This window comes from Rattus norvegicus, chromosome 2 (assembly GCF_021556685.1).
Source record: "Rattus norvegicus strain SHRSP/BbbUtx chromosome 2, alternate assembly SHRSP_T2T, whole genome shotgun sequence".
Taxonomy (NCBI): domain Eukaryota; kingdom Metazoa; phylum Chordata; class Mammalia; order Rodentia; family Muridae; genus Rattus; species Rattus norvegicus.
The window spans coordinates 193,846,176-193,918,264 of record NC_141535.1 but is presented as its reverse complement, the minus strand read 5'-3'; the positions used below and the strand labels follow the sequence as shown (position 1 = coordinate 193,918,264).

General features: G+C 44.4%; 2 long non-coding RNA genes across 5 annotated transcripts; one reads left to right on the top strand and one right to left on the bottom strand.

Moving 5' to 3' along the window:
* Positions 1–41,945: 41,945 nt before the first annotated feature.
* Positions 41,946–70,499, top strand: LOC134485759 (uncharacterized). Of its 2 annotated transcripts, XR_015672415.1 has the most exons (5): positions 41,983–42,104; positions 45,398–45,535; positions 65,083–65,146; positions 66,784–66,937; positions 70,256–70,499. It is a non-coding gene; the product is annotated as an uncharacterized LOC134485759 (long non-coding RNA). The 2 variants fall into 2 exon arrangements; XR_015672414.1 differs by lacking the exon at positions 65,083–65,146 and having other exon boundaries at positions 41,946–42,104.
* Positions 58,293–70,415, bottom strand: LOC108350079 (uncharacterized). Of its 3 annotated transcripts, none has more exons than XR_015672416.1 (3): positions 70,101–70,415; positions 69,512–69,701; positions 58,293–58,724 (listed from the first exon to the last, which is right to left on the bottom strand). It is a non-coding gene; the product is annotated as an uncharacterized LOC108350079 (long non-coding RNA). The 3 variants fall into 3 exon arrangements; XR_015672418.1 differs by lacking the exon at positions 70,101–70,415 and adding an exon at positions 69,933–70,044; XR_015672417.1 differs by lacking the exon at positions 70,101–70,415 and adding an exon at positions 69,772–70,004.
* Positions 70,500–72,089: the final 1,590 nt, after the last annotated feature.

The following is a 72,089-nucleotide window of genomic DNA, read 5'->3' as shown; positions in this document are numbered from 1 at the left end:
GGAGCCCTCAAAAATCTATCTACACAGTGACACACTTCCTCCAACAAGGCCACACCTCCTGGTAGTGCCACTTCCTGTAGGCCAAGCATATTTACACTACTACATAGATATACAAAAAATGGTGAATGTACCCTGTATCTCAGCCCCAGTCCCTTACTTGTAACTTATCATATGGGCGTTGGGATTGAACTCAGGACCTTACCTTTGTAGGGCAGGGACTTTAGCTACTGATCCTACCTGTACCTTCTAAGCCCTGGGGTTACCTCATGCATCATAGACAAGCACTCTGCCAGCTGTGCTACATCCGCACCCTAAACTCTTGGATAACATTTGTAGTGAGTCTGAGTTCTGTGTCTAGGGAGGGAAGACCACAGGACTAAAGTGCCACTTTCTTCAAGTTCTATTGAAGGAGCGTGTATTAATATGTTCATTAATATTAATATTAATAGGACTTACTGCTATTGATTTTTTAAAAATAAAATTTAAAGTTGGCCTACAAAATAACGTGTTTTGTTTCTGAAAAACATTGAGTTTTGTTATGGCATCTTCGTGTGTGTGTGTGTGTGTGTGTGTGTGTGTGTGTGTGTGTGTGTGTATACTTCTCCCTCCAGGGCCCCACTCCCCAGATGGTTCCCTTTCTTTCCACACATCGTCGGTCACCCCTTGAGCTATCACATGACATGTATTCAAATTCCCTGACGCCCTCTTTTCTCACCTTTGATGCTAACATGGACCCCTCACTGAGTCAGACTTCTCTGCCCACTTTCCCTCCACACTGCATTCATGGGAAGATGAGGTCACTATGTACAGCCCACAGCTAAGGGGTTCATCTCTTCAGGGCTCTAGACCCACATAGATGGTTTAGAATGGGAAACCCTTTCCTTCATGTTAATTTATTTATTAAAAATTGTACGTCTGTTTGGCAGGATGATTCAGTGGGTAAGGATGTTTTCTGCCAAACCTGGTTATCTGAGTTTCATTCCAGAAATCCATGAGGTGGAGAAAACCAACTCCTGCAAGTTTTTCTCTGATCTCCACATGCTCATGACACATGCATGCATACATGTGCACGCGCGTGCGCGCGCGCGCACACACACACACACACACACACACACACACACACACACACACACCAAATAAATGTAAAAACATTTTAATTGTTTTTTATTCAATATAGGGTCTAATGTATTAGTTGAAGCTTGTGGTTCTGATCCTGGTTTGACCTCTGGGCATTTTTCAATTCATCTCTGTGTCCTTTAGACATGTCTCCATAATGTCTTTTTAAAATAGCTCTTTCTAACTCTCTGTCACTGTCAGATGTGTTGGGACTGTCTTCTCCACTTCTTGTCCCACTAGAACAAGTCATTTCTCTGAGAAGCCCTGGTTCCCTTGATTGGAGAATGGTATTAGGCACTGTGATCTGAATGGTGTGTTGCTTGTTGCTATGGGGCCGACACAACAAGGAGAAAACGATCTGTGCAGCAACCTGTGTGGACAGACACAGTGGTGGATTTTTCTGTGCGTGCCCGTCCCTGTCTATATTAAGCTAAGCTTGAGTTCACAAGAGCAGCTTTAGCTCCAGGCTGTCTCTACATGAATCCTTCTGGCCTCCTCTAGCTCTAACAGAAAGGCGACTCCACGCTGCTTACAGAACCGTTCAGTTCTAGTACACATGCTTTGACATTTCTGTTTGTTTGTTTGTTTTTAATGTTTTCTTTCGTGTTTTAAAAGTACATTTATTTATTCTGTGTGTGTATGTGTGTGGGTATGTTCATGCCACAACACACATGTGGATGACAGAGGAAATGGGTGAGACTTGGTTCCCTTTGTCCAACACATGGGTCCTGAGAATTAAACTCGGATAGTCAAGGCTTAGTGGCAAGCGTCCTCACTGAACTGTATAAATTATAAAAGGATGTATTTGGGCAAACCTTCTACTTTCTCCGATCTCTCCCTTTCGTACATATTTTTATTATTCACAGTTTAATCTCCCATTGCTTCCTTTTGAAGACACAAGCAAATAGGTAACTACGTTCCCTCCGTTCTTGCACAAATGGTGTCTGCCGCGTGCCACTTCCCTCACTGTGCTTTGTCCACTCAGCAGCAGACCCTGAAGAGCATCCAGAGGAGCCAGGGGTGATCCTCCCTGCCCAGGCCCCTTTGATATGGCTGCTCTGTAGTGATCTAAGCGGACCTCTGTTGATTGACGCCGGGTTTCTTCAGACTTGCTTTCATAAATAGCACAGCGAGAATAGCTCTGAACATGCAGCACTTGGGATTCTTGCCAGTGCATCTTCAGGATGGATTCCCAAAAGTGAGATTACTGGGCCAAAAAGAATGTATGTGTAATACCGTTAGATGCTGCCAAATTTTTCTCTGTAAGGGCTGCATCATTTACATTATCATCAGTAGCATGAGAAAGGTTCCTTTCCCTACAGCTTCGTCCAAATGTGGCCTGGCGTTTGGATTTGTGCTTATCTGACAGGTAATGCATAGTAACACAGAGAGATTCTGTCTGTCTGCCTGTCTGCCTGTCTGCCTATCTATCTATCTATCTATCTATCTATCTATCTATCTATCTATTCATCATCCGTCTATCTATATCAGTCTGTTTCTACCTACTTATCACTTATCTTTTATCTATAATTTACCTGTTATCTATCTACTTGTATTTTCTACCTTCTATTTATCTATCATCAATTTAATAATAAAATTAACCTATCATTTGTAATTAATCTTTTCTCTAATACTCGTTATCTATCTTCTATTAATCTATCACTTATCTATCTGTCTATCTGTCTATCTATCTATCTATCTATCTATCTATCTATCTATCTATCTATCTAATTACCTATCTTTCTTTTACTGTACTAGAGATTGACCCAGGGCCTCATCCATACTAGTAAGTGTTCTACCACTGAGCTACACCATCAGACCTTCACATGACAGCGAGGTCCAGCACCTTTTCCACTATTCAAGTGCCATTTATGTGTTTCTTATTTTGTGAGCCCCCTGCTTCATGGTTTGAGAGCCGCTGCCATGACACATGGAAGAACGTATGGAAAGCAGGTCTCGCTCTGGCAGGAACACCTGGAGCTCTCACAAGACAATAGGAATGCACAGCACACATTCATGCTTTAAAGCTCTGGGGTAAACGAGATGCTTGGGCAGTTCAGAGGAAAAAGACAACTGTGAAGTAATTAGGGAGAGCTCCTTGGAGGAGGGGTTTGAGCTGGGATTTGGAAGATATCTGGGATAGCATAATCAAAGGGAGAAAGGGAAAGTGTGCTTGGAGTAGCAAAGCTTAGTAAGGTGAAGGAAAAGGACGCGCTTCCTTTTGGGCTGGGCTCCATCACAGCCTCCTTGGGCAACTGGTTTCACAGTTCTCAGCTGTGCAGCCAGGGAGGCAATACTGACATCTATCACAGGAGAATTTGTGAGAATTGATACGTCCTCCTCCTGAGTCTGCAGGGGATTGGCCCCAGGACTGCAGCCCCAGTGACTGCGGATGCTGAAGTCCCTGGGAGGGGATGGCAGTGTCCTTGTCAGCTGCGTATTTCATGCTACCCGCCCATCGACTTTGAGCCACCTCTAGATCACCTGTAATACCGAATGCGAGTAAATGCTGCACAGAGAGTTGCTGGACTCTCTTGTTTCGGGAATAAGGACAATGGAGAGAGGCCGTGAGTGTTCAGTGTAGATGAGATATTTTTTCATGTTTCCAGTTCTCAGTGGGTTGAAGCCACAGATGTGGAACTCATGAATACAGAGGGTTGACTGTATAATGTTGGCTGAATGGTTGTGGTTATTACAAAGCACAGGGGACTGGCTGATGGAAGTCAGATATTCTGTTGGAATTGAGAAAGACTCTAATGAAAACAGAGATGAGCGTGGGTAAGGACAGCATCAAACTCCATACTTAGGGTTTGGATAATCTCAGGGCATGGCAGAGCCTGGAGGGAAGTGATGAAAAAAGGAGGCAACCCGGGGAACAGGCTTTTTAAATCGGTTGCCACCAGAATGCTGAACAAGGAGACTCCTGAAATGGTACCAAGAAGAGACTTTATTTTAAACTTTTACCATCCTTTAGAAATGGGGGAACTTCTCCTCCTGCTCAGTGTTTTAATTCAGAAATAAATACTGTACAAGACCAGCGTAAGAATTAAAATTTCAGAGCCCAGGCTAGTCCTGTCTAGTGGGTTCCCACGGAGCAGGGAGAAGGTGCTCATGGCTTCTCTTTTACTGCTGCCTGGTCTTCCTCTTTTCCTCCCTCCACCAAACTGTGATTTTTGAGTTTCCTGAGACTAAGGGTGGCTCTAAAGGAAGTGTTTATTTGGCCTATGCTGTTCTAACAGAGTTTCACAATTTGGGGGCCTATTTTAAAACTCACTTAGTCCTGGGCTCTTTTGTGGGTTTTTATGAAACTCAATAGCATTTTGTTTTCTAGTTATCTATTTGTTTTTGAGATAGGGTCTCACTATGTAATGCTGGTTGGTCTGGAACTTGCTCTTTAGACCAGGCTGGCCTCAAACTCACAGAGATCTGCCTGCCTCTGCTTCCCGAGTCCTGGGACTAAAGGCATGGTATCCCATCCAGACAACAACATTGTATATATATGGTTGAGGTGCATATATGGTCTTCCTCTGCAAGACCCCCTCCCCAGCCTCAGTTATCCAAAAGGCTTCTCTACAAAGACTTCCTGGTAGTCTTTTTAGGCAGACCTCCAAATGGATCCAGGCTACCCTTGTCCCTACACAATCAGCTGTATGAGAAATAAAAGTCTTTGCCCTAAAATAGCAAGCACAGGCTCCCTAGTGCAACTGCTGCCCCTTTAGACTGGCCTTCAGAATGTCCTGCCAGCTCATCATTACATTTTAGACTCCTCAAGCAGTGAGACACCAGTCTGTGCTACCTCCCATGATGGTCCATTTTCAATTGCTATAACAAAGCACCTCAGGCTGGGTACTCTATAAAGAAAAGAGGTTAATTTAGCTCACAGTTTTGGAGGTTGGTGTCATCCATCACAAGTTCCTCCCCACCAGGTGCCAAACCAATGGGAATCAGTGATTGGGCTCATTCTTCCCAGGAAAACCTGATCTCACTGAACTAATGGGATTCTATGAGAACTGTGCCAATTCTCATAGACACCAGAGCTATGAAGGGCTGGACTCCCAATGGCCTATCTGCCTCACCCTAGACTCTACTTAAAGATCCCTCCAACTCCCAAGCTTTCAACACGTGAACCCTGGAGGAAAACATACTTAAGCCATACACAGGCCACAGCCACCCTGCCTTCTGGTGCCAAGCATCAAGCTTCTCAAGTGATGCCCTGGAAGGCTCTTGTGACTTGAGGTGAGAGGGGAGGTACAATGTTCACCTTCTCTGGGACAGAGTCCCTCATTAGCCTAAAGGTGGTTCAGTAGGCTAGGGTCACTGGGAGCCCCAAGGAATCTTCTGTGTCTGCCTCCCCAGCACCAGGTTTGCAAGCCCCCACATGTGGGACTTTTACCTGGGTTCTGGGTATCAAACTCTGATTCTTATCTTAGCAAGGCCAGTATTTTACCAACTGTATTATCTCCCCAGGACCCCCCATTCTTTAATATTATAAATGTGGGATCCTCTTGGAAGTTTAAGAATGTTTTGGCCACTTAAAATACTTGCAGAGTAGTGGGGTTTTGTTTGTTTGTTTGTTTGTTTGTTTTTAAGTATTCTCCTGTTATTCTTTTGCCTTAGAAAGCTGAGGCCAAAGAGTCTTCATTCTAATGTCCTACTGGATAGAGCACTGAGCCTCGCACTGCGTGATTAATGAGGAGAGCATTAGGAAGATGGATCTGGCTGTTTGTAATGGTAGGCTGGTATGAGACAGAAGGAAAACCAGTTTAAATCTGCCATGGTTCAGAAATAAGGAAAAAAGTGAGTAAATTAATCACCGGGGAGAACACCCAGAATAGTGTAAGTCTCCTTTGCAAGGGAGAGAGGAGGGCTTTGGAATAAATGGGCAAATTTTCAGAGAAACAGTTAAGGACCCATGATAAGACTTTTCTAATATCAGTAGACTGGTAGGTTGTCCTTGTCAGGAGAGCCCATCATTAAGAGTGTATAGTTGAATACTCTCTGCCCATTCGTCTCTCCTACCCCAAGCTCCCCCACTTCAGGAGAGGACATCCCTAGCTAATCCCTGCTTGAGCCAAAACCTAGGAGCCATTCTTGATTCCTCCTTTTTCCTTTATGCCCATATCCAATCCATTCCTAAACACTATCATGTCCACCTCATGATAATTGAACACGATTGTCCACTTGTCCCCACCTATACGGCCCTCATGCTCTCCAGGTCACCATTAGCTCTCAACTGGACTCCTAAGTACTCTTCTTGTGTCCTGTCAGGAGCCATCTGATCCATTCTCACACATTAGGCAGCGAGAGTGAGCTATGAAAGCAACAGCTTTCTTCCACCCACCCTATGGCTTCCACTTGGACCCAGAGGCTGAAGGTCCCACACTGCCTTGCTGGAGAAGCCCATGTGGTCTGGCCTAGGCAAGTCCTGTCTTAGCTGGCTGCATTCACACGGTGTCAGCCTTTGTTGTTGTTTATCAGATAAAGCCAGGTCTATTCCCTCAGGAGGTCCTTCACACTGATTGTCCTTGTGGCAGTGGTGGGGGTGGGGGGTGGGGGGTGAGGGGTGGGGTGGGGTGTGTGTGTGTGTGGGGTGTGTGTGGGGGTGTGTGTGGGGGTGTGTGTGGGGGGTGGGGGGTGGGGTGGAGGTGGGGGGATGGGTGGGGGGGTGGGGGGTGGGGGTGTGTGTGGGGTGTGTGTGGAGTGTGTGTGGGGGTGGGAGGCTGGGGGGAAGTGGGGGGTGGGGGGATGGGGGGTGGGGTGTGGGGTGTGTGTGGGGGGGTGGGAGTGTGTGGGTGTGTGTGTGTGGGGTGTGTGTGTGGGTGTGTGTCGGGGTGGGGGGGTGGGGGGTGGGGGGGGTTGGGTGAAGGGGGTGGAGAGTCACACAGTTGTTCCCTTCTGCTCATCCAAATCCAGACTCACTTTCTCAAAAAGCATTTCCTCGGCACTCATCTGATAGAGTGCTTCCCTGTGCCCCCTCCACTGTCACTTCCTATCTGTCACCACATGTCATGCCTGCCAGTTGTCACTGTTCAGTGTGATTTCATTTGTTTACTTACTGATGGTGTGAGAGCCAGGGCTTCGCCATCATTGTCTAATACCCTGTCCCCAGTATAGGCAATAAGTCCTCAGCTAATATTTGTTGGAGCAATGAGTGGTTGGAAGATCCTGGCTGAGGATATTAGAATTCCAGTTATAAGAGGAAAGTCACTCAAAGTCTGTGTCTGGGCTGGATGAATTACTAGGAATGAGGCACTGTATCTGACTTGTCCATGGAGGCCAAGAATGATAGGAGGATGTGTGGAGGATGGGGGCAGGAGGCATCAAAGTTCAGCTCTCCAGTTTGACATATGGTAGATTCAAAACGGCTGACGTTGATGGGAAAGGGATTTTTGCAAGAAAACATTTTGCTTCGTTTGGAGCATGGTGATAGGTTGCAAGTATGACAAGAGTCTAGAGGCAGGAGTTTCAGCTAAACATGTGATTTAGAAGTCATAAGCCAACAGCTAGTTGTTAAGCTGGGAGGCCATGTTCAGTTGACCGTCTGGTGGCCAGACTGGTAAGTTCACTGAAAACGGAGCCAAGTGGTGGTATGACTGACAGGTGACTGGGGGAAGGAGAAAGAGCTGTGCAGAGGAGACAAGGGTACAGTGATTAGAGAGAGAAGTGAGTTAGAGAGAGAAGGGAAGAGAGCTGTGGAAGCCCACATCTAGCAAATTCAGAACAAGGGTTTTAAGTGAGAGGCTAGAGCAAAGCAGGGAAGAAACTTTTATAAGTCCCCCCCCCCCCGTATGCATGTGGGGGCTCTCGAGCTCGAGCGTGCACACACACACACACACACACACACACACACACCACAGTGTCTATGACAACAAGAATAGGGCAGAAATCATGGGTGACCTTTAAGGGAAATTTCACTAACGTAATAAAAATCATATAGCAAGAGGCTAGGGAGGAAGTGAGTGAGGAGAGTACTGATGAGCCGATGAAGCAAGTGCCAATCATTCAGAGATGCACAGGAGAGGAGACATCTGCAAACGGCCGCATCACGGGGCATTTAGTGCTTAAAATCTGGAGATCTGGGCTGGGGGCTGGGTGGTGGGAGGGATGGAGGTTCATAAGTGGAGCAGGAAGGAGAGTGGGGAAATGGATGGGAAAATCCCCCAGGGGAAGGGTAAAGAGTGGGTTCTGCAGTCTAAGGGAGGGTCCCTCCCCACCCCCAGGCCAGCAGTGTACCCTCAGGCAATTCCTCCTTGATCCCTTAACCACACCTGTTCTTTGCTTCTCCACTGAGAAGGAAGACCTAACCTCACAGCTTCTGTGTCCCCATCTTCAGACATAGTGGACAAGGTCTCTCCCCATCTTTCATGCCTCTTCCCTTCTCAAAGGTTCGTGGGCTCAAGCCTGTCACTGTCTTCATCCAGGGTCTCACAAGATGGGAAACGAATCAGTTATTACACCAATAAGCTAGGGATGCAACTCGCTGTCTGAAACAGCCTTTCAAACATCAATCAGATGGGACCGTTTCCCTGCCTAGAGAGCCCTCCCACAGCTTCTGTGTAGCCTGGAAGCTAGCATCCTTCCAGCAAACAGCCACCTGAGCTGCCCCTGGAGGCTCCAGTTTCACTCCTGCCGCCCACCATTGGCTGGCAGCTCTCCAGGAGCCAGCCGCCCTGTTTTTCCTGAGGCCTGTCAAGCTTGTTCCAGCCTGCAGGCCTGAGCACTTGCCTCTCTTCTGTGGAGGATGCCATAATTGTTTTTCACCATGTTCAATATCTTTCAAATATTCCTATCTCTCTTTCCACTCAGGCTGACTGGCTTATCCCCTCCTCTGATGGCCGGAGACAGCTACAGCATCTGCAGTGCCAAGTGCAAGGCGGGTCTAATGTTCAGCAAGCAGGATGAAAGCCTTTCTCTTTTCTCTTGCCATCTTGGTCACAGTGTGTTTTATTTGCCGATTGACAACATGTTCATTTGGGTACAGGGGATCTCCCTGGTATAAGCCTCTAGAGTTGACCCTCCCTTTACCTTCCTGTGCCGGTGCCCATGGCTAGACTCAAGAGGCTAAAGGCAGCAGTATTGCTTCAGGGATGTGGGAGGCTGACAAGACGGCTTGGAAGATAAAGGTCCCTGCTAGCAAGCCTGATGATCCGAGTTCTAATTCAGGGAGCCACATAATCTAACCGATCTTTATCCTCTAACACCACACATTTACCATGGCACATACACGAACACACATGAACACACACACGACACAAAACAAACAAATGAAATAGGGGAAAAAGAGTTTGAAGGAGCTAGACTAATGTCACCTAGAGCTCTAGGCTTCATACTTGGTCCTTGTCACAGGGCTGGGCACGTGGCTCAGTTGGTAGAGCGCTTTCCTGGTGTGCAGGAGGCCCTGGGTGTGATGCTCTGTGGTTCGTAACCTGGGCATGGTGGTATGTAGCTGTAATTTAGCTCTCAAGACACATGGGGATGGTGACAGAAGATCGGGCCACCTTCTGGAAATGATGATGCATGTATCTGTCTCCTCACCGGGGACTCTCTTGGCCACTGTATTCTATTCGCGTCTCCTCATTCCTGCCTTTCTCTGCTTCCTGTGTCTACCTAATTTTCCTTGTAGCCCTTGACACTACCTAATGCTGTACTGGTTTCCCTTCTCTGCCTCCCACTGGACTGCAAACTCCCTGAGGACCAGGACACTTGCTGCCGTATGCCAAGCATGTACTATCAGTGCCCAGTAAACAGCTGCTGACTGACTGCACAAGAAGCATCCAGTCACCTGTTTGGCCTGGTTTCAGTTACACTTCATAAAACCATCCTTCTTTTTGGTTTTCTGTAACGTTCATCGTGGCATATTTTGCTATATTTGAGCTAAAAAGATTTAAAAAAAAAAAAAGAGAGAGATGTCTTTTGCACCTTTGCCAAGTTCTCATTTTCATTTTTCAAAAGAGAGATTAAAAACTAAAGTACTTATGCAAGAGACGGAATAATACCAAAGATGCCAAACTACGTTGTGTTCATTGGACATTGCTGGCCCTAGGCCAGGCAAGCCAAGGATACGTATTTCTCTGTGTTTGTGGCCTAGCCTTGCTTGCTTCTGCCATGCTGCAGACAGGGTTAGCTCAGAAGGACATCCTCCTGAAGTCCCCTTTCAATTCTACAGCTCACACTTCTCTGCTAGAGCATGTTGGCCACCCATCAGGGATCACAACAGCTCATACTCGATTCCAATTCCCAGTCCTCTTAGGAGCTTTGGGACAGTAGATGACAGCTACCCTTCACCTCCCTGTGTACCTCTTCCTCACTTAAGCAGGCTACGAGGCTCTCTCACTCAAGAGAAGTCTTCATGCCAGCAGACCAAACTCTCATCATACTGGCTTACAGCACCTTCCAGGCACCACCAGGTTCCAGAATTTCGGTGAATTCTTTCACCGTGTGGTTATTTGTTGACTGGCGGCCATCTCTTGTACCAGGCTGTATGCTCTATGGGGCAAGTGAGTCTTAACTGTGAGCCCCTAGCCCACTTCCCACAGGCACCCAGGAAGTATCGGATGGGTGCTCACACACCCCTAAAGCTTAGTAATAGTGTTCCACAGAAGTTTGTCGGGCGTTTGTTGAATTATATTGGGAAAATATTGTTTTTCAATCCTAAGTATTATGACTTGGGTAGAATACGTTGTTTTTCTTTGTTATCAAAATAAAAGACAGCTTGAATAATTAAGCCATTTCCTAAACGCTGGTCTTTCTTAACTGGAAGACATCCGAATGTAATGAATGATCAACTCCTGGAGTACACACGAGGCTCAACGTGCCTTTGCCTCCTCCTGTCCGTCCCGCCGTAGACCCTCCCTCCTCTATTTCCAAACATAGCCAGTGGAATACACTCTTCAAGCCCATCGCCCATGGCTAAGCTTCATACCCCTTGAAATCATTATGTTCTGGCTTTTGGAGCCATTTGATACTAAAAGTAATTAATTATAGGCAGGCTTCCGAGACAGAAAGCTAATTCCTTTATAGCTTCTTCTACCAGACTAAAGACTCTGGAGGTAAGGACCCAAATGAGGTGCAAGCTGCAAATTGCATTGAGAGACAGGGTAAATCAGTCTTGGTCAAAGCAAAGCGGCTCTTCCTTTTCTCACAGGCAGAATCGATATGGACAATGGCGAGGCCGGAAACGGACGCGTGGCTCCACTCGTCTTAGCAGAAGACCTGCCTTACTCCGGTGATCGCTATTTCTGCAGGTCTTCTGTGTTTCATCTATCGATTCTCTATTTAGCAATAATGGGACGCAGCCGTGATAAATAATGCATGTCAACAGGGATATCCAGAAGGAAGGCTAATGCTTCCTCGAGGTTGGGTGGCCTCTTGGTTTTGTTTCTTTAAAATAAGTAAAATCAAGCAGTGTTCAGTAGTCACAAAGGCTGAATGTTCTTTAAGACCAACTGCCGTGAACCCTGCTGACACCCGTGTCCCTGTGTCCTCAGCCACTTTCCTTACCGATCTCACCTCTGTCACACCTCCCTGGTGTGACATTAATCAAGTGGGTCTTGCCAAGTGGCTTTGTGGAGAAACCACATCCTGTGAGAGGTAATTTATGGCCTTAATACAGCTGACCACGTGACATCCTTTACATTGTTAAAACTGATTAGGCAGTAGCCATAAAACAAATTTATGCGTACATCTTTAGGACCATGTGCATCCGTATACCTGTGCCTGCATGGGACTGGTTGTTCACCTTAGAGCAGTGACCTCATCAAATGAGACGGCAAAGCGACTTTCCTTCCCTCTAAAGGGCTCATTTAACAGTTTCCCTCTGACTCAGTGTCTGAATAATGGAGGGGAGACTGCAAGGCTGCAGGACCTTGGAAGGGGTGGCAGTTGGTGATGGGCAGATTGAATCTGAGCTCATATCATCCTGTCTCGTGAACTGGAAGATTTCAGTATAGATCATTAGCCCCGTGTCCCTGAAGGTGACAACAGAGCCAGCTCACAAGACCGTAATACAATTTGAGCTAGAACAGGATCTGAAATGAGAAGTACTGATGTGAAAAGAGGTGACATTCAGCTCTGTTTGGGGCTCTAGTTCAGCTTTAAGGGCCTCTCCCCTGCAGGCTGGAGCTGCAGAACGCCCCTTGGTAACTCCTCGGAGCACCATTCTATGGGTGCAGAGCACAATCAGCTCCTCCATGGCTGTTCAATCCTTCTAGCACTTTCCAGCTCCATCTGTTCTTATGTCAGCCTTTGATCACTGGGTAGCAGTGGAATTCTATATGTTCCTTCCTAAAACCCAGTGTAGTGCCTGGCACACAGGGAATTAAGATACAAACTGCATGCTTTATTGATGAGCAGATAAATATATTGGCCAGGTTTTCGTGGAGACTCAGCCCTCTTTTTTTTTTTTTTTTTTAAAGATTTTCTGTCATTAAAATAAACCTAAATTTTTATTATGGAAAAAATTGAAAATATACAAAATAGATGTGATATATGTCACCTTACCCATCTACTCATGGCTAAATGTAACCTGTTCACACCTCACCCTTTACCTGCTCACTTGGTTTTGAAGCACACGCGGTCGTCAGGTGACTTTTATCTCCAAATATTTTGGTATAAAGTTTGAGTCTCTAAAGTTTAAGAACTCATTTTTTTCAGTCACAATAATATTATGGAATGAAAAATAATTATAATTTCTTTCTTATTTATTAGTGTGTGTGTGTGTGTGTGTGTGTGTGTGTGTGTGTGTGTGTGTGTGTGTGTGTAGGTGAGAGGACAACTTGTATGAGTCGTTTTTCTTCTTCCTTCCTCCATGTGGGTTTCAGGGATCAAACTTAGATCATCATCAAACTTGGTGACAAATGTTTTTACCCGTCGAGCCTCATTGCCAGGGCAGTATAACTAGTTAACAGCATCAACTATGAAGCCAATGTTCAACTTCCTAACATTACAAATGTCACACGCTTCTTGAAGCATTTTTATATTTATTTGACAATTTCATACATGCGTACAATGTATCTTGACCATATTCACCTCCATCTATCTCTTCCCAGCCCCCAACATGTCCCCCCAGCTACCCTCATGTCTTCTTTTTAATGTAGTTTTAATACTATTTTAAAATACCATGTGTGTACATTCAGGTGTGGGTACATGCACAGGGGTGCAGCCTGCGCAGTCTAGGAGAGGCTGTTGGACCCTCTGGAGCTTGGAGCTACAGATCAGTGTGAGCTTCCCAATATGGCTGCTGGGAGCTGAACTTAGCTCCCCTCCAGGGGGACTCTTAACCGCTGAGCCCCCTTCTCTTTCTGTACAGCCTCCTGAGTAGTCTGGTAAGCACTGCCTACGTGCACATGGGTATGGGACCACCCACTGAAAGGTGGACAACCTACCGGAAAAACAATCTTCTCTCCGCTGGCAGCCATCAACTGTCAATAGCTCCCCAACCAAGGCGAACCTTGAGATTCTCCCTCATCCATGCTAGATTGTTAAGGACAGGCGTACTCGTGTGCAGATAACCATAGCTGCTATGTGCCAATGAGTGCAGTGTATGTCAGACCCAGGAAACAGCACATCACAGGGCTCCTTCCGTTCTCTGGCTCTTACGGCTTGTCCACCTCTTTCAGATGGTCTCTGAGCCTTGGGGCTAGCGATGTAAGTGCACTGTTCCACAGTCACTTATTTTCAATACTGTGACCAGTTCTGAGTCTTCCCACTGATTGCTGTCCACTGTAAAAAGAAACTTCTGTGACCGAGGTCGAGAACAGTCCAGTTCTATGGATAGAAACATAAATATTTAGAAGGCAGTTTGACAACATGTCACTTAGCAAAACAACAGTAGTTCCATGCTAGGATCTGTGATCGCCCCACTTGCTTTTACAGTTTGAATTGGATATATATATATATATATATATATATATATATATATATATATATATATATACATATATATATATATATGTGTGTGTGTGTGTGTGTATATACACACACACACACACACACACACACACACTCAAATTATAGAATTCTGTCAATTTAACTTTTATAAATCAGCACTAGAGATTAAATCCAAGGCTTTGGCACCTCAGCCCATGGTTTATTCAGACAAGGTCTTGCTATGCAGCCTCACTATGTGCACACTTGTTCTATACCCACTGTGTAACCCAAGCTGGCTTCAAGCTCATGATCCTCTTGCTTCAACCTCCAGATTGCTGGAGTGACCTTGATGCAATCTGTCAACTTTACTCAGCTCTCAACAGTCCTGCACACTGCTCTGTATGTGTGTGCATTTGCACCCATGCAGCATTCTACTTAGGTGTGCAGGGTTAGGTGACACACCCCTCTCAAGGTACAGATTGGCTTCTGCACAAAGTCCTTGTGCTATCACTAATAAGCATATCTCCCTAACACAGTTTTCTGATCTCCATCTCTCTTTCTCATGTATGTACGTACGTGTGTGTGTGTGTTTATTCTTTGACAGTTTCATATATATGCATATACATGATATACATATATTATATTGATCATACCCACCTGCAATTTCCACTTCTATTCTCCCCACTTGATATTTTGTTGCTGTTGCAAAGCTAAGGGTCAGATGTGGAGTCTTATGTGTGTTAGGCTACAAGCCACAGCCACAGCCCCATCTCTGTCATTCTGTCACCTCAGAGGTATCATGTATCTGCAGTCTTACAGTGGCTATTGCTTTGAGGTTGGCCTATTTCCTTTTGCTTTTCCAACATGATCTTTTTCTTGATTATTCACACTCACTTCCCAGTCCTCCCAGGTCTGCCCCACACCCCTCATGGCCTATTTCCTTTCCCACTGCATTTCTCTCAGGGCCCATGGAAGCTGTGTGTGCTAGTGCTTTGCTTCTTTCTGTCCCTGAGTGCTGTCCCATGGAACAATACTCTAGTTTGTTTGTGTCTCCATTGACTGAAGGATACCTGGGTCATCTCTAGCTTGGGTTACACAAACCAAAGCTCAGGAATACTCACGAATAGATTTTGTGTACACATAAATGGTTGTGATTCTGGGACACACATCCTAGAGTGCAGTTGCAGGGTTATTTAATATGCATGGGGTCAGTGAGAAACTGCCATCTCTTTTCTGAGCAGGAGTACCATTTGTACTCCTGTCAGGAGTGTAGGAGTGTATTTTTCCATTTCGCTGAAGCCTCACTGTTATGATTTGTATATGCTCGGCCCAGGGAGTGGCACTATTAGAAGGTGTGGCCCTGTTGGAGTAGGTCTGTCACTGTGGGCATGGGCTATAAGACCCTCATCCCAGATGCCTGGAAGCCATTATTCTGCCAACAGCCTTCAGATGAAGATGTAGAACTCTCAGCTCCTCCTGCACCATGCCTGCCCATGCTCCTGCCTTGATGATACTGGACTGAACCTCTGAACCTGTAAGCCGGCCCCAATTAAATGTCCTTTTAAGAGTTGCCTTGGTCATGGTGTCTGTTCCTGTAAAACCGGAACTAAGACACTCACCAATAGTGTTGCCATTATTTTTTACTTTAGCAACTTTGATAGGTGTGGAGTAATATCTCATTATAATTCTTTAACATTTTTAAACTATAAATATAGCTCACTTTTGTTCTAGTATGAAAGCTGAATGTGAAAAACAAGACACAGCTAATTTGTTTGGTGTCTTAAGATATCTTTCAGTATTTTTCCTTCAGGCATATCTGTTTAGATTTTATAAAACTAGAGATATGACATAATTTGGCATCATGTACTTTCCAATAATATATTGAATAATAATATAATAAATACTATGAAATATTCTTTGAAAACCTGTTTTTATTTGTTTTGGGCACAGGGGATTGAAACTAGAACCTCTGCACACTAGATGAGTGCTTCGCCCATGGGGCCGCATTCCAAAGCCTGAAACGTGATTTTAAAAGTTCTTTGTGTGTGGAGCTAGGCAGTGGCGGTGCACGCCTTTAGTCTCAGCACTCAGGAAGCAGTGGCAGGTGGGTCTCTGTGATTTCAAGGCATAGAACAGACAGCCAAGGCTACCCAGAGAAATTCTGTCTCAAAAAAAAAATAACAATTTGTATGTGTGAACGTGTGTGAGAGAGCACTGGCATGTCAGAGGTCTGAGGATAGCTGTGGAAGTCAATTTTTACCTTCCACTTTTATTGAGGTAGGGTTTCTTGTTTCTGCTGCCTCACTCCAGGCTAACTGGCCCTCCAAGTCCATTCTCTTGTCCCCATCTTCATGGTGCTGTGGGAATGGAGGGACTGCAGGTGCTTGCTCCACATCCGGTGTTGTTTGTGGGTTCTGGGGTCAAATGCAGACCATCAGGCTTGGGTGGCAAGTGCTTTTACCTACCCAGTCAACCCCTTGTCACCAGAACATATCCTCAATGAAGGGATGTTGGTAGTGTAGTTGCTGGGGAGGGATCATCATTCTCATTGGAGGTTGTGGTCACAGGTAGACTTCCTGTGCTCCAGTGGATGACCCCACACTTAAGCACATATGGGTGGCTCCGACTTGACTTCCTGATTCATCAAAACACATGAGGTTGGGAGGGGGAAGCTGCTGCAGAGGACACTGGGGGAGCTATAAGGGAAAATAAGGGGTCTATAGAATCGTATCTCATTGTATATCTGTATGAAAGTCTAAGAATAAAGAAAAATTAAAAATAAAATAGAACACATCATCCCCACAAAAAATAACTATATGATGTCCCACCATTTAGAGCTAAACTCTAGACTATTCTTTTTTGGAGGGACATTTATGTTATTTTTAATTTTTGATATGATAAACACTATTTGAGTTGACGTACACAGTTTCTTTTTCCCTTGGTAATCCACTGTAGAACAGAAATTGCTAGGTCAAGACATAGATGCACTTCAGTGCCGTTGGTACCTGTACACCACAGATCCAAAGCATCTTCAGAACACTTTTATCTGTACTCACAGGACAGTGAACCTTACGCTTTTATATTGGCCAAGTTGATAAGAGGAAAATCCTCTTTTAAAAATCTGCATCTCTTTTGATAAGTAAAACTGAAACATATTCGTAAGTTTTCTTAGCTATTTGTAGTTCTCCCTGAATTGTCAGCGTTTTCTCCGGTTCAGTCGTGGCGTTATACAGACAATATACGGGGTGGGAAGTGTTGCTTTGTTTTGCAGTGCTGGTGAACCCCACCTTCATACAAAGGTCTGGGCACAGACTAGCAGCTGAGAGATAAAGGAGGAGCAGATGCTAATCACTGGTTTCTAATGGTCCTGCTCTGCCTGGGTACAGGCCTGCTGCTAACTGAGGCGGAGAACCCTGGGTTGCTGATGGACACAGACGCAATGGTTGTCTGACAGGTGCTTTCTCGGGCAACAGCAGAGAACTCAGAGAGCTGAGCTGCCTCAAGCCTCCTTCCAAGACTAGAGAAAGGCGGGGCATCTGAGGAGGGCGGGGCATCTGAGGAGAAAGGCGGGGCATTTGAGGAGGGCAGGGCATCTGAGGAGAGAGGCGCTGTTTTCTTGACTTCTCTGCTTCCAGGTGGTGTGGCAGAGTTTAGGATAAGCACAGTATCGGTATGGGCTCTTTACAGGTGCTTGTCCTCTCCACGCAGACACCAGTGATGGCCGTGTTGGGGGTGTTAAGTGAAGAACCAGCAGGAGCAATCCATGTGATCCAGGGGCCAGAAGCCACAATCCTTCTCTGGCACATTTGTCCCAGCCATCTTCTAAAAACCTCCAGGATGCACACCAGCCACTGTCCCAGTTTTGAAATTTTATTCACTTAAAGTTGTTTTCTTTTTAAATGCTTTTCAGACATCCAGGTAGCTGTAACTTCAAATCTGTGGTGTGTGTGTGTGTGTGTGTGTGTGTGTGTGTGTGTGTGTGTGTTCACAGCCGTGGTCACACAGTGCTAGATTAGCCCATGATTGGATCTCAAGCTGAGTGATATTCCCCACCTGCCAGGTGGTGTTGACCTATCCAGTGTGTACATCTGTGGGGAGTCTGTGCTCAGTGTTTCTGTCAGCGGAGTAGCAGACATGAGACAACCTCCTACCCCTCATCTCCTCAGCGTGCTCACCATCCCAGAGGCCTGTGACTTCCAAGGAAGACTTTCTGTTAGAATTTTAGGGAAGAGCTTGCCTGATTAGGTTCCTTCACATCACAGGAAAGACACGTGAAGGGCAAATACTTATAAAAATAAGCACACATAAAATGAAAACAATCACATGTTTAAATAAATAATCTAAGGCCTTTTTTAAAAATCGAGTTTTCGCATGAGGCAAGCTTGACTAAAATAATAATAATAATAATAATAATAATAATAATAATAATAATATTTCCTCCCCTGGAAATACCACCTCACAGTGGAAATCAGTACTTTTGATTTTCAGAGAAAATACAGACAGTAAATAAGATGTTCTCAATGCAAGCAGTAACAGCGTGTTGTTATGTCAGGTTTAAGAGAAACAAAATCTGGGAGGAGAAAGGGATGGATTATATGGTATAAGGGGTAAGGGCAGACTTACCCCTTTCACACCCATTATTTCATATTGTCTCCTCACAGGCCTAGGGGGAGGGGTGATTCTCATTTCAGAGGTTCTAAGAGGTGACACAACCTGAATAGGGATCGGATTTGTGGGCCAGCTCTGACCAGCTCTGAGCAGCTCTGAGTAGCTCTGAGCAGCTTTGAGCAGCTCTGAGCAGCTCTATAGTCTTTTTTCCCTATTCTCCTATGGTTCTAGCACACACAACTGTGTGAGGTTTCACGTATTCTCGTTTTCTCTGTGTTCGTTCCTGTCTCCCTCCCTTCACTTTAGACAGATGACCCTGGATTGGGGAAAGGTTATTCTAAACCAAGGAATGTGATATTTCCTTGTTATTCCCCTCAACAACAGTTTAAAAATCTCAATGAGCTAAAATGACACCAACCTCAGTACTCCAGCAGCATCAGGGAATGGTTCCTGTCAAAGCTAAGTCACCTTCATTTGCCCTATGCTATTTTGGGGACAATATGATTTGCCAAATCTTAACTTTAACCTATATTTCTTAAGAGGACTTTTAACTCGGGATATTTATAATCTTCTCTGCACCTTCAAAGCGCCTTTGCCATATTAACTAATTAAACCTCAGCAACACCTTTGATTAACTCCTTTTTATAGATGTGGGAACGAGCAGGGGAGAAATGCCCTTGGCCACGATAGAATCAGCATCCCAAGGTACGACTGGAGCCTGAAATTTTCTGTCACCACCTTTCATAAACTGCACATCAGTCTCCTCCTTGATGTCTTGGCGGAAGGACACGCTTGGGCCACCTTGTTCCTTTTGTCAATAGAGCTGTCTTGGAAGTACCTGTCATCCCTCCCATGGTCTCCACTATGCATTCTGTACACCCCTATGACAAAACTTTTTTCACTTCAGAAATCAAGAGCTGCTGGGAGGGGTGAACAAAGTACTCAGATCTTAAGGTTCCACTTAGCTCCCTCACAACTCCCCTCGGAGTCTATTCTTAGACAAACTGTCCGTTCAGGAATCCAAGGTAAGCCAGATTTATCTGGCAACATCCCCAAAGATTTCTCCTTTCCATATGTCCAGACAGAAAGTTAAGCAGTAATTCAAAGATAGCTCACAGGCAAAAATCCACCACCAATGTTGTCTCCAGCGCAATTTCCCAATCGTTCTTTAAAGTGAGAGGAATGGCTTGAAATGTATGATTTATGGGCAGCTGTCCCAGCAAGGTGAGATTCCTGCTGAGAGATATCAGACTGTTATTAGCATCCTCTGTTCTAAATTAGAGGAGAAACCTTATCTTGAAGTGTATCCTGGAGCCTTGAGGATGCTAGGGACTGGGTGGAGAACCAGAGTGCCCCACCAGAACTATGACTATACACACCAGGGGAGAAGCAACATCATCTTTAAAGACCTCCTTTTCTAAGAGTGTATTATTCTTTGATGAGCTTGATAGCTTTGGTGTATTTGAAGGGAGGGTTTGTCATTGAGATAAGTAAGGACCTGATGTCAAAGCCTATCCTCAGAATTTGGTGGTGTTCATAGTTTACATAAGTGATATTTTCTTGACCTCAAATTCAAACCAATCTCAGTAGATTTAGTGGCCTACGAGATTTGGCCTAGGAAAAAGAAACCTCAATTTGAGTTACTCCTGTTTATCCGATCAAGTAACCTTGCTTAGTTATGCTTCCTCAGTGGGAAATAAAGAGGTAATACTTGCCTTATTTAATTGTTGGGATAATAAAATAAAATATTTTCTATACTCTACAAAATTATTTATCCTAACCGGTTTTGATTCTTAATGGTAATAGCCAATGTTTATTGTGTCGTTACCATATGCTCAACTCTGTGAGGATTCCTTTATGTGCCTGCTCTCATTTGACATCCCAACAACCCTATAAATACAATCATGTACCTCTTTTAAGTGAGGAAACCGAAGTCTAAAATCACCAATTAAATAGCTGATACAGCCACACCGTGTTGTCCCGCCCACCCCGCCTTCAAATCCTTATTGTTTTAAAATTGCACAGGTCTTTCACAGTGTAGCATTTTGTTATTTAAATGACCTCTAAATGTTAATGTATATGTAATGAATTTTTTTTTCTGAAACTCAATCATGAATTACAAGTTCACCAATACGGTTGCTCTAGATTGTCCTGAGATGCTGGGGAAGTTTGAGCCCCACACCACAGTGCTATCTTTAACCTTCAATTGTCGGCTGGACATTTCTATTCTGCTGTTGTAGTTCTCCCAACTGTTACGACTCTCAAGTAAAATTCATTCTCTCCTCTAATAGCACCATCCTTCCATTAACTTTCCTATTTGTTCGAATTGCCGTCTTTCTCCCTGGCTTGAAATTTGTAAGTTATCTATTTCGTTTCCGTTCTGGCTGAAGAGTCCCCTGGCTGTCCAACTCGATCCTCAGGCTCTTTGCTTATTCCCTTCTAATTCCTTTGTCAATACTGTGGATGAGACTCCATCTCCTCAAGCATGGATCGTTCAATAGCTTCCTAATTTGTTTTTCTACCTTTGATCCATTTCAATACCATCTAATTGATCCTGAAATACCATTTCTACAGTTCTTCCTGTGTCAAAAATGTTCAGTTGTTTATGGTCAAACCCATGTTCTGACTCTCGATCCCACACTACCACCCAGCCCTTCTTAGCCTTGTATGTATCCTAGGCTTTCTGCCTTGGACTTTAGCTTATGCTGTAAGCCTCTCTTTTTCCTCCATATCCTTCCTCTGTTCCCCTATGTGAATGACAGCTCTTCAAGATCCAGGCCGATTCCTCCTGCCTTCATTGGGACTGGAGCATCAGCAGCCTCTGCCTACTATTCCACCTATCTTGTTAATTATTCACAAATAGTATTTTATCTTATCTCACCTTTCTGGCAGGAGTGGTAGATTGAAAATAGACCTTATATTTCTTTCTCTCCAATACAACACCTCTCATATCTACTGTAAAAGCACTGTGCTGCATTCTGGGAACACTGAGATGACCAAGGTATGTGAATGAGCTCACAGACGAATAGTAGAGGTCACCATGCAAACAAATCACCACAACTGGATATTAAACAAGCTATGCTTGGTAAAGTTATGCTTGGAGGATTCTGGGAGTGCAGAGTTAACAATCCAGAACAAGGAAGGCCGTGTAAAATATACCTTGGATTGATTCTTAGAACACACATTGCAAACAGCTCTCTGGACAGAGAAGGTGGTAAGAATAGAGAACACCATGTGTGAGGTGTGTGTGTGGGGAGCAACACATGTGGCTAAGAACCAGAAGAACATGCTGGAAAGATAGGCAGAGTTAAAGTTCTAATGGCCTGGTCATGCAGAAGAGATGGGAATTGATCTACAGGATATGCAGGAACCCAAGAGTGTGGGGTGGGAAGGGGGGTTGTTAGAGGTGGTGACTTGACCTGGTTTAGATTTTAGGAATTTAACTTGGGGACTGGAGAGATGACTCAGCAATTAAGAGAGTGTGCTGTTCTTGCAGAGGACTGACCTTCACACCCCAGCACACAAGTCAGGTGTCCACAACTGCCTATAATTCTAACTCTAGAGGGTCAGATGTCCTCTTCTGGCCTCTATAGACACCTACATATGTGCATGCACACAGAGATACAAAGAGGAGGAGGAGGGGAAGGAGGAGGGGGAGGAGGAAGAAGAGGAGGACTTTGACAGTAGCATGTAAATAAATTGTGTTTGGAGGCAGAAGGAGAATTGCCAAGAGATTTGAGGGTGTGGACAACAGGATAATGGCGACAGAGAGGGCTGTTGTTTTTGACACGTTAAGAAGAGGAGTAAACACGTGGATGCGGCACACAGCTGGATATGGTGATTGAGGACAAGGACCAAGGATCAGTTTCATTATAGTTTCTATTATTTGCAGTTTTGGGGATGGAACTCAGGGCTGCACAGTTGTCCCACTAGTGAGCCTTACCCAAACCCTTAGGACTAGTCTATGTTGAGGGACTATCTTAAGAGACCTCCTCTTCACTAAGGTCAAGAACTGTGATGAAAGGCCACTGCCACTACTGTCGTCATTCTCTTTGAGTGATGTGAGGAATGAGATTAGCCACAAAGGTGATAATCTAGAAGCACGGATTAGGAGATGTTGCAAAGCAAGCAAATGCTTCTCTTGGGCATGTCTTGGTGCCCAGCACATGGTGGGTACTTAACAAATATTTGTGGAGGAAGAAACTGATCATTCTGGCTAAGCTTGCAAATAATACATCAAATACTTACACTCTTGTGTGAAAACCATTTCCCAGTTTTCGTAATGAAAACAATGTATGCTGGGGCTCCTAGTGATATGAGACTGAGATCTGCAGGTGTGGGGTGCTATGACTGACTGGCAGATGCTCTGCCTTCCCTGGACGTCATCATCCAAGGAGCAGGATGAACAGGAAGCTTAAGACTGAGCCCTGTGGTGTGACCTTGATGTATAGCCCCCGGGGTTTCTCTCAAAGATGCTGAAGACAATGGATTTCAAGGTCCTGTAAGTGTTGACTCCACACGACTGTTTTTAATGAGGCGTATGGCTTTTTTGTTCACTTGGGTCTCTTTTTACCTATATGATAAATCCTAACCTTGGTTGTATAATCCTTTCCTAACCTCTTATAAACAACTTTCCCATTAATCCCAGGGGGAGAGGTCCAGGCAGGGGAAGAAAGAGAAGGAATGAAAAGAAACTCAACGGGAGACTTAAGAAAATGATGATTCACCCTGCAGATTCCTGGTCTTTCAGCTTCCCTCAGCAGAAATGACTGATGTCCTGGGACGTGGAATTTTAAACATTAGTGGACATGTTTCAGTAGTCCAGTACAAAGCCATTAATTTCTTTGGCACTTTCAGGACTGCCTTGCTGTTAAGTGTTCCCAGTATGTTCAAGTTAATAGAAAATTTGCAAGCCAAGGATATTTTATGCCTGCATAACTCTAGTTAAAAGCAGTATTGGGCAATATTTAGAAAAGGTATGGACTGTGTTTACACAGGTCCGATGCTTCGAAGATGATAATGTTCTTTCCCCACTATAATTGCTTTTTCTATTCCTAGATTCCAATCTCAATGGTGATATCACACTCAAGGGTCCATTTCTACATGTAAATGGCATGTGATGAAATTTTATACATTTGCTTTTCATGATCATGCAGAAAGGAAAGAAAATAATGTGCTTAAAGCCCCGTGAGCACTCCGTGCACCTCACTGTATTGACGATGACCAGGACAGACCATTTATCTGGTAGAATCTCCCACCACCCCTCTTAAAACCAGAACTCCAGGCTACAGAGAGATGCTTTCTTCTAACAATAGCTCCCCATCTTTACAGATGAGAAATGCATTAAGAGGTGACCCCCACTGCACTCCTGATAGCAAGTGACAGCAAGCAATTGACTTAAGCAACAATGGGATTTGTTGGTCTGTGGGAACAAAACATCCAAGGGGTAAGCATGGTTTCAGATGAGGCCTGATTCATTGCTCAAATTCCGCCTTACGTGGCCGTCTTCCACTACCGTCTTGGCTTCCATCCCAGAATCTAAGTGCACAGAGTGCAACATGGTGGCGCCAGCGCCAGCCTCCTTCAGGCCCAAGTTTAACAGCATTCCATTGGCTCTGGTAGGGTCCTGTGACGCTCCTTAGTGGGTGCCAGTGGCTTAAGGTGGCTTAGTGATGGTCACATGCCAACCACAGGTCCCAGTTTCCATCCAAGCAACAGGGTGTGGAGAGAGGAGGGTTGTTGCCATGAGAAGAAAGAATACATTTTAAAACTCAGTAGTGGCCTTACTACTTTAGGTGATATTTAAATTAAGGTTTTTAAATAACCTTATTCATGATGGGGGAGCTTTCCTGTATCTCTGGAATCCCCCCCAGGGGAGAAAGTTAGTTTGTGATTGTTTGAGGAAGCAGAGTGAAGCCAAAGTGTTTCCCTACTTGTTTCTTTCTTTTCCTTCCATTATCCTCTTTGTCATCCCCAGCATCAGCTCAAATCCCTACGGTGTCTCTCCTCCAGAACAAAATATTTAACAAATATTTCTCCCAGATCTCCGTGAGGAATGTTAAATGGAATGTGGGCTTCCTAGTTGAATCCTGAACTTTTCAGTTTATCTCTACATCTCTCGTATATTACACTGGTAATTTTGGTGACCTTAATTTGAGAACTTGACCCCCTTCCAAGGAGCTTCTTTGGCTTGTTCGTTTAGCAAAGTTGACTATTCATTGTCATTTGTTACCTGGCTGCTGGGCTAGAACCAGAGAGAAGTTAGCGTCTCTGTGCTTTGAGGGAGTCTATTCCTTTTGTTTCTCATTATTTTTTTAAGGTTCTTGAGAGTCTTTCAAAGTTCATTCCCCACCCACTTCCTTGTTATAAGTTAGCAGCCATCTTCCTTAACTGCATCTCTAGAATCTATTCAGCCACTTAGCGACATCCGACATCCGTTCACCAGGTGAAAATGAGAATTCTTCAACAACTACTGAATTTGCCTGTGTGACTGTGCATGCTAAGTGTCAAGACTAGGGATTGGCGCTGTGATATGTAGAGTGGCGTCAGGAAGTTATTCCCAGGAGTGGGGCACATCCTGGCTGCTAGCTAATCTCCTCTTGCTATTCGGAGACTCTCACTTTGTTTAGCTGACGGTTCTGCTACACTTCTCAAAAATTTCCCTTCTAGTCTGGATTATCCAAAATCAACTAAAAGGAAAAGGGGGGAGGGGGACACAGGTGCAGGTCTCTCTGGACTGTCCGTAAACGAATCTCCACGTTTTATCATGCAACAAAAGCTTCCTCTAGAAGCATAAACAAGAGGACAAAAATAACTGCTACTGTATCTACAAAATTTAAGTTTATCTGTTATCTGCTTTGACAAACCCCTCCAGCACTTGGTGGCTAAGAACAACAGCCGTTTTATTAGTTCATTAGTCTGCAGGTCAGCAGTGAGGGCTAGACGCAGCTGGACACTCTGGGGGCTGGTTTCATCCGAGCCATTCATACGGCTGCAAGCATCTGGCAGCTCAGATGGGGCTGGAAGCCTACAATGGCTTTGCTTGTATGGATGGGAGTTGGGGTGAGAGGGTTCTGGCTGGTGTCTAGGTTGTCATCTCCAGCAGGTTGGCTTGTGTTTCTTCACCCAATGCCAGAAAGTTCTCAGCAACGAGAACGAGTCAAGCTCAATTGGCAAGTCTTCGTCCAGCCTCTGCTTCTGTCAAATTTGATCATGATCACATCAGCCAACTCAAGTGACCAAGCCTAGAGTCAGTGTAGGAGGGGACAGCTCAAATATGGGAGTGGGAGACAGGATCTATTGGGGACTATTACTGTAAAAAAAATCCATCTATATGGTAAACGCCATCATCCTTTCTTTTCTGAAAATGAGATTTACCAGGGAAGATTTAAGGGCAAACCCATTACCAGGAAGACCTGTCAGAGAATTGTAGACACAGAGCAGAGACGTAACCTTTTAATAGACTTATTAGTGCCAAGGGAACACTGTCTACATGTTGCGGTATTACCCCAATTATAAAATCAAACCCACTGTGAAAACGGGAGTATATAGTTAGACAGGAGCAAGCTGCTCTGGTGTGCACAGTAGGCTGACTGCAGATAACAGCAGTGCACTGTGTATTTCAAAGCGCTGGCAGAGAGCTTTGAATAAATGTTAGGAGAGTAGATAGAGTAGATAGAAGTGTTTGCCGTCATTTAAACACTATATAACTTATATGTCTCAAAATGTTGGGTGGCACTCCATACCTATAGACAGCTTATGTTTTTATGTCAGTTAAAATTCTTGTGCACTAAAAAAGGGGAAGCCAGTAGATACACAGATGTTTAATACCTAGATATTTAATATACAACTTCAATTAGGGCTCTTCTGAAGGACTTAGGAAATGAAGGGAGCAAGACTTCTATTGGCTTAGGTCAATTGGATTGGTCATCCCAGCCCTGGAGTAAAGAGAGAGTGTTCATAAGAGTGGTTCACAAAAGTAGCATTTCTGAACCACAGTTCTCAGCTCCTGGCTTAAGTCTTGGACCACTCTGTGAGGTGGGTAGTAATCTTATCTACCTTTTACAAATGTGGAAACTGAGGTTTAAAACACTTAGCTGGTTAGAGTTTATACAGCTAAACCAGAGGACTGGGTCTTGAACTCTGCCTACAGAGCCCCAGTGATCATCGCCATATTGACCTTTTTATTTTCAACCTCCTGGGACAAAACGGTGACACACATGCTGCCATGTCTTTGTCTAGCCATGCACTCTACACAGGCAGTTCTGTGGAGCACTAATTCTCTCAGAAGGTTTTCTTCTGGAAGCCTCCTGGACTTAACATGGAGTCCCAAAAAGGCAGCTTCCACTGTTGTGACAGTGTGAGAACAGATAATGAGGTTCCTTACTTCCTCAGTGAGCTCTGGGACCCTTTCCCAGGAGTTACTCTGGCAAATCCTTTGCATGCACATTGCTGCCACTGTTGTGTGAGAAAAGTCGCACGTCTCTCTGTCTTCACCCAGCACTAAGGCGTCCCTTATGCTTCTCAGTGGAGCAGCTGCTGAGCTCAGCCTATCTGAGTTTAGTGATTAGTGATGTAAGCAATCTCATGCCAGCACCTACCCATCAAACAGTCTGTTTGAAGATCAGAGCTTTAGAAGGACTGACTGCCTTCCCACACGACTTACAACTGAGTTAGCCCCCAGATACTAGTGTAGGTATTAGTGGTAACTTGAATGTGATCAAGAGTGAGAAAGGCCACCCTGGAATGAGCCTGTTTTCCCTAAAAGCTAAAGGTCATGGTACTTTAAGTAAATGGAGCCCTTGTACTTCTGTGTGTTCCTCCCAGCATCCTGTCCTGCCTTCCAGGACCCTTGACTTTTGACACACATAAACCCCTTTGAGACAGGGTTTGTAGCTCAGGCTGGTCTTCTGCCTCAGCCCTGAGGGCACTGGCATTATTAGCATGAGCTACCCTGCCCAACTTCAGAGGCACCCTTTACTCTCCACCCCAAGGCCCTCAGCCCTGACTCTTGGGGGTGGGGATGGTGTGGGGCGTCATCTTCCCTTCTACCTGTCTGGACCCGGCAGCTGGTGGACCTCAGCCTTCATTCTTTAATCTTTGCTCCACATACCCTGGGCATCATCCAGATTTTAAATTTATTATTATTATTATTATTATTATTATTATTTTGTGTGTGTGAAATGAAGCCCTACAGGAGGGTTTTTTTCTTTTCTTTTACTTGCTCCCCCCACACACAGGTGGCTTGAAACTCTGTATGTAGCCAAGAACGACCTTGAACTCCTGATCTTCCTACCTCCCAAGTGCTGGTACTATGGCATGTTCCTCTATGCCTGTCTCCTGTGGAGAACTGAACACAGGGCTTTTCCTGTGCTAGGCAAGCACTCCGCTAATTGAGTTACATCCTCCCCCATACCGACATATATTTTTAAAACCATTGTCCAGCCATACACATTTTGTCGAAGAGGAAGAGATAATAAACCACGGCACATGTCAGACACTCATCCTTTTGCCTGTCTTTGTAGGGAGATGAATTTAGCAGAAAAAAAGTTAGTGTTTAGCTAATTTTGAAGAAGAATAAATGCATTAGATGTCGTTCAGCAAAGCCCCATTTGCATAGCATATAAACTGCATTGAATTGTAATGCAGAAAACCCGGAGCTTTCCAATGGTGAATGGGTCTAATTTATAGCTATTTCTGGGGACTGAAACATTCTGAAGCAGGAACTGGAAGATTTAGTTTCTTTCTGACAATTTGTACAAAGAGAAATTAGATTATGGAGTGTGTTTTTTAGTAACCCCCTTGACTAATAAATCGTAATTTAAAGAACATAATGCACTGCTTTCTTCTAATTCTGCACCGAAATCGTACACACATCATCTGCCGTAATTTCTAAACTCTGAGATCACATTTATGTACTTGGGAAATTTGCCGTTCTCCAAGTGGAAGGAGTCCTAGAAAAAATTAATTATTTAATGAGTTTCAATATTCAAATTTGTGGCTGTTCGCCTAGAATGTAAATTCGGAGGCACATTTAAAATTTAACCAGAGTTCAGTGCAAATTAATATCCACATGGGCAGTGTGCAGCCAGATGAAAACGGGAAGGAAAGAAAGTCTTCAAAGAAAATAGGACAGAGGTCTGCTCCACCATGAAACTTGTTGTTCTGATGCCTTGATGAGGTGCCCAGCAGGAAGGAGCTTAGATGCTGAGCCAGGGCGAGCCTTTCAAGTGCGCCTCAGAAAAGAAACCGGGGAAGGAGGTGTGTGGCACTCCATCCAAGTCGGATTCACTGAGCATCTTAGGAATGTTATGAGAGTGTGGAGAGGAAATGGACACCCATGTTGGCACCAAGAAACTGTCCGGTTTGGTAGATAAATATCTTCCCAAATGAGAAAGCACGTGCTTCGAGTTTGACAACTGATAGAGATGATGATGGCTTTGCAGCAGGGTGAATGCTTTGAATGCCAATGAGTTGTACATTTTGAAATGGCTTTGGATATGTGATGTGGGTTTTACTTCAATATTGAAAAAAAAATGTGCAGAGGCAAAAAGGGAGAAAGAAAGGATCCCGTCTGGTGTGGGATGTTTCTCTGTCTGCAGGGAAGATGCTGACAGGGGAGGACCCTTGGAGATTGAAGTGCTCAAGACTCAATTCCTTTTGTCTTGTGGACATTTGTCACTCTGAAGACTCTGTTGTTGTCTGAGTTAGGACAAGAGTCCTGTGAAAGCTGGGTACAATGACACCTGTCTGTAACCCCATCACTCTGGGCCAAAACAAGAGGATGCTGAGTTTGAGGCCAGCCTAAAGCCACATTTCAATTCTGTTTTGGAAATAAAAACAGATGTGAAGCAAAATAAGAAAGTCCCATGAAGACTATACTCATCAGAACGTATATGCCTGGTACAACTTGGAGACCATTAGCAGAGTACCAGTGTATTAGCTAGTGGGAAGGATGTTAGTTTTAAAACTCAACTCTGTCCCTGCTTGCTATGTAGCTGTGGGCAAAGTGAGTTAATTAACCTTCTGAAATTCTTTTTCCTTGATAGCAAATTGGGAGGTCATAAAAAATGACCTTATGTGATTTTGGGAAAGATTAATACCATGCCCATAGTGTCCTGTGCAGAGAAGACACTAAGAAATGTTAATAGCAACTTTCTTTCTCATCTTCCAGCCTCCTTCACTCCACTCCTGACTTGGAGGTTGTCATTCTCATCATAGATGATGTCATTTCCTATGACACAGCAACAACTCGTAAAGGCTGACCTAAAAGTTATTCTCAATAGGATAATAGTGGAAGAAGACCTATTTTCTCCTCATTTCATACTTCTTTGTAGAAGGGCTTTTTACTAAATCATTGTTCTCTAGATCCAGTCCAACCACTGTCTGCTTTCCTACAAGTCACAGGCTAAGAACAGTTTTATTTGTTATTGTTGTTGCTTGTTTGTTGAGATAGGGTCTCATATAACTCAGAATGTTCTAGAACTCACTGGGTAGCTGAGATTGACTTTGAACTCAAGAGCTTCCTACCTCTACTTCCCCGGTACTGGGATTATTATGACCCACCATGCTGAGCCTTGGTTTTTAATTTTTAAATAACAGTGAAAATGAATCAACAGAAGAATTTGCAGTGGCAGCTGAAAATGCAGATTTTGTTGTTGAGAAATGACATTGTAGTAGAACATGGTCACATGACTGCCAAGGGCTGCTTTTGCACTGCAGTGGGAGAATAGGGTACCAGAAAGACCCAGTGGTCCACAAATCGTGCATTCTCTGGGGTGTTCCAGGAAGTGCACTGGGGCATCAATCCTGGACTTCCCCTGCCTGGTTTTCTCTCTCTGGATAGGGACTTCCTTGAATGGATGGGCCACTTACGGACCAAGCTCATTGCTCTTCTCTTCTCTTCTCTTCTCTTCTCTTCTCTTCTCTTCTCTTCTCTTCTCTTCTCTTCTCTTCTTTTCTTTTCTTTTTCGCCATAGGCCAATGGAAAACAAATCCTGAGGGATCCTAAGACCTACTCTGCAGGGCTGTGCCAAGACCTGGCTGGCAGACAGGTCATTAAAGTGTCCAGAGTGGATGAGAAAGCTCTTCTGGCTGCTATAAAGCCAAGTTATCTGAACCAGCCATCTCTTTCCAACCCAGATGTTCAGATCTGGATTGGTTATGACCCCAGGAAGGAAGAAGGCATGATTTATTGAGTCCTTAGAAATGCAGCAACCCTTTTCTTCCCTGTCTGAACCCTCACCATCTCTTATCTAGATCATTAAAACACCCTGTGACCTGGCCTTCCTGGGTGAGCATTACCTCCCTCCAACACACAGGGCCAATACGACCTTCCTAAATAGCACCAATCTGACCTTCTTTCTTCTTTCCTGTGAAGAAAGACCACACTAATGGCCCACTCTTTCACACGTGTCTGTCTGTACCCACACCCCTGGGTAGTACCTCTCCATAGTTACTCTTGTCTCTGCTTTGGCCAAGGGGATCATAAAAACAAACATCGACAGAGCCCCTACTCCAAACACAGCAGAACTTCAACAACAAACCAACAAACACCCAAGCCGCTTGTATGTTTCTTCTCCTGAGCTCCTGTTACTCACACTTGCCTGCTGGAGGGTTGTAGGTGATGTGTTGAGGAGAGCTGAGTTATAGTCAAGGCCATCATAAATATCCCAGGCAACCTGCTGGGTGACTTCAAATACAGCATGAGTCCAACCCAGGGAGCAGACCAAGTCCAGAGAACAGACTTGTGGAAAGCAAGCAGGGGCTGTCCAGGGTCTCTCTTTTGGAGTGATTTGTTATTCAGTGCCTGTAACCACCTCTTCAAGTGGAAACAGAACCAAAGCACCCTGACAACAGCCGGATGAGGCTTGGTATCTTCCTGAGCTCTGTACCTTTGAGCTGGCCAGCTCACTCCATTGTAAAACAGGCTTCCCACACAGGTTTGGAGGATCAATGGTATCGTGAGCTTTGTGTCTGCCTTTTTCTTTTTCTTTCTTTCTTTTCTTTCTTTCTAATCAGTTCCTGGTTTCCTCTGCTCTGATTACCCCTTACATGGAAGTGACTCTCTCTTTAAACTTACCTTCACTGTTTAGACCAGATCGAAACTTTGAGTCATGACTCATGGCTCATTGGGTGGCCACAAGATAAGCTTACACATAACTATCGAGAGTGCGCTAAGCATACACACACGCGCGCACACACACACACACACACACACACACACACACGCGCACACACACGCACACACACGCACACACACACACACACACACACACACACACGCACACACACACACACACAGAGGCTGGTTTTGGAATGACTAGCTGTGCAGGATGACTAGCATTTTAAAAAGATGGACTAGTGCCAAGAGTGGAGGCACCTGCCTGCAATCCCAGCACACAGGGGAGGCTAAAGTGGGAGGATAGTTGAGCTTGAAGACAACCCAGGCTTTAGGATGAGACCCTGTCTCAGAAGAAACAAACAAACAAAAAAAAAACGATGAAAAAGAAAATGGGTGAGCATAAAGTAGCAAATATCACTGCCGGGTGTGCATAGCAAGAGTAAGTGTGCAATGTGCGTGTGTGTAGTTGGCCAAGCATCGTTATCTGGGGGCTGTGGCCAAAACTTTTTGGAAACACACTGGTTTTATCCCATGTCTTCTTACTCCAAGTAGGTACCACCGCAAATCCACATGGGCCTCACATCAATTCCCTTCTTCATGGTCCCATCCAGGCAGCTCTTACATAATGCCTGCCCATTCTCACATACCTCGTGGCCCATAAACAGGCCAAGGCTCCCTGAAGCACTGGGGAAAATGTTATTTATGAGGTCTACGCTATATGTATCCTCCTCATTTAATCTTCAAGTCAGTTCCAATATTGCTCATCCTTTGTCTTCTCCCTTTCCCCTCCCCCATTTTCTTCTCACATACACATCAAAATGTGTGTTTCATCAAAGCCTTAGGAGCACTGTTTCTAAGGTGCCTTTCCCATGTTTCTATTGGAGACTCACCGGTGCTCCTGTGTGCTCCCGGAGTCCCATGCATGCAGTGGTCATACCTCTTATCAATGACAGAATGACAGAGGCCAATTCTGGGCAAGGGAGCTGGGAGCTGGAGAGTTGCCTCGCGGTGAGTTGGTGTGTGTTTTTAATTCCAGCACTTTGGAGGCAGGCGGACCTCTGAGTTGGAAGCCATCCTGGTCTACAAAGCAAGCTCCAAGACAGAGAGGACTACGCAGAGAAACCTGCCTCAAAAATCAACAGACAGATGAACGAATGAACCAACGAACGAACAAACAAGCATTAGTTGCTTATCCAGAGGGCTTGGGTTTGATTCACGGCATCCACGGAGGCTCACAAGCATCTGTAACACCGGTACTAGGGTATCAACACTTTCTTCTGACCTCTATGAGTACATACAGGCACAGAACAGCCATCCATACATGTAATGATAAAGGGGGAAAACGATTTTTGTCTGTGTATGTTTTATACCCAAAGACTGGAGTCTGTTAGGGATGAAAGACTGAGTTCTTGTTTGTCTTCATGTCACCAGTACCTACTGAGTCTGGCATAATAGAGCTGACATTCAACTGCAGTTGGGATTGTCCCTTTGTATATTTTCAGAAGTACAGGGGGCCCGTAGAGATGAGATGCAGGGTCACGTTGGTGAAAGGATGATGACCCCAGGAAACAGATAGGAGGGAGGCCGCTCCAGTGCCTGGGGCCCTTCAGAGGCAAAGTGACCTTGGTGAAGTCCACTCACCTTTTCAACAATCCCACAAGCTCCTTTCTCTCTGAGTCCTTGAAGAACAAATGGTCTGAGCTCGCATAGCAGGGAGCCACTCCACAGCCTCTTCTAGCAGGTTCTGTGTACTGCGACTCAGGAGATGATTAAAGGGGCACGCAAAGTAGTTGAGGTAAGAGAACTGTGAAAGGCACAAACCCCTCAGAGCTGGGGAGAAGGGTGCAGAGTGGGAGAAGAGAGACAGCAAGAGCCAGGCTGTAGATGTAGAGATGGGCGGACAAAGAGCTCCAACTGGTTGGAGGAACACTGCTCTCAGGTTGTGACAAAGAACAGAAGTGAGCAGGGAAGGATGACAACTCTGGGGAGAACGAGAGCGAGCGAGAGAGCGAGAGAGAGAGAGAGAGAGAGAGAGAGAGCACTTAGTTACATAGAAGTACACTCCCATGACACTCACGTGGGTCTCTGCCTTGAGATACATTCACAGGTGCTACTGTGGGATTTTCCCCCACAGAAGGCTTGTCCCAGTTACTAGGTTTCCAATAAAGTCTCTACTGTGGCCGCTGCTAATTAATTACAGGTTCAGTGAATGGCTGCTCAGCACCACAGGGGAAAAGTCAGTACTGAAATTCTACATCTTAAGTCCCACAGGCATGGGGGAGTGGGTACGCTCTTGGATGTTTATAAACAACTGAGTATCTAGCACAGGAGCTGGCACACATGTAGGAAGGAACAGCTCAAGGGAAGTCAATGAATCTTTTCCTTTCTTTAGCTCTTTCACCCTTTCTAAGGCAATCAAACTATTCTGGTTTGTAAGAATAGCAGATCCCAAAATAGCCTGCATGTCTATAGAAAACTGTACCAGCCAGTAATGAGGGGCAGAGAATGGGGAAGGGGGAGAAAGGAGGGAGGGAGGGAGAAAAAGGAGGAGCAATGTCCACTTCTTTTGTGTTGGTTGAGCCGGTTTCAAGGAACAAATTTCCCATGTGAATGCGTAAGAAAACCAACTCAACCAGAGCAAAGAGAAGTAAAGGAAGCAGGTGAGACCCAAAGTCTGGAAGGACGGGAGTGGATTTCAGTGTCCATGCTAAGTCTAAACGCACAAAGTTCCTGTTAGGCTTTTGAGGCAAAGGCATGCTTCCTTTTCAATCACTTTTGTCATTGACTCAGAGAAAATGGGGATTCAAGCAGGTAATAAGTCAGTGGCCTCAGTGGGGTAACACGCCTAAGCTCTGGGAATGCACTGGGGACCAGAGAGCAGTGTCTCCCACAGAGCAGGGTGAGTGATTTCCCAATGAAGCTTTCCCAGGCACACAGGGTTCAGGGGTTCCAGCTGGGGAAGGTATCCTACTGTCCCTGGGAAAAGCCTGGGGAGTGAGGCGGTGGAGGGAGTCGGAGGAATGGAAAAGGGTCAATTAAATAATAGGGCTTAGAAGGAAGAAATGGAGCTAATTTAAAAAACAAAATCAAGTGCGAGCAATGGTGCTGGCCTCTAGACGGACTGCAGGAAGAGAAACCATCTTGATGCAATCACTTGCTGACTACCGCCTTCCACATTGGCCTGTATAGCCCCAGCCTGGGAAGATTCTTAAGAGATTCAAGCAGCTGGAAAGAGGACACCAGTGCTGAGGGACAATTTTAGAATGAGACAGACTTGTGGAAAAAGAAGGTCTCATTAGATGCTGAGTCAGACTTACACCTTTAAAATGGTTTGATACATGAAAATAACCCATTTCTATATTACTTGCTATATTGTATATGACACTTGCACATGCAAGTGCACACGCACGTGTACACACACACACACACACACACACACACACACACACACACACACACACACACTGACCTATACGAATCACTCAGTAGTCTGTGTCTATGTCTACTGTCAGTCTTTATCCAAATAGCTAGGCCATTTGGGTCTGTACCCATACCCTGATGTAATTTTTATGACCTGTCTGGACCATTGACAAGAAGAATCTCTGAAACTTCAACCAAGGCCTCTGGAGCAATGCATCAGGCCACCTCACCGTGAATCCAGCCCTGTTCTGTGCTCCCATTTGGATAACTAGCTTTGTGTATCATTAAACAGCCATCATCCCAGTCTACTCAGGATTGCCAGTGGGTTCTTCCTTGGGCACCTTCTCTGCCTACCTAGTTTAGGTAGTTTTGTCTACTACAACTTCTGTAGGACCAGAATCTAACAAGCCTCCAATCATCCATTCTATCCCAATCACAAACAGGCACCCGATGCTGGGTCTTAGGGTCCTTAGACACAGTGACAGAATCTAAAGAGAGGAAGAATTGGGCAATAGTCACTGGATACTCCCCCTCCAAGAAAGGGGCTAGGACAGAAAGAGCCAGGGATGAGGCTAAGGAGGGACTGGTGCATGATGACCCAATCAGTGTCACTGGTCTCACATCAGAAGTCATAGGGAATTGGGGGAGACAGCCTGGCGACGTGCATAGCAAGACAGTTATTCCTAGGAGTTTTATACATATGTGCCAGTGCCCCAGGCAACAGGCAGGAATCTCAGGGACAGGACCCAAGCAGAGGGGGTCTTGTTCTAGGCAGCCTAGCTGAGCACTGAGGGGATCTGCTGACTAGGAACTGCCTCCAGGGAGAGAGAGACTCCTGACAGGCCTGGGCAGACAGGAGAGGTGCATTTGTCTCCAAGGCTTTTCCCAGCCTCCTCTCTGGCCCTTATTCTGTTTGCCCTGTCATTTGCATTCAGATCTTGTTTCCTAAGATACAGCTTTTCTTCCATTACTCCCCACTTGGGATCTTTACCAAATGCTTGCATTGTGTGTGTGCGGTTTGAACTGTCTGGTCCGGTAGCTGTTACAAATCTCCCAGGACAAGACAGCTTGGTGCAGCTAAAGCCAACAAAAGGACATGCTTGCAGACAGATTTAGAAGACAAAGATTGAAAATGGATAGTTGAACAAGCTGGTGTAGTGGCGCAGGCCTTTAATCCCAGCATTTGGGAGGCAGAGGCAGATGGATCTCTGTGAGTTTGAGGCTAGCCTGGTCTACATAGTGGTTTCCAGGACAGCCAGAGCTACACAGTGAGACCCTGTCTCAAAACAAAACAAAACAAAACAAACAGACAACAACAAAACAGAAAAGAAAATAGCTAAAGCCAGGTGTGGCAGGACATGCTTGTAATCTCAGCACTGGGGAGGCTGAGGTAGGAAGTACAAGGGTAGCCTAAGCTAGCAGAATCCTATTTAAGAAAAAGAGAGGGGGCAGGGGGAGAGGGAGGGGAGACGGAAAAGGAGAGTGGGAGGGAAAGCAGGAGGGAGAGGAGGAGAAGGGGAAGGGGAGGGAGATGGGGAGAGGGGGAGGGAAAGGGGAAGGGAGAGCAGGAGGGAGAGGGGGGAGAGGGGGAGGGAGAGCAGGAGGGAGAGGGGGAGGGAGAGCAGGAGGGAGAGGGGGGAGAGGGGGAGGGAGAGCAGGAGGGAGAGGGGAGGGGAGAGGAAGAGACACACATTGGGAGAGAGAAAGCTAGCTTCTGTGCCTGGAGCCTTTAACGCAGGCATTTGGGGCAGATGATTGTCTGCTGCAGAGATGGAGGGAAGACCGCAGGTTTGTTTGTTAGGATGCTGAGGATTGAACCCAGGGGTTTATACTTACCAGGCAAGCGCTCTACCAGCAGCTGAGGATTAGGGTTTTGATGCGCAGTTTCAAGTGAAAGATCAATGGTGCTTAGTGTCTGATGTAGTGAAGTCACGTGACCCAGACATTCTCTCCATGCTCCCATTTGTCAGCATTTACTCGTTGCTCCCACGGTTTCTTTCTCTGTGCCAGGCCCTCTGTGAGGCGGAGGGACATAGATGTGACCAGGATGTGCGGGATTCTGCCTCTGAGCAATCACACAGCTATGACGATGTGATAGTATAGCCTGTCACCCGGGCACCTATGTCACTGGGGCACTTCTCCCTGGTTAGGGATGTGCTGGCTGCTGCTCACCCTCGTTTGATTGCCTGTTTCCTGTGTGTGTCAGATGTGCTCCTGACTTGGGCTCTGAAAACAGGCTTTCCCCGGCCTACTTGGAGCACACACACACACACACACACACACACACACACGCACGCACGCACGCACGCACAGAGTTCTTTAAGGCCTACCTCTGGGCTTCTCAGACTCCTTCTGAAGCTCTTCCTGGGCTCAAAACAACGGCAGATTAAAACACATTAAAGCACACCAAAACAAATGGCAGTGCTCAAAACAAAATATCATTAGGAAGGTGGAAGCCACAGGCTGCTGGTTATGACTGTAGGAGTACAGACTGTGAACCTCTGGCATCTGGTGTAAGAACAAGAACTAATGTGCTCTGTGCATATAGGGCAGGGCACTGAGTGAAGCATGAACTCATTGGACTCCCCCCGCCCTGAGAGGAGGATGGGAAAGGTTTCAAAGGACCTCTCCCTGGAGTCCAGTGGATGTAAGTGAGTATCTAGAATTGTGGGAAATAACAAACTTTACCTTGAAGTAAAGACCGGGTCAGTGATGAGCTCTTTTTCAGTTTCAGTGGGATGGATCTTTTGAACTGTGGGCAAAAGAAAGCTACCATTTATATGCTGCGACCTGAGAGGATAACACAGCCATAAAATTGTTGAATCTAGAAAGAGCAAATACAATAAAACCTATTCACAAAGGGCCTCCAGCCCTTCAAAACACATGGAAATATAATAATTATAGCAATTGCTAGGAGATGCATTTATTCAAAGTAAAATGAAAACGATAGATTAATTTTTTAAAAGTCCTTAAAATAAGTATGTCTAAGACACCCCCCCCGCCCCCCCCCACCCCGGCCCAAGAGAAGGACCAGCAATCATTCGAAAGGACAGAAGACGTTGAAACCTGAGCATCCGGTGAAACAAGAACAGGTGGATATGAAACATGAGGCCTGGGGCATGCTGGGAAGACAAAGGGGCAATCGCTAAAGTGAAAAATCACGACTGATAAGACCTGCTCCAGACGGGACAGATTGAAACAGGTGGTGAAGACTTGGAAAACACACTGAGAAACTCCGGGAATGCTGCAGAGGATAACAGGGAGATTAAAGCTAAGATATGTCATCATGGCAACAGAGGTTGAGCAATTCCAGCTGGAGCAGGAATTCCTGGAGAGAGCAGAGAGCGACCGATAAGAACCTTTGTGCAGAGATGGTGCCTGAGAAGGCTCTGGACTTTCAGGACAGAAACGCATAGTTGTACTGAGGGTGTTTGCACTTTTATGACTCAGCTGTGAGTGCCTTTGGGACGAGAATCTCCCTTTAAGTTCCTCATCCTGGGCTTTGCTTTAGCCCCCCTGGCCTCTCCACTAATCCCAGGACAATGCACACCACCTCCTACTCAGAAGCATTCAGTTTGCACTTCCTCCGTGGGAATGTTTCTCATCATGCAAGAAAAAACAACAGCTCTCATCTTAAAGGGAGTGAGAGGTAGTTTATTCTGAAGCATGTAGGAGTGGCTCTGGCCCAGAAACATAGATTTATGTTACCCCACATTCCACGTTCCGATGTGGAAGCAGCTTCATGAAGTTTTTATAGTTGTGCGGGATGAAGAAAGCCGTAGATCAAGGCAAGTTTAAAATGCATCGGTGGGTACATCTGAGAAGTGGGTACATGCAGCGGACTGAGGGAGGTTTCTCCATAGGCCCCAAAGCCTATCTGATGTCATTTTAGTTTTTGGATTGGTGGAAGCTATCTATGGTCTGCTGAGTTATGGATTCCAAAAGGCTTCTTTCTACTAGTCACAAGTTCCGGTGCAGAGGTAGATGGGAAATGGATTCCGGAGAGCCGGAATTAGCCCAAGATAAGGTAATTCGCCTCTGGACCTGCAACATTCCGATCTCTCCATAGCACTGAGATTCTAATCAGCCCGTCGCTCTCTGTGGGTGCAGCTGTTTTACAGATTTCACCCACATTCCCCATAGGTGGCCCGTCTGGCTTGTCCTCCCCCACACCCCAGCTTTCAGGAGTTGGTTCTCCTCATCTCCCATGTGGATCTTGGGGATTGAACTCGGGTCCCTGGGTAAGTGCCTTAATGAGCTTGGACTTCCTCTCCTTATTAAAGCAAGGCCCATTTTTTTATTTAAAACTATTAGTTAATTCATTGTGTATGTAAGTGTGTACTCTAGCTTGTGCGTGGGGGTCAGACGACAGCTTTCAGGAGTTGGTTCTCTCCACCTACCAGATGTGGGGTCGCTCAGCCTTGGGGGTTCAACTCAGGTACCTGGGTAAGCGCCTTTACCAGATGAGCTCTTCTCATTTAATGTTGTTAAATCACATGAGAAGCCCTGTCTGCGTCCTTAAAGCTGCCATTATTATGTGTGTTTATGAATTAATAACATGCACTCGGTCTCTTTTCCCAAAAGGTTTATCATTCCTTATAAGAGAATAACGAAATCGAGGAGTTACCTGGGAAGTAATGGAGCCCAAGGAAGGTGAAGTGGACACGTGGCCAAATAGCTGAACAATGCCACTGTTAGAAGTCTACTCTGAGTCCCATATTCACTTTACAGTGCTACCCATCTTTATCCAGGGAAACGGGATCATAAATAATTCCATTCCTCCAGGAGCATCCTCCTGACCTCCATGGGTGCACAGTGTTTCCAGGTCGCAGGAGATCACCCCTCTTGCTTGGAAAAGTCCAGGCTTCCTGGTGCCACTTCATTAAAAATGTCATTTTAACGTGTTTTTATTTTTATGGCTTCTTGTCATTAAGAGCCTGTCATTAAAGTAATTAGAAGAATCTTGCCTGTTAATCAGTCTACATTTCAATAAAACATTTTAAAATTCACAGTCCAAAGCTGTTACCTTATTATTTAAGCATGAGTTCTATTATATAAATTGTCACCACGGCACTGCCAAGCAGTTATTTATAGAAAAAAATCTGTTAGCTTTTCCTTGGTAAACCAGTATCCCACTATGCTGGAGTTATGAAGACATTGCAGGGAGACAGGAGAGGGGTGGGTTTGATCCCCATCTTGCCCTCCAAGTCCTGCAGTGTCACCAGTCTCTGGAGGGTTCCCAGAGCCTCTTTTGGATGCCATGTACGGCAAGATGGCTGAGCAGGAACAGTTTTGCTACAGCAGTGAGAACTCATGGTGCTAATTTTTGGGTGTCATGCATACACAGATATACACAGAGAGACATATGTATGTCGTGATAGCGAAGAAAGGGCTTTCTTTCTTTTTGTTTTTTAAGCTGCTATAATTCAGGCAGACTGCATTCCACTGGTAGAGTGGGGCTGAAGGCACTAAAAAGCAATTAAAATGATCATCTCAGAACCTGTTTCTTCCGGGGAATGTGCTGTTCTGTTTCCTGCAAGCCTGAGTTTCCAGAAGCCTTAGAGTTTCTGTGGGCTTCTCAGCTTGCATTCCCTCAGGGGAGCCTCTGCTTGACCCAGGAGGGTCTTGGCTAGAAGTCCTCCAGAGAGCATGTGCAGCCTTTGGAACCAAGCCAGTAGGTTCTCGTGAACTTACTGGCTCATTAACTGCTCACTTTCCTGGTGCTCTACACGCAGCGAGCTTATTTCCAGACGTAGGGCACCAGTGTGGCTAATAAGAAAGCCCAAGAAACCAAAGACAATAAATATTTTTTAAACCCCAGTTGGGATTTTTGTTGTTGTTGGTGGTGGTTGGTTGGTTTTTAAGATAAGTATTTCTAAACTACTATCCTACACTTGTCTTGAGTTTATTATGTAGCAAAAGATGACCCTGAATTTTTGATACTCCTGGGGCTACCTCCCAAGTGCTGTCATTGCAGGCCTACACCACCATGCCTTGTTTTGGGGCTTCATGCCTGCCAGACAAGTGCTGTACCAACTAACCTACATCTTCATCCCCTTTAGGGAACCTCGGAAATAACTGTAAACTTTCTGTTGTCGTTGTTGTCTGCACGACGGACTTCATGACAAGCGTATGAGTCGGTAGAGATATAAAGGGAGTGACAACATTTGGCATAATTCTGAGACGCCCCACCTTCCGTGTTCTGGGCAGACCTGTGACTTACACAGAAAAGGTGTGTGTGTGTGTGTGTGTGTGTGTGTGTGTGTGTGTGTGTGTGTGTGTGTGTGTACTGTCATGGTTATTTTGTATAAGACTGTAAATTTCATCTTGACAGCAAATTCTATGCATCCATTTCCTTGCTGAAACACGTTTCCATATGGACACAACAGTGAGCACGGGGCAGCCTGTGGGTCACATAGAGAAGAAGCTAAGAGTTGTAGCCCAGCAGCTTACAAGGGACTTGGAGGGAGATTTTTCTAGAGTTGAGCTTCTGATGAGATTCTGAACCTGGCTGACACTCTGACTGCAGCCTTGGGAAGGATCCAGAGCAGAGCATCCAATTACATCGCACCTTAAATTCCCGACTTACAGATATGTGTGATGTTTAAGCTACTGTCTTTGTGGTGGCTTGTTAGGGAGCAAAAGCCAAGTAACATTCTCCTCAGTGATACAAATGGGGCCACATCCCAAAGAAAGGAACAGAGACTGGAACAGGTGAGCGTGGTGATGCAGGCTTGCAATGCCAGGCTCAAGAGCCAGAGGCAGCGGGATCTGGAATTCAGGGTCAACCTGAGCCAAATACCAAGTCCTTGTTTGGGCTGGGAATGCAGCCCAGCATATCAAAGCCCAGGGCTCAACCCCTAGCACTGCAAAAGAAGGTGGAGAAGATGGAGGAGGAGAAAGAAAAAGATACAAAAGACAGAAGAGAGCATCAGTTTGGATAACTGTGGACTCTAGATTTTCGTTCCTGGTATGTCACTTAGCATCTGTGGAGAATTGGTCCTATCTTTTTAAACCCCTGTTTTCATGGTTCTAATTTAAAGATGATAGAGTTCCTTCTAATTTGAAGATCGCATGGTACGATGTGCAGAAGTAAATCAGATTGGCCAGTATGCCTGGTGCATATGAAATGTGAAGTGTTTGACTGTCATTCACTGCCTGTATTGCATAGCCTTCACCTATTCGGACCCTCACTTGAGAGCTTTTTGGCATGCAATAGCCAGTTAGGCTGTCTTTGCTGTTTTGTTTCTTCTATTCAGGACTTTCTGGTTCTGGGAGACCGAGTGAGAAAGATTTTTACTCTCTGGGGTATTTTAAATGTTCTCCTCTTGCTATGTGGCAAAATTATATGATTATTTTTATCTGGATAGAAAATAGGGGAATGTGGGAATGGTGAGTTATTAAAGATCCCTTTTTAACTAAAGAAACATGAAGTTTCCTCAGTGACGCGAATATATGACCTCGGCGTTCGCACACAGGGTAAGTGTGCATTCAGGACAGACTTTGTTACCTGGTGGAGCACACTGGGCTGTCAGTCACACGTGTGTAAGCAGCTTTGGCTTTCCTCATCAGCAGGAACACACTGGGAAGTGTGAGCTTTTTAATCTGATCTTTGAATGGGGGGCAGCGGTATAAACTTCATGGTCTACACTGCAAAGGTCTCTTAGACTCAGGTCAGGACAAGTTAAAAGAAACTAATTTCTATCTAAGTGACCTTCCTTAGTTACTCAAAGGAATCAGTGAGGCTTTATATTTCAAAGTAGTCTAGTTTGGAGCCCAAGAAAAAAAGGAGCCCTATTTTGAAGCCATAGGATGGATATCGGTATGGCAAGAGGACTGAGTTGACTCAGGAAACTGTCCTTTTAGAGATGACTGCAGAGGGAAGGGTGCTTTACCTCTCTCCTCTCAATGCCTCCTCCCCTTTCCCTTTAATTTTTCCTCTCACTCCCTCGCCCTCTCTTAAAAAAAATCTTGCTCTATAGCTATGACTAGTCCACAGTTCACTTTATAGACTAGGCTGGTCTTGAACTCACAAAGATCCATCTGCCTTGGCCTCCTGAGTGCTGAGACTAGGAGGTACCTTCTGAGTATGCACCAGGCCATGTGTCCATGCCTGTCCTGCCTTTGCTTTTCTTCAACGAGAATAAATCCCAAACACGCGCCTGTGTATGTGTGGGACGGTTGACCTTGATACACATCCTGACTACTCACCTAGGGTAACTCTGTTCTGAGATGCCGTGGAGTCATGGCTTTGCTAATGATTTCTTTAGGCTGAGGGGGTGCTTGGCATTTAATCGAGCACTTGCTGCTGGCCAGAGAGCCACATGTATCAGTTCTTTCGATTCTTGCAGTAATTCCACGAGGCAACTTGATAAAGGCCACACAGCTCATGGAATCCAGCTCTGCTTTCTGAGTTAGTAATCCGTACCACAGCTGCTTCTGTGGCTCCAGCTGCCTTCAGCAAGTGTCTCTATGGTAGGTGTTTGAGCTCATAACCAGTAGAATCAAAGAAGCTGCAAGAAACAAGTTTTTGAGCCAGTTAAGACACAGCTACAGTTGGTACTGCAGATCCTCTTAGCCCTGATTTTGGCTTTGGGAAAAAAAAAAGAGGTCCTGGTGATGGTGCCCCAGCTAGCCTGACATGACGGCTGTTGCTGGGCAAAGAATGCTGAACTCTTTGATTTTGCAGCTTAGAAGAACCCTTCAAAGGTAAGTGGGTCGGTACTAGAAAGTGAATGTGCGAACTCCGTCTTCTATCAATATATGCTTATGAAAAATAATCAATGAACAAGACAGAGCAGCCATTGTATTGCCTGTGGGTTTGTTTTACTTCTGACAAGCCACACCATCCTTTAGAGCAGCGTGATAAACACTCAGCTTTGTGCAGTTTTATTTCCTTATTTTCCTTTCCAATCACTGTGATCCATGAGCCTCCCAACGCCTATCCCATCCAAAGCATCAGTAATAAATCATAAATATTAATAGCATTTAATCATGAAGCAGCCAAAGAACTAAAGAAGTGTTACATTATTCAGCAACTCATTAGGCACCTTGAATGCTGATAACCCAGAGCTGAGACCTGTGAACGGTTCCTTCCGTCACCCATTGTTTCTCCCTTCCATAGGAAAAACATTTCTTAATGTTCATACGTGTTCCTCCTTTATAGCAAGTGTGGACTAAAGCCAATTAGACACCTTCATCCTAGAAATGTATAATTTAACACTAAACAATAGCAAAATGCATCTTCCATGCTGTCCCGTGATAGAAAGAGAAGGGGAAAACCAGAGTGGGAGTGGAGGTAGAAGAGAAAACAATTACAGAGCCCTCCTGAGAGCCAGGCAATAATGGTTGGAACATCACATTTCCATTATTAATGACTCCACTGCATTTCTAGCCCCATATTCCCTTTGTTGTATTACTTCTGGAGGGGAAATATTAGATCTGCTATTCGGTCTCCAGGGAAGACTAACAACAAGAACCACACGAACATGGAAGAATGGTTGGTTCCTTCAGGAGCCAGAGCCTTGTGCTAGGAGTGTTCAAGCGGGGTGTTCCCTCTACCAAAGACAGAGAGACAGAGACGGACAGAGAAACAAAGACAGAGACAGATTTGTTTCACTGAATGGGTTTTAACATTTATTTCACTTTGTATTTAAAGAGTAAAGGTTTTTAATTACTATTTTAGCATATAAAGTAATGCTTTCCTTGTAACGTTGCGCGTTTCTGTCTTACCATTCCTCCTCCCCATCTCTTGCTGCTTCCTTCCTCTCTACAAAACAGCCCTCCCTTCTGCAGTCATGTCCCCTTTGTTCCATTGCTCTCACTTGTCCCCCTCCCCCATGACTCCTTCCCTCACCGCCATCTCTTTCCTACTCTCATGTCCTCCATTGTTGTGTGCTGTCTTCCTGGGGTTTCATTCACCTATGGTCCTGCTCAGTTCTATCTGCCTCCCAGCAAGTGTCACGATTTCATTCCTCTTCACAGCTGATTAAAATTCCATTGTGTTTGCATCACATTTTCTCCATGCATTCATTTGCTGATGAGCATCTAATGATGGCTGTTATGAGTAATGCCGCAGTAAACGCGGCAGGCCTCTGTCTCTGTGGTATGCTGACTCAGTGTTTCAGGTGGACGCCTGGCAGGGTATGTCTGAGTCATATGGTAGCTCTATTTTTAGTTCTTCAAGGAACCGACATACTAATTTCCATAGTGATAAGCCAGCTCACATCCCCATTAGCTTTTTTTTTTTTTTGTATGTTTCAGATAAGGCCTCACTACGTTGCTCAGGTTGGACTCTCTATGGAGATCTTCCTGTCTCAGCTTCCTGAGTGGTTTGGACTACAGTGTACATACCATCCATGTGGTGTGGGTTTGAGGAGGAGAAGTCCTCCATCAAAAAAGGTACCATTCCCTCAGGAGGCAAAAGCCAGACCTCAGTCTCCTTCTATACCAGACATTTAAAGGTTGGCTACTCACTTTCCCAAGCTCCCTCGGTGTTAGAAAGGCCAGGAGACCCAGTTTCTGGCCAATGAGAGGAGAGAAGGCTCTAAAGGCATGGGGGAAGCTTTTGAGAAAATATTGTTGAGCAGATAAATAGTCTCACGGAAACCTCATCCACTGCTGGCGGGATTGAAAAATGATGTCGCTTCTTTGTTTTGTTTATTTGTTTCTCCTTTTTCCATTTTAGAATTACATGTATTTATTTAATTTTATTACGTTTTTACAATTTAACATACATAGCCTCTGCACACTGACAGCTTCCCTTCCACCCTGTCCACATTCTATCCTTGCCATGAATCTTTCTTGGACATTTTATGCCTATTTTATTTTGTGACCCATCAAAATTAACCTGGCATGTCTGTATGAGTGTGGGTTTGAAGCTCTCCATAGGAGCTTGGTGGGGTCAGCAACTAAGAACAGTGATTCTCCCTCTGCTATAGTTTATTGACAGACAGTAGTTAGGAGGCGAAGGGTAGGCCCATGAGGACCTTCTGCTTTTCTAGATGGCTGTTGATGGGGCTGGCCTTGTGTTGGCTCAGAGCTGGTCACTACAGCTGATGCATACAGCACTTCAAACTATCGTACCTACTTCCTATCCCCTCACATACATTTGTTTGTTTGTTTGTTTGGTGTGTGTGTGTGTGTGTGTGTGTGTGTGTGTGTGTGTGTGTGTGTGTAGAGGTCAGAGAACACCTTGCAATCAGCTCTCTCTTTCCACCATTTGGAACCTGGGGATCAAACCCAAGCTGTTAGTGTTCCTGTCAAACACCTTTGCCTACTGAGCCGTCCTACCAGCCCATGGCATAGCTTTTTATACAAGTTTGTTAATTCGTCAGAAAACCAAAACAGAGTCACTACACAGCTGAGCAAGTCCTAGCTATACCCAAGTAACTGGAAAACGTGTTTCTATAAAAGCTCAGCCCCAAACACGGCAGCACTATTTTTAATAGCTAGTGAATGGAAATAGCCCCCAAATGCCCGTATACCAATGAGTTACAGCCATACAATGAAATATTATTCAGCTAGAAAAAGGACTGAATTACTAAGATTTCTGTTCACTGGATGAACGGTGAAGCCAGAGACGAAGGCCACATATTGTTTAATTCTACTTATCCATGATGCCCAGAACAGGTGACTCTAATGGGTAGATTTTATTTGAGAACAATGGAATTAGATAATGGTGATGGTTCACTGAAAACCAGCGGAATATGTGTTTTAAACAAATGGATTGTTGTAGTATGCAAATTAATTCTATTTAAAAAAGAGAGACTCAGTGGACATAGGTGTAAGGGCTCTTGCCTATTGTCCCTCACTATGATGACCTTCTCTTCCTTCCTGGAACACAGACAGGAGGTCAGGAAGCATAGCAGCCACGTTAGGATCAAGAGTACAAAAGCCGCTGGCCAAGAAGGCCCCAAAGCTGCTTCCTGTTTAAGATGTTGGGGGTCGTCTGAGTGGCTGCTGGACGCAGTCCTAACTAATACACCTTCCAGCTCTGGAATCTTGTGAAAAGCCAGTTACTGTGAGAAAGGAAAAGAATGGAGTTCTGAAATGCAGTATCTGAAAAGAGGATTCCTCATTTATATGGCTCTTTAGTGATGGCGCTGGAGCAAGAAGTGGCTTGTGTCTAAGTTTATTCTGCTGCATTATGGCACAGTGATGGAATATGAAATATATTCAGGCTATCTTTAAGAAAAATACAATAAGCATGAGTAAGTTTCACAATTACTAGTTTATTAAGCCATTCTCTGCAATCGAAAGTGAAAAGTCTAATTTTGGATTGTTTCCAAAAATGCTTTAAAGGAAAACTCATATTGGTAGATCTTCATTAGAGCTCTAGGTAAGGTGGAAGACATTTACACACCTCAGTTTGTTACGTAACAAATCGCCATGATCTGTGAGGGAAACCGTTATAAATGAAGAAAGCATGAGATATGCTGACATTTATAGTCTCCTCGGAGGCAGCCGCAGGTCTCACTGCCACACCAAACACACTTCCTGAAATTGTAGCTATAAATGTTCCATCTAGTCTCATATGTTTTTACACACACACACACACACACACACACACACACCAAATTTCCCCTGACACTAAATTTTAAAAATAAATATTCTTCAGTTACTGATTTTTTTTTTGCACTGTCCTAATGCTCCAGTTCTGGGATTCTGAATTTTAATGTTGCTAGGTGAGTGTATAGTGGAAAGATTTACTTAAGTCAGCTCTAGAAAATGAAATATAGTTTGATTTTCACGCATGATCATTCTTGGATGGACTTCAGTCATGTGGAAGGAAGGGTGGTCTGATGTCTTCCACTCATTAGGCATTTTAAATTACCAAAGATTTTGTTCAAAGACTGAAAAATCAAATTAACCACATAATTGTCTGAGCAAATAAAGGACAATTATGTGATGGATTTCTTAAAAAATGGAGGTGCATTCAATAATAATATGAATTCAAGAATGCATACGGGCTAAGGCATTTATCCCTTCATAACAATTTTGGGAAGAGAAGGGGAGAGACTCACTGGGTTTCTGTCAGTTTCTGTTTCTATGGCAGTGAGGATGACTCACTATTAAAAGCTGGACTTGTTCCTTACAGGCCACGTCTTGAGCAATATGCTTCCAACTCTGCTCATTTGGTTTCAGACCCAACTGGGGTATCATTCTTAGTTGTGCAAAGAACATGTGTGTGTGTGTGTGTGTGTGTGTGTGTGTGTCTGAGTGTGTGTCTGTGTGTGTGTCTGTATCTGTGTGTGTCTGTGTCTGTGTGTGTCTGTGTGTATGTATGTATGTGTGTGTGTGTGTGTGTGTGTGTGCATGAAGTGTAGGGAATCAGAAAAGTTTAAAGGATCGTTCTGGTTGGACATAGTATTGTTTGATCTAACATATTCATCTTTCATCTTCCTGACTGGGAACAGGCCTGGCTTTCCTCTGTACCTTTTCTGTATAGCAGTCATTAGAGAGCACATGTTTGATAAACCTCGAAAACTATGTCCAGTAATTCTACAGGGAACAAAACTCTGATTTCAAAGACTTAAAATGTCTATTCTTTCTACTATTTTTCCCTATTGAGATACTGTGAGTGTTCATTAGATTACATTCTGACATTTGGCAGCCAGCTCTATGTAGCTATATGACAGGGAGCCCAGAAGGTCAGCTGAGGATATTAGCAAGGCAGAGGCTGGGTGTTTTCACTAAGCTCGGGTTGGCCTTATCAAGCTGATACTGGAAGAGAGAAACAATGTCACAGAAGGAACAGTGGACCCAAGGTAGTTCAGCATTTGTGGCAACATCTGAGAGCATGCGTCCTAAGTATAGGGAGGAGACATATGGGATTTCTTTAAAGCTTGAAATATTATACTTTTTAAGGAGGGAATAAAAGAAAATAAATATGTTTAGCTCTACCGGTGTCTTTGCTGATGAAAATAATCACAATAATTAGTCACTGAATCAAAAAACCACATTGTGGAGAGCCGCTCAGCCGGAACAGTTACTTTCCCCACCCCCACCCCCTGCCCTTTTAAATCCCACAGTCACATTCCACAGTCGTCCCCCACACAGAAACCTCTGCTACTTCAAGAGATCAGTTGTGACGCATGTTTCTATGCTGAGTTTATAAATATACGCAGATGTGATCACAGGAGAGTCTTGAGGTTCACAACCAAATGCTATGGCTACCTAAAATAGCCGTGTTTCTATTACATGCGCCTTAATGATGTGCCGTGTTTTGATGCCTTTATTCCTGTGTGTTTGTTTGTAACTAACTTCTCAGAGCTGCGATGATGCTGTGAAGAAGGCTCCTCCAGGCACTGGGTATGGGTGCCTCTTTCTCAAACCTAGAAAGCCAGGGACTTCCAGGCTGCAGTAGGCATCAGATCTGATGCCCCAGGGCAGAGTGCTGCTTCCCTGGTCCCCCTGGCAGCCTCCAGGTCTTACAGAGCCTAGATCCTGAGTCAAACCTGAGAGATCCTAATAAGAAGCAAAGACCAATTTCTCCACACTCCTTAGACTGAAAGGTCGATAAAGTAAAATTAACGACGTCAAGGATGATAATGGCTACTTTAATGGCAAGTCGAACTTTAATATTTTAAAGAAATTACCCTTACATTGAGATTATTAAGATGTAGGGCTACATTAAGGAATAGAACTGTTATGAGCATGTGAAAGGAATCAACTCCTCAGAAGGGGGAAAAAATCACCCTTGGCAAATACCATCTGCTTCCATATTTTTTTCTTATTGGTTATTGGGCATTATCATGAGTGTCAGCTTTTATGAGAAGATGATGATCTAGATATATAGGCTACAATGACTTTGAACTTCTGACCTCCCTATGTGGAATTATAGTGCTGGGATTACAAGTGTGCACCTCCATGGCCAGTTTGCAGTGCTGGGGATTGAACCCATGGCCTCATGCATGCTAGGCAAGCATTCTATTGTCTGAGCTCCATCCCCAGTCCTGGAATATATTGTGGCTGTTGCGTTCATCATAAAGAACATTATTTCCCTTTTCCTTCCTTGTTAAAACTTTAAGAATTTGTCAGCTCTTCTTCCACTCAGCCATTAGGAAACATCTAGAACCGGTGGTGATCTGACTTGGAAAGTGATTTCCTAATGTGCTAACTTCAAAGGACCTTTGAAATCTCAGCACATAGGGCCCAGCCCAGGGTTAATCCACCAAAGTGGCACTTAGTGGTCTGTTCACGGTTTGTTTTGATGGGTCGTTAATGAGCAGTCATGCATCGCAGTTGCATTCCGAAAAACACAGCTTTCTGTGCGGTAGCTCACATCTTCTTCTCTGTGTAGCTGCCATGTTTTTTCGACACTGAGAGCCCAGTGAACCAGATGGAAACAGTTGTTTTTTTTGTGCCTACACCTGACAAGGCTGTACCATCCCTAGTTCATGTGTTGGCTCTCAAATTGTCACAGAAACTTTCCTTCAAGACAGGAAGGATCTTTGACACGGAGATGGTGTAAGAATGTGTCTCCCCTATTGAGGATCCTCTTGACTCTTCGTTCCTCCTCCAGAGAAGAAACTGAGTGGTTCTAAATCTGGGGTTCAAGAGGACACTAAACAGATTGTTCCACAGCATGCAGAGAGGGGGCGGGGCTCTGGAGAGAGCTCAGGCTCTCCCAGGCAGAGCGGGGAACCCCTCTTATAGGTCCCAGAGGAAGAGGGAGGTTTTACTCTACATAGCTGAGATAGTCTATAGCATGGCCTTCAGTCAGGCCTTCTCTGATTCCTGGGGAGAGGTAGGAGGGGCACTGCATTTCAGGAAGGATGAAGGGGGCACATGTGGTTGAGGTGTACTGCTACAGAGATAAGGAGCTCTCTGATGTCCTGGGCTCTGGCAGTCTGAGTATGTAAACTTCCTTGGGAAAAAAAGCACAAGGGTGCCTCCTGATTTCCTGGAATCCAGACACCTGCAGAGTTCCTTAGGAGTTTAAAGCCTCACATGCTTGCCACAGAGGCTCACAAAAGCTGCTGCTGACCAACCTATAGCCCTGAACCCGAGAGAAAGAATGGTGGAAACAGGAAGCAACATGAAATCGCCACTATGCACACCACGCAGGGTTTGATGTGGAGGTGGCTGGACTGGGAAGCCCTGCTCCGCTAGCTTCAGAGGGAGGTCACCTCTTACATTGCTGAAAAGACATGAGTAATGGCACCGTTGTTGTGGCTTCTTTCCGGTCACAGTTTTGTACCCACATACCTTTTGAAGGTATGTGTGTGGGGACACAGATATAGGTACTGGCCCAAGCATTGCGTGTGTAAGAAGGAAAGATTCCACCCTTCCTGTCCTGCATGAAAAAGCCTTTCTAACAACTTAGCCCTCATACATATGTAAAATCTCTTAGCTGGAAAATATCATCCATTAAATTGCTCAAGGCCCTTTTTACAAAAACTTCTGTGACAAATTATTTTCAGAGCTCCATATCAGGAAACGTTTGTCTTTCTTGAATAATGGGCCTGGTTGTTGTTGTTTGTTTAGTTTTTTGCTATTGATAGAAGAGTAAGGGAACCCACCACATTTCCCTTTTTGCATTGGCTACTGGGAAGTTTGAGTGTAGACACCACTGCTCTTTTCCTTCCTTGGTTTTGCTGACATAAAGATTTCACCCTCCTTCCCTTTCTCAATTTATTACCTATACTTCACTTGATAAAAATGATCTTATTCAACGCCAACATTTGCAAGGTTTATAGCAAATTAAGAATAACAGTTGAGTCTTTTACCACTGACTCTCTTGAAGTTCACGTGAGTAGTTTGTGGTGCAGACTGCTCGCTTTCTCACAGTTTTTGTTTGCCTCAATCTCCACCTCCCACCCTCTAGCTTTTTGTTAAAGACAGGAAACATTTGTCTCTCGTGAGTATTGGGCCTGGGTTTGCTTGTTTGCTTGTTGTTTGTTTGTTTTGTTTTTTGCTACTGCTAGAAGAAAGGCTGTTCAGAGGAGAATGATTCCAGTGGGCCTCAGGAGTCAGAGCGTCCCTGGGTAGGGGAAACTGAGGCACACTTGATACAGGAGATCGTTCTCCCCCCCACCCCCCGGAGCTGGTGACTGAACCCAGGGCCTTGTGCTTGCTAGGCAAGCGCTCTACCACTGAGCTAAATCCCCAACCCCTAGGAGATCGTTCTTAACTTTTCCTCTCTCTTCTTCATTTATGGGATAAAAAACACATTTGCTTAATTAGCATTTGCATTTTGCCAGTAATAACCAAGTTACATATTACTTTTCCATGTTTGAAATTGGATTCTACTTCTTCAAGTTGGGTGTTCAAGTTAGGCTGTCCGTAGGTCCATAAGCCTTGATTTCCTGAGAATTTTTAGACTTCGAATATTTTGTTTCTATCCAGATGGGAGAAAAGCGCACCAGAAATTTTAGTGATTCAGTGTCCTTAGTGCATTTCATGAAAAGATGAGAACAGAAATCTCAGGTCAAGCTGTCTGTCTTATTTAGAACCTAGGAAATGTGCCCATTGCCTGCTCAACAGGAGAGAAGCCATGCCTGGTACTGGAAACCTAGTTAACTACTCAGTGTCAGTGAAGTCATGGTTATTGGAGGAGAATCTACGGCCACTAATTTATTAAACCAGAATAATCCACAACAACCATTTAAACATGTGTCCTTACACCCACTGAGAAGTGGTCTTCACTCCTCTTCAAGGGAACTCCCCTTTACAATAGACAGATGCCACCACCAATCAATACACAGTTGTGGACCCCCATCCCAGTGGACACAACTGCAAAACATAAGGCCCAGGGGACAGTGATGAAGAGCAGGCAGAAAGACTGTAAGAGCCTGAGACCAGAATCTGTTGTGACATTATGTCTCCTAGGAATGTCAAAAGTTACACCCATAAAGTCTCACCGACATGACTGCCCAAACAAGCCGAGCAAGGATGACACCTAGAGACACGTCAAAGTGGACTGGGAAAGCCGTGAGGCCTGAACCATAGGCAAAGATCCTCAGGCAACCGAGGAGAGCTGGGAGCAGGGAAGGGGGTGGGGGGCGGGGTCTGTCCCAGGGAAGATCACAGCAATTGGTTCTGCAAACTAAATGGTCAGCCCTGAAAACACACATACAAGTAACATTATACAGATCAAGCAGGACACGCATGCACACGCGCGCACGCGCGCACACACACACACACACACACACACACACACACACACACACACACACACGCAATCACAATAAGAGAGGAGACCATGAATTTGAAGGAGGGTGGGGAGGAGTACATAGAAAGGGGAAGGAAGAAATGTTCAAATTATTTTATAATCTCTGAAAGAGAAAATAACTGCCCAGCAGAACCTTGCGTTTTATGGGGCTGGAGAATATAAACTACGGCAAGAAGACAGCTGTAGCCTGCTCTGGGTTCTTAGTCTACTTCCATTTTCATTGCTATGATATAACAAAAGGCAACTTGCAAGGAAAAGGGTTTATTTGTTTTACAATTCCAGGTGCCAGCCTCACTGTGGGGAAGTCAAGGCAGGAACTGCTTTGTGGCTCTTTCACAAAGTCGGAGAAAAACGAGCGCATCTGTGCTCATCTGATTGCTTGCTCTGAGCTCCATCTCTCCACTCCTACACAGCTCAGGCGCCTATGCTGAGGGAATGGTATCGCCCACAGTGGGTTGAGTCTTCCCCTATCAATTAAGACAAGCCTTCACAAGCATGCCCACAGGCCAACACAATATAGACAATCCCTTACTGAGACCCTCTTCCTGGATGATTCTAGGTTGCGTCAAATTGACAAAACTATCATAGATATGCTAGGTTAGTACTAGAATCTTGGTATTCTTGATTGCCAAGATTTTCTTACCAAGACCCTTACTGAATAATGATTACGTTTTTCCTTGAATATAGAATTTGTTCCAAATAACTTTGCAATTCAATATAAGGCAAAGTGATTTATATTAGTAATCACTTTTCATGTGCTATAACCATTTGTAATCTACCCATCCCAATCATAATCTTAAGATAATTTGGTCCAGTAAGCATGCATACACACACACACACACACACACACACACACACACACACACACACACACAAACACACACACATAAACACACATAAACACACATACCACACACACACACACACACACACACACACACACACAGAGAGAGAGAGAGAGAGAGAGAGAGATCCCATTTTATAGATGGAAAAACCCAGGAGCTCATATATATTCAAAGTTGCTTGTTAAAGTTTTGTAACTCCTACCCCAGCACCTTGTCTCTCCTAGGTTAAAAAGCACACAGTGGTGTTTGTATTAAGCTTGCTGTGCGGCTCAGATTAATCGGTCTTAAGTGATTCAGAAGCACTGAGTAAACAGGGGTGTGTATACAGGAACGAACAATCACATACCAAACAGCTTCCAGCCCTAGATGTGTTTGAAGAAGGGCGCTCTAGGAAGAATTTTAAAGGCTAAGCTCCAGGAGTGTGAGTTTACCCAACAGTCTTATGAATATTCTACAAAACTACTTAAAATTGATGAGGGCACTACATTGTATCACTTAAAGTCCAGAGGACAGTAACAATTCGTTTTAGCTACTGGTGCTGCCCAAAGGCTGGGTCCAGGCAGTTCTTAAAGCAAACAGTGAACTGCTTTAGGGTTTCTATAGAATCATTAATGTATTTGTAAAAAGAACACAAAGTAGAGAGGAGTGAGACTGTGTAGCAGGTCGCATACTGACCATTGTAGGAGAAAGGATCCAAATGAGGAGTAGATTTGGGGACTCTTTTTTTTTCCCCCTTGGAATTATCTGAACCATTGTCTCTGGACTTTGTTTACAAAATATAAATAAGATAGACATACAGATGCCAACAATTTAAAAAGTTACAGTACTAAAAAAAATATCTAGCATGGTTCATGATGATGTATGGCTAAGACCAGAGGTCGGTGATCCAGGCCAGCCTGGGCTGCATTGTAAAGTTCTGTCTCAAAAGAGCAAAACAAAACAAAACAAAAAGAAGCAGATTCCTCTGATGATCCCACGAGGTTTTCCAAACAAGAGTCCAACTGATACTTCTGTTGGTAGAGGTAGCAGGGAAAGACCAAGGTATGGGAAGTGCCACAACCTGTACTGCTGCCTCTTGTCCACTTCCCTCTGTTCTCATGCATTTCTTTTGTCTGTCCATCCTTCCATCCACCCACCCATCCGTCTGTCCATCCATCCATCCATCCATCCATCCATCCATCCATCCATCCATCCGTCCGTCCGTCCGTCCATCAATCCTTCCATCCATCCACCCACCCACCCATATCTCTCTCTCTCTCTCTCTCTCTCTCTCTCTCTCTCTCTCCCCTCTCTCTCTCTTTCTCTCTCTCTCTCCATTCCAAATCTTGCCCCCTCCTGGTCCCCCTTACAGAGTTCCTCCTCCCCTTCACATCTGAGAGGGATAGTTCCCCAGCCACCACCTTAGTCCCTGACACTGGTGAATCAAGTCTGCAGAATTAGGTGCATCCGCTCCCACTGAGGCCAGACAAGACAGCCCTCTGCTGCTACATATCTGTCCCTCAGACCAGCCTGAGTCTGTTCTTTGGTTGGTGGCTCAGTCTCCGGGAGCTCGCAGGGGTTCTCTTACATTTCTTAGGGAGTTTTGAACCCACTGCCAAGAAAGCACCATGAAGTCTCTGAAGAATTTCTGCTTTTGTCAGCCCAAATTTGCTTCAGCCTTTATATAGGAAAAAACTGAGGATTACTTGCATTACGAATTCCAGTGGTTTGCCTGGTAGAGAGGAAGCCCAGACTGCCTTTTGTTAGATAATTAAGAGTGGTTTGTATCTTGTACAAACATTCTTCTTGTACACTAGGAGAAATGTAGTGAGATATACAGACATGGAATTTCTTCAGTTTTCTGCTGCCTCTTCAGGAGAAACCCAGACGGGACCTGAGAATTAGCTGTTAGGCCAGATTAGAATTAACTCTAGGCCAGAGTTTAGCTGTTTTGTAGTGAGTCCAAGAGTAAATGTTTTACGTTTTGCAGGCCATATGTGTGGTCTTCGTTGTAATGATTCAACTCTCTCAAAGTGGTAGTACCAAAGAAGCCACAAGAAAGTGTGGTTGTATTTCAGTAAAACTTTACTGATAAAAAAACCTAGCATAACAGGTTTGGCCATCTTGGCGCATGATCTAGAGCAGTGGTTCTCCCTTTATAATGTTCAGGCTCTTTAATACAGTTCTTCATGTTGTGGGGACTCCAATCATAAAATTATTGTCATTGCTACTTTATAACTGTAAGTTTGCTATTGTTATGAACTGTGTTTTCCGATGGTCTTAAGGGACCCTTGTGAAGGGCTCCTTCAGCTCCACTTGAGGGGTCATGACCCACAATTTGAGAACTGCTGTTATAGAGTTATATCAAACTCTTTCCAATACAGAATTCCCTACAGAAGGAGTCAGACCATCCTATATCTGGTCAGCTTTTTTTTTTTTTTTTTTTTTTTTTGTATGTTCTACAGTGTTGCTTATCTTGCTGCTACTACCACCATTTTCAACATGGACCATGGCCGAAGCATCCTAGCTGGCCTCTCTGTTCTGCCTTGCCCTTTCTACCAAACAGCTCCATTCGACAGCACACCCTTACCTCTTGAGTCTGTCTTATAAAGTATAAACCCAATCATACCCAGTTCTTGCTTTGCCTAAAGTTCAGAATAAACCAAAATTGTTTACCTTGACCTCTGTGTCACTAAACCCTGTCCCTGTTGTTTCTGTGACCTCATTTCCTGATACTCTTTGGCCTGGCAAATTTCCCAGTGTTTTCCAAACAAGCCATGTGTGTCCCACCTCAGGGCCTTTGCACTGGATTTTAATTTTGCTCCTAGGCATCTGCTCCTTCTTTTCATCCAGGTTTCTGCTTAGCCGTCACATTCCCACACTCCATGCCTCTGTGTGTGTGTGTGTGTGTGTGTGTGTGTGTGTGTGTGTGTATTCTGATTTGCTTTTATTTCATATCATCCAGCACTATCGTTCCAAATATATGTGTGTAATTCTTTCTACCATTTGCTCCCCCGTGTGCCAGCTTTACAGCAACAGGAGTTTATGCACCTTTTTCTCTATTGTAATCCCTATGCCTAGAGCAGTGGCTTGTGTGTATCAGGCACTCAATATTTGTAGGACACATGATGAATGTGACTGTCTTATTTGGCTCTTGAAAATGCACTCAGTCTTCCATGTAACAACCCTTCTGTGCACCTGGGCAAGCTCTGCATCCCTCCCAAATCTTCCAATGTGCAGGGACATGTCATATTTACCCCCGAGTCATTTCAAATTACTCCCTAAGGCCTTAAGTCTTTACCTCTGCCTGTCCATCAGATTACACCTGCCCCTATCCACTCTGATTTCCTTTAGGGTCCTTTATTCCTCGGGGTTTACCCAGGCCCTTGTGAATATAAATAAAATATCACATGTATGGACAGTTGTTAGTCCTTTTAGCCATTCATCATCTGAATCTGTCTTTGTGACTGGGGAGGCCCCACTTGGTGAGACGGAGCCCAGTGTTCAGCACAGAATCCGAACTCCTCCTGTGCTTCCTTTCCCAAACACCCCTGCAAGCAACCATGCTCTGGGGACCATCAACTAGATGCTCTGACCTAACACTACAGCACAAGCCACCATAGCTAGGAAGCAGCAACTGCCTCATACAGCAACAAGAGTCGTGACTTAACTTCTCTGTTGCTATGGTAAAACACCACTACCAAAACCAACGTGGAGAAGAAGGGATTTGTTTCATGTTTATAGTGCATCATGAAGGGAAGCCAGGGCAGGAACCTGAAGGCAGGAATTGAAGCAGAGCGTACAGAGGAGTGCTGCTTAGCTTGCTCCTCTCGGCCTGCTCTGCCTGCTTTCTTATACAAGGCAGGAGCACCTGCCCAGAGGCAGCACCATCCATGGTGGGCTGAGCGCTGAGCCCTCCAACATCGATCATTAGTCAAGAAAATTTCCAACGGGCGTGCCCACTGGCCAATCAGATGGGGACAATGTCTCAACTCTGGTTTCCTCTTCCCAGATGACCCTCACAAGTTAATAAAAAAGCAAGCAAGCAATCTAACAAAATGCAACAAAGACCTCACCAGCACAGGCAGCAACGTCCTTCTGTTTAGTTCTAGAGGCCCCAACCCTTATGTATTCAAACTTGCCAGAGGAGTTTTTTGTGTTTTATTACGTTTATTGTGTTAGAATGTTAGCTCTTACAGAGCAGGGGGCTTCATTTTGCTTATTTGGTGTCCCAGGCACATAGTAGGTCAATAAATATTTCTGAGTGAATGCACACAGTTGATTTTTTTTATTAAGTAATCAGGAGAAAGTGTGATTTCATAGAGAAAGAACATGCTTGGAGTGAGAGCAAGCCTCTTGGGAAAGATGCATAACCGAGGATCTGGAGGGGCTCTTACAGGCTCTCTTCAACAGAGGGGAGGGTGTTTATGAGTTAAGGACATGGGAGGCCTCATAGAAATTGATGAAGACTTCTCTAAAATAGTTTGCTTCCCCCTTTTGTGCTTCTGTGAGAGTCTTGGATGTGTCATGGAGTCTGATGCGTGGTAGGAACAGACCGTTTTGCAAGGCTAATGATGCAGAGATGCCCCTGTAAGGAAACAAAGGACAGTTAGGAGGAGCCTCAGCTTTATTGGTCCTACCTAGCACTAGGCTCTTTCGGCCATATTGGTTCCAGCCAGTTTTTTGTGTTCTTGTCTCTTTACTGTTTGAACACTGCACTGTGTTATATCATCCTCTAGCAGTTGCTGGGGTTTTCCTGACCTCTTTCTTTGCCTCTCCAGCCTACTTCGATTTTCCCCTCAGAGACTCCCTTAATTTTAGGAAGCTGAAGATGGGGAAAAATGTATTTTCCACAGTACCAGCTGCCATTGGGGTGTGGACCCTGTCTGTCACAGGAAAGGGAAGCCCTGACTGTTTTCAGGGTAGCCTAGAGCAGAGGAGGTGACTCCGGAAGTTGGGATGGGCTAGAAATATTTCAGGATCTTCATTTAGCATAGAACTGATATTCTCAAGAAAGTCAAAAATGTGAGACCCAAACATAAAGTCAATAATAGTGGCTATGAGGTCCCCAAGAATGGTCGAACCCAGGCTAGACCAGGCAAGGTGACCATGACTGTTGTCCAGATAATGCTTAGGTCTGGGTAGAGATGATCTTTCTCTGTCTATATCAACTCGATGTAGACTCAAGGTTTTGACCAGTAAAGTTGTGGAGAAGTAAACAGTTACACTATTCTGAGGAGGCTGTGAATTGCTGCAAACATTTTTACACTTGATCTTAACTAAAAGACTGAGAAGCAATTGCTGCAAACATTTTTAAATCTGAAGTTTGATATAGTTTAACATGTAGCAATTCATCCCACACAAGTGTACTAATTGTAACATGTTCTTTGCAGTGCTGTTTATGATAGCAAATCACTGAAAGGGGATTGAATGTCAATCTCTAGAGAACTGGTTAAATATATGTGATTTTGCATGAATTAGAGATTTATTCATTGGCATGGAAAGGGTGTCCAAGACCCAGAATAGTCAGATATAAATAGTGCCTAGTGCTAGCTCCCAAAGACTCACAAGGTTTTTGTTTTTTTTTTTCTTTCCAGAAAGATATATTCAAGAAAGTTTCCACGGTGATTGCTCTAGGGGAGGGGAAGCATTTGTAGTCAGTGGAAGGAAGGTGGATTTTTATTTCTTTTTACTCATGCCTTTTTATGTTATTTGTCTCTTCCTCATATGCAAAATGAATTATGCTTTTAAACAACAATGGAAGTAGGCACTTTTATTAATCAAGTGTCTTTCTTTTATTTAGTTGCTTTTAGTAATGATACATTATATGAAATATATTGCAAAAATAATTAAGCCCATTATACTTAGTGGCTTTATAAATTGTCAGAATTCTTTTAGAAAGAGGTTTGATAGTATGTGACAAAAATATATACATACTCATTTCTTTTGATACCGTAAAATTATTTTTGTGTGTGTGTGAGAGAGAGAGGAATGGAGACTGTGTGTGACATATGCACGTGTGCATAGAAGTTAAATTTGTATGTATGAATGTGTGTATGAATGCATGTATGTATGTATGTATGCATGCATGCATGCATTTATTTGGGTGGTGCTGCCCCATTTGAAAGTCAGAGTATATCACCTGGAAGTTCTCCCTCCACCGTGTGGTCTTGGGGATTGAACTCAGATTATCAAGCTTGGGAGCAGGCATCTTCCCCAATGAGCAATCTTGCCAGCCTTGATGGTTAATCTTGATTGTCTGATTGGATCTAGAATCAACTAAGACACACGAGCTGGTCTTGAGTGTGTTTCTAGGACAGAAATGCTGCTGACATCAGAACCCAGCTTCCTGGGCCTTCCAACATGGACTGATCAGCTGTTCCTCAGGAAATCCCCAGGTCTTCAGTGCCACGCTGGGGCTCCTGGGGCATCCAGCCTCATGGTCTGAGAAGCTACTTGGCTATTAGCTTTCCCAGTGTACAGACGGACATTGCTGGCCCTGTGCTATATAAGCCAATCTAATTAAACTTCCTTTTTGTAATAGATATTCATTGTGTTGGTTTGGTCTCATAAGAGAACCCTAAAGCAATTATCATTTAAAGTGATATCATTTAAAATTGTCAAAGTGATAACTACAAATGTTTTGTCAGAAACATCTTTAAAGCACAGTATTAATAGAAAAAAGTAGCACAGTGAGAATTGTCACGACCATGTTAGAAGAGCCATAGAAAAAATACCAGCAGCAAAATGTCATCAGTGGGTAGCTGGCCTTTTTCTACCTACCCTTACTTTCACATTTACCAACTTTTATAAAATAAATGCTTATTGTTTTTAGTGGAAAAAATATTCTCTAAAGAAGGAAATGAGATACATTTGGTATGACTTGTTCATAGGCACCTACTCAGGCGCTAAGTTAATCTACCACTTCAATTTCTAAATTAAACACTCACTTATCATTTCTAAAAATTGGTTATAGCATTTTGCCAAGAGTCAGTCATCAAACTTGTCAATTTTTATTACCCAAAGATATTAATTACTCATCGTCAAGTGATGCCAATCTTGCCTTCTCTGTAACGATTGACATCACCTTCTCTGCACCCCCACTATTGGCTCTGGCAAAGGCCTGGATCCTAACCACGCTCTCAGGCAGAGTTGTTTCCCTTCATTTCATCCTCTACTCTGCCACCAGGATTTATGATGCTACTCTGTGTTATGAATTTGCATAAACCATTCTACTACTTTGCTGGCTCCAGATTATAACAGCATGAACTTCGAAGCTGAGAGCGCTCTACCACTGAGCTAAATCCCCAACCCCCAGCATGAACTTCTAAGTGAGCCTACAAGGCCCTCCTCACCTGACCCCACCTCAGTCCCATCTCTAAAACATACCAATTTTCTGCTTCTCAGGGCTCCCCTGCCTCTCCACACCCCCACACCATTGCTTTTTATGAAATGTTCTTCACTGGCTATTTTTTCACCTTCTTTTCAGCTCCTGTAGGAGAGAGTGCTTGGATTCCCTCTTGTGGTTTGGGTATAAGGTGTACTCTTAAAAGACTTGTGCACTGAGGGTTCCCAGTGCAGTGGTGTTCAGACCTGAGGATCTGAGGAAGTTAGAAGGTTCTGACTTCACCAGTGAATTGACTCATTGATTGAATCATGATATGATAGCATTATTGGGAGGTGGGGAAATGCCATGGGCAGATAGAGCTGTCTCTGCTCTCTTCCCATCTCAGCTTCCTGGCTCTAAAGCGGTTGGAAGCTTTGCTGCACTGCACACCTTTGCTACCAGCTATTGCACCTCATGACAGGCCCATAGCAACAGAGCAAAGAGCTGAAAGCTTGGAGACCATGAGGGGAGATAAATCGTCCCTCCTTTGCAATAGTTCGCTCCTCTCAGGATATACACTTAGGTGTGGTTTCAAAATCACTTTCCCAGAGCAGATAAGCCAATACCACTTGATATACTTTAAATTATTTGCATATATAGCGACAACTTTAATCCTCAAGAGAGCCTGTCAAAAGGAAGAAAACATACCATCCCCATTTCAGGGGTAGGAGTGGGAAGATTCCAGGTATATTCACTTGTCCTCACCTAGCTCATAGGTAAAGCTAGGACTGGTTCTCAGGTGTTCTGACCTCTGACAATTTTCTCTTCCCGTTTTGTTCTCTGAGCTATGAAAACTAGAGTGGTAGATCTGGGGCTATAGCTAAGTGGTAGAGAAGGCTTCTTCAGAATGTATTGGGACTTGGGGGTCAGTCTTCAGTACCAACACACACACACACACACACACACACACACACACACACACACACACACATATTTACTAGGGAGACCTAGTAAGTGTCTACCTGTCTACCTATCCCAAATAGGGAACTGACAACAGAGAGGATATCACCAAAGCCCAGCTTGATGAGCTAATGAGTTTTGTTAAGGTCATCTACAGGAAAAATGGGTGAGGGGTTATCTACAGAAGAAGACATAATTCAAAGATGGCTGCATCAGCAAATCCCACCTCAGCATGGGTGACAGGCCACACAAACACTGGGAGCCTGGAGAACATGGCATGACCTGCAGGCAACTCAACAGATTGGAGAGTGTCCTTTCCAGATGGCTCAGGTGGTCTGAGTGTCTTCCAGGCTGATCTCTGCTTTGTCTGTGCAGTCTGTCTCATGTGTTTTCCCAGGCAGCCTGGCTGGCCCAAGAGTGTCTTTCAGCAGTCCTTATTCCTTATATGTGCTTGGGAAGGGATGGGCATAATGATACTGGTCAGTTTCAGGGACTTTCTGAAACCATTTCGTTGTTTATTTCCTGTGTTTAACAAGCTTCCCTGAGGGAGAGAACATTCTACCTTCCCTTATAACATCCTACCATCTCCCTGTAAATATCCGGTGTCTTAATGAGCTCCCCGCTTAGGGCATCCTGTTGTTACATCTCCCTCTTAACGTTCTGTCTTAAAATATTCTGTTGTTTTGCCTCCCCTTTAACATCTTGTGTCTTAATGAGCCTCACTTAAAAATGGAATGTTTTAATCTAGAAGGAAACTGCTACACAACACAATACCACACCCGTTTGTATACACACACAGACACACACACACACAGACACACACACACACAGACACACACACAGACATACACACACACAGACACACAGACACACACACACACACACACACACATGTGGGTGAGACTGGGGCTCACTGACAAGTTGGTGGGAAGAGAGGGAATCTAGCTGGTAGAAGAGAGGGAGACCTGGGCTAAATGAGTACTCTGCCTACGTCAGAACCATTTATTGACTTCTCACTCTATTTCAGCCTCCATCCTAGGCACTTACTGTAAATTGCCTTATCTAGCAGATAAAAGCCAGCTCTGCCTTGATTGAATTCCAGACCTACTTACTGTTTAGCGTCTGGATTTGCGCATACTGCAGCTTCTCCTTCGGTAAAACAAAGCTGATAAAGGGATCTCTCTCATGTGACTATGGTTCATGCTCAGCCTAAGATGGTGGGCTTTTTTTTTCTTGTTTTACAAATATGCTAATGTTTTATTATTATCACAATTCCCAAAACATTCACATTCTTAGCTATGAAGAAAACTGATTCCTGTAGAGGTCAGATGGCCAAGACCACATATGTTAAAAGTGATAGTTCCAGCCCAAGCAAGTTAGATACTGAAACCTATGCCCTTTCAGGGAAAAAAAAAGCCTAATGGCTGAGAGAGAAGGTAGGCCCTGGGGCCATAAAGTCATTGGCCAGCACCTTCTGTTGGTGATGTTATCTTGAGTTAGTTGCTTAACTTCTTTCTCAGTGGTGATTTCGACATCTCAAAATGATCAAACAGGCTGGAGAGATTCCTTAGACAAGATGGCTCCGCAGGCATGGCTTTGCTGCCAGACCAGCTGACCTGAGTTTGATCCCTGGGACCCATGTGGTAAAGAGAACTAAGTCTAGCAAGTTGTCTTCTGTGCAATATAGTTGCACACACACACACACACACACACACACACACACACACGCACGCACGCACACATGCACACACACAGAGACACATGCACACACACACACACTAAACGAGTAAATGTAATACAAAAAGATCAAACATAGCGTATTATATAATATGTTACATAGCCAACACATAAGTTAACTTTGCTTCTTGTGCTGCAAAGGGGCTGAGGTTTTCTTATTGTTGCCATTGTTTTTGTTTGTTTGTTTGTTTTTTGTTTTTTGTTTTTTTGTCTCTCTGTGTAGCCCTGTCTGTCCTGGAATTCCCTATGTATGTTGTGACTGGCCTCAAACTCAGAGATTCATCTGTCTCTGCCTCTCAAGTGCTGGGATTAAAGGTGTGCACCCCTATGCCTGTGATCGTGAAGGATGTAATGATAAGGACAGTTATAGAAACTCTTCGTGGCAGCTGTGTAGAGGGCTCTAGATTCAGGAATCGACAGAGTTGCTGTCATAGGTTGGGTATAGACATTGTGAGGACCCTGCTGTTTTAACAGGAAGGCAAGAAAGAAAAAGGAAAGAAGGAAGGAAGAAGGAGGAAGGAAGACAAATAGCTCACATGACTGAAATAGTTCATGTGTTTTTACAATTTTTAAAGTGTTAGTCTCTAGCTCTCACTAATAATGACACTGATGTTCACTAACTTTACTTCATGATGTAGGCTTTGAACTTTTGATCCATGTTACTGATGAGATTAATATAATATAAATAATGGATATTTTCTAACCTGACTGGAGGAGGGATACCATTACTACTAATTCAGTTGGGGCTTTAAAACCTGTCAAAAGCCATTACAACAACTGCCATCCATAGTTCCTTGTCTGTCAAGAAGAATCAAGGTGTAACAGAAGGTAGAGATGATGCCTAGGTATTCATTAAGAGTTGGTGACTGAAAACATTATGGTCTAGAGATATCCATGCTCATGTCCTCTTTCCTCCTTGAAGGTTAGGAGTCATCTCGTGGAAGCCGAGACAAGACTGCTGTTTAGACAGGCAAGAAAAAGTGAAGGTACCTAGTGTGTTCATAGAAACAAAAACTTGTTGAAAGCCTGGCTTACTCTGTTTTCTGCTGTACACACACACACACACACACACACACACACACGCACGCACGCACACACACACTCAGAATCAATTGTCGAATAAGAGCCCTTTAATGAAACTGTGGATGCTGTACATGATCTAGGGTGTTTAATGTGACTGATCATTACTACCTGAAGCAGGCAGACAGAAAAGCTAGAGTGTGGTGGTTGTGGGGAAAGGCCTGTCATTAGGGAGAACTTGTAAGAAGTTAGCTATGCAAGCAGATGTGGCAAGCTGTGTTGAGAGACAGAACTCTATCCCAGAGCCTGCAGCAGGGAACCAAGAAATTCACCCATATTTGGAGTAAGCATTCCAGGAAGCTAGCCTTATACAACTGAGAATTGTAAGAATCCAGTCTGCCACACCAAGTGACAACCCAGGAAGCAAACTCAACCCAGCATGCCAGGGCTTGATTACAACGTCCTTGTCTTAAAATTGTAAAAATGAAAACCGTTGTCGTTTTACAGTGGCGTGGAGAGATCCTGGGTGGGTGCTCCGTGCCTTCCCAGTTCAGCTGGTAAAGCACTCACCTGGCATATCTAAAGTTCTCAGAACCACGTATACCAAGCATTGTGACATACAACTGTAATTCTGGCCCTTTTAGAAAGAACATCAGAAGTTCAAAGTCATCCTACATAGTGAACTCAAAGCCAACGTATAATACATAAGAGCCTGCCACCCCACAAAGCATCCCATGATGCCCTTCTTAATTCTAGGTCCAGGGTCTTGCAAGTGCCAGGTATGTACTCCAGTACAGAGCAATACCCCCTCCTGCTTCTGCTTACATATTCCCGGCTAGCACCCTCCAGTCAGGAGCTTCCATTTCCTGTAGGCTAGAGACTGCCAGGCACCGGTGACTAACTCTCAATGTTACATCAAGCTCAGACCAAATGGCCTTTGCTTCTCTCGTTTGTTTTATTATTATGAGAATAATGACAAGACCTTTGATCCTCAAATATCAACATAAAATACTTTTTTTTTAAAAAAAAATCGCCATTGTGGAGTATTTGAACAAAGCTACAAACTCTGTCCATGGACTATTCACACAGAATAAAAAAGGTGTGTGGAGGGTATAAAAAGGGATATAGAATTTGTCTAATAGACTCACATGGCATGCATTAAATGCCATACTGTACTTCATAATTGAGAATAATATCAAGTGTCCCTTAGAAAATAGCCGGTGGGAAGTGGTCTCAAAAAATAATGTCTTGGGCTGGCAAGGCAGCTCTGGGTGACTGCCCCAGGTCTGATGATCTGAGTTCAATCCTCAGGATGCACGAGATAGAAAACGAGGACTGAGCCCCACAGATTGTTGTCTAGGTGCCACGTGCTTCATCCCGATACAAAATAAAATAAAAATTTTAAGCTAATAAACCCATACATGTGATTTCTCTTTCCAGCCACCTTTCTTCTGTCGTGAAAGAATTGCCACTGAGTGTTTTCTGTTCCCTCCTCTGCCTACTTTGCCTCTTTTGTTGTTTCTTCTCTTCAGTCAGCTTTATTTAATAAGTCTTTTGCTTTGAGGGGGAAAAAGTACATCTTTTCATCATGTATTTCACCAAGACACAGGACCAGCTACATCATTCTCGCAAAATGGAAGTGCAGTCTTCAGCTCAGAAGTCACCGGCAACGTTTACACAGAGACAACTGAACACAAGACCCTCCTGACGTGCTTTTGAGGCCTTCTAGCCAAAAAAGGCAGCCCTGTCAGCCAAAGGTAACACAGCCTAGAAAATATTTCTCCCATTCCTTGGGTTCTTTCCCTTCTGGCCTTGTTAAGGAAATAAACTCTGAAATACACCATCTATCTCATAGCAAAAACAAACAAACAAACAAACAAAACCAAAAAATTAGCAGAATTGGTTTTTGATCTTTCTCTCCCTGAAAACCCCAGTGTGTACTGTGGAGGGACCAAGCTCGGGGAGCAGTGTCTCTGCTGACTTCAGCAGCCCCTCCGTCTTGCACTGGCCTCCACCAGCAACACTTCTGACACTGGACATCCTAAAACCCAAGCCTTGGGGACCTCTGATGGGCTTTTCCAGGAGGCTGGCAGGCCACCTAACAGTGAGCCTTCCATGCTTTTCTTAAGTAAAACAGAGATCTGCTGGTGACAGACAAACATCAGACACTAGAAGTTCATAAACTGGGTTAAATGAATCATTAGATAATCTGTTATTTGCTAAAAATAATAAAAATGTGCATCGACTAGCAAGTGGCCATGAATATTTAATCACAGCTGACGCCTTTTTTATGCAGTGTTGCAGCTGTAATAATGTACAAGACAGAGCAAAGGGGGAGCACTGGAGACAAGGAGGCTCGTACTGTCGCCTTACTGTGGAGTCAGCCTTTTGTTTTATTAGGAAAAAATGAAGCTATGTTGTCTCATGGTTTCAGAATACCAACCTTCGGCAAATAAGACTGGATGATGCCCGTAACTACGATTATCAGACAAAAAGTTTATTATTCTTTCTCCTCTGGAATACTTATTGGCATGAAGTTTAGGTAGTACAAATCCATGAAAAGGAAGGTTTTTCAGAACAAGATTAAACTTGGACTGTTTTCTATAAAAATAAAATGTTGAATAAAATTACATAACAGACACAGCCCAGTCGCCTTGAACTTCTCCACCTTTACTAACAGTGGGATTGGAGGGAAGTGGGTGTTTACTTAGTAGAGCCCTCACTGTGTTTGTTTAAGATCTCAGGCGCTAGAGATCAAGGCACTCATAGGAGAAGTCGCAAGCCTGGATGGTCTCCCTTCAGTTCTATTACACAGGCTTGGTGTGGTGGTCCACAGGGAATGTTTCAAGTCAGTGTGTCCCCATTACTCAAGATCCTGCCTTAGAAGCACTTATCTCCCTAAACCCATTCACTAACTGCAGCTTTGATATAAAAAAAAACTGCTCGTTAGGCATTATGAATTAATTAAGATAATTCACGGACTTCTTCCTGAACAATAGTAACAAAGGCTTATTGTAACAAGCTATTTAATCACGCTGTCCATCATCTCCAAGTAGACGCCATGTAAGTCCATGAGCCTCATGTTAACAGATAAGAACACAGCCTCAGAGAGGTAAACCAACATGTTCAAGGTCACACAGCTATCATTTGATTGATTATGTTCATAAAATTAGACAATGCCTAGCCTGGATGAGAGAATACATCTTCTGGTTGCTAGTTCTGTAAGTGTCTTCTATCTGAACAAATATTTATCTACATATTATCAACTTCCTCACCACATTGACAAATACCTAACAGAAACAACTTAAAGAAGGATTGATTTTGGCTCACAGTTTGAGGGGGAATAGTCCACTCTGGAAGGGATAAAAACACACATCCCCAAAGACCATGAAGCAGAGTTTGTTGGTGGGACTGGGCCATAAAATAACCTCACTATCCAACTCCTAGTGACCCATTTCCTCGACATAGCCCCCTCCACCCCCCAAGCCACAACCAAAGGTTATGGGAATCACGAGTTAGTGGGAAAGACTTCATGTTCAAACCATAGCAGTTGAGTCATTGCTCCATGTAAGGCATTGTGTGGGACAGCAAGGAGGTGCGAAGAGTTGTAAAGGTCCCTTTAAAGAAAATTTCCATGGGGTTGCTCAGAGGGCTCAGCAGGTAAAAGGCACTTGCTGCCATGCCCAAGAGTCTGAGCTTGATCCCTGGGACTCATATGGTGAAGGAGAGGACGAACACTCACAGGATGTCCTCTTATCCACGAGTGTGTCGTGGCACATGTAAGACCTCTTGTGTTCAGTTACAGCTCACAGGTTCAGTTCTATGTCTTCAGAGGGACTGGTAAGAGGAATCGGTGGGTAAAGGCACTTGCCACATAAGCCTGATGACCTCATTTTGATCTCTGGAACTCATGGAAGGATTGACTCCCGAAAGTTGTCCTCTGACTTCCACAAAGGAGCAGTGGCCTCTCCTGTCCCCCACCTTCTATTTCACATGCATGGCAATGATAAAATAAATTAAAAAGAGTCTCTAAGACAATCTTCAGCTCTTGGTCCTTCTAATACATACTGCTTGCTGACACATCATGAAAATAATTTATTTAAGTCTCTTTGGAACAAAGTATTTTTAGCTCTTCCCTGTTTTGTACAGAACCACATTCAAGTTCCCTTGCAAGGCACTTAAAGGAGCTGGTATAGAGACAAGAGGAAGGATGTCCTAAAGACATGAATTTGAACCTGGCTGTCACTGAACACAAGGGGCCTATGCTTGGAGAATTCTAAGACGTAATAAGCACAGTCAAGACATAAAAGGGTGAAAATAAGATTTATTACCTGCAACAGGCAAGGAGACCAAGAGAGTCATTTCCAGAGCAACACTGGCAGCAAAGCAAGCGTGGGGCTTTCATTCAGGGAGCTGACACACATTCACCGTTCCTGAGCATGCTCAGTTTAAGGTCACAGAGATTACAGTGATGGACAGGAACGTTTCTGGGCATGCTCATCTTGCACCATAAAATTTTAGCTGAAAATCAAACAAAAGGTACTTTGTGGTGCGGTCACACAGGCTTCTCCCCTGACGGTGCCTTACTTACTGTCTAGCAGTGCATTGAGTGACTACCTTGACCACCATTGCTCGAGTCACACCGTCCATCCGAGTCTCTCCCCTTACCCATAGACCTAGGGAATAGTGGACTTGTAGGAAATATTCAATAAAAGGACTGGCACTTGTGAGTATGGGAGAGTCCCTCCTCACCCTCAAATCCAATCTAATCTTCTATTCCACAGACCATCGACTTTTTACCAAGCTGTCTTGTTGCCCTTCTGTGGACACAAGTCACACAATCCTGCCTTCTTAAATGTTCTCCTCAGGCTACAGTATCCTCCCCTTCTTACACTCCCCTCCCCCACAGCAAAGACCTACTCATCCTTAAAGACACAGCTGAAGGCTTGCTGCTTCTCTGTGCCTCTCCCGAAGCCATTTTGTCTTGTATTCCTGAAGCACTGTTGTCTCGTGTCATGAATTTAATAGACCATGCTGTTATTAAACTTTTTCATGCTTGTCTTATCTCCCCAAAGGTGCTGAAAGCTTCTTAGGGGGCAAAAGATGAGACCTTCTTGTCCTCTGCGTCCCCCACTGAGATGATTGCCGTTTGACACCAGTGACAAGTGTCCCGTAATTACAGGCATCGTGTATGAATAAAGACTATATCACATTGTGTTTTGTTAAATTATACTTGTACACCTGGGCGGGGCGAGAAAATTATACCGCCACTTCTCCTCTCTCTGATGCAGTTTGCCTTTAAAAATATTTGCTGTCCAACCTGTTTTGTTTCTGTGCATGCAGCATTTCTTCTCCACTATTTCAACAAACCACTTAAAATCTGATCTGAAAATAAAAAATATTAAAGCATGTGTCTCAAATGGATGGGGTGGGGGGAAGCACCAGCTATGACTAATGCCTTCAATTTATAGTATATCCAATTTGGAGAAAACCATGCTTTTTCATAAGGTTGCATAACTGCTAACAAAAACATTTTCAGCCCCAGGATGTGTTTTGTGGGGAGGGGTGAGTTAGCCTTTCACTGACTAGGAAAAATGTAAAAATCGAGGGCACAGCTTTTCTTGGTATACATTTGCCCTACACAGAGACAGGCACTCGAGTGCATGTCAAATTCATGTACTCTCCTCATATAATGTGAGGTGGAGGGCAGAGAGTCAATTGGCCCATTCTCAGTAAGAGTTGTTCATTCTAATTCTGGCTAGCCATCCTTGTGAACAATGTCGGTATTGCCAACTATTAATCAAGCATGCCAGCTATCAGCCTCAAGAATGATCAAAGGGCATGAGTGAGGGATGATGTCACATATATCCCTATACCTATCTGCTCTGGATTAAATAAACAGGCCTGTATATTATATACTTCCTAATATTGGTTGTTACAGTCCTTTGGAAGCAGAATAGTCTCTCAAATGAACCAGGAATGCTAGAACTCTAGTTTATTGACTACAGACATACAAGGAAGTAAAGCAGGTTGAACTGGTGAATACCTGAAGCTTATGTTGTGTTTAGTAGTCTTTTCCATTGTTGGGAATGCGGATGTAACATCTAAGCTAGGATCGACGTGTCAAATGAGTGCTAGGGCTAGGGATGTAACTCAGTTGGTAGAGTGCTTGTCTAACATGTACAAAGCCTTGGTCCTACCACATAAACCAGGGATAGTGGTGCTTGCCTATATTCCCAGTACTCAGGAGGTAGAAAAAGAGGGTCAGCAGTTCACCACCTCAAGCTGTTGGTCAAGAATGTAGACTATTGCTGCTGTCCTTTGTTGCCTCCCAGAAGTTGAAGGTAAATCCCTTTTGCTGAAGGCAGCACCTGAGGTGCTATACAAGCTACCCAGAGAAGAAAGCATTCAATAGCCCTTCCCAACTGTGACAAGTATAAACCATAACAATGATCAGCACGGCAAGCTGTCCCTAAAAGTGCAACAGTGGAACTTCTATCTTGGTGGTAACCAATGGCTCTCTAGTTGGTCTTAAGGCCTTCTCGACAGGAGAGAAACTGTGCCTGTTACTCTAAACCTAGTCAACCGTCTGTGGTCAGTGAGGTTGTAGATCTCAGAGGAGAATGTCACTTTTCCAAACCAGTATATAATTCCTAACTGCATTCTAACTACTCATCCTTATGCCTGCATGGAGTGTAGGTCTCACCCCACATCAAAGGAAGCTTCTTTTCACAGCAGACGGAGACCATTCCAGAAAGCCACAATTAGTCAGAATGCAGAGCACAATTGACTGTGGGTGCCTAACCCCAATTAATATCTCTATGCTATACCCCTACCCTCAAGGCACGAGGAACATAGCAGAGGATGGGGCAGAACGACTGTAACAGCCAGAGAACCAGGAAGTCCACT